The sequence below is a fragment of the Rhineura floridana genome, chromosome 1, assembly GCF_030035675.1.
Source record: "Rhineura floridana isolate rRhiFlo1 chromosome 1, rRhiFlo1.hap2, whole genome shotgun sequence".
In the NCBI taxonomy this organism is placed as follows: Eukaryota; Metazoa; Chordata; class Lepidosauria; order Squamata; family Rhineuridae; genus Rhineura; species Rhineura floridana.
The window spans coordinates 123,921,422-123,993,510 of NC_084480.1; positions in this window are offsets into that span (position 1 = coordinate 123,921,422).

Genomic DNA, 72,089 nt, shown 5'->3' on the forward strand with positions numbered 1-72,089 from the left:
CTCTCTCTCTCTCTCTCTCTCTCTCCCTTTAACTGCCTAAATGTATGTGGTTGTAATCCTTGTTTAACATCCACTCCTTCTTCCCTGTATAGGGGGGAGGATGTTTGTGTAATCTTGCTTAACTTGGCCAGGCCTCACCACCAGGCCACCTGCAGCCACACAGAAGCATTAACAGTCGTTGCCCTCATGGCTGCAACCTTAAATGGGCTGATCAGGCCCAAGCATCGACCATGCGGCCAGAAAATGGCTGCCGCTCTCTGTCCCTCGCTGTTCAGTAGCTCCGTCTGTCCCACGCCGTCATTCTTCCTCTCTTCACACTGCAGCAGAGGGAGGGTAGGGCGGGTGCCACAATTATGAAGAGGGAGAGGGGGTGGATAGCGCGAGCTTAAATAAGCTCGTATGCCCCGCCCCCTCTAGAAGCACGCCGTGACTGCGTCACCCCAGTCCGGCGCGCTTGCCCTCTCCAGACATGGAGGCTCAGGATTCACCCGGGCCGCAAACACGCCCCGCAACCCGGTAAGTCCCAGGTGCAAAGCGGGGTTCTGACAGAAAGTGCCCTTGTGGTAAAGGTGTGATAGAGACGTTAGCACATGTTTTACTCCATTGTGAATATTATAAGGAATCTAGAAGCCAACTAATTAAACCTTTAATTACCCACTTACTTGGAAGAAGTGAAGCTGTCTATGTTGAGTACCTTCTTGCGGACCATTCACCTCACATAACTGAATTTGTAGCTAAGTTTTGTGCTGCAGCTATTAACATCAGGAAACTATTAACTTCAGAAAACTAATATATTAGCACCCACGTACTGTGTTTTATAATTTTATTTTGTATATTGGTATATTTTTGTATACTTCTATTCTTGGTCATCGACCGTAATAAAAATTGACTGACTGACTGACTGACTGATCTGTGGCCTTCCAGATTTTATATTACAACTCCCTCCGTTCTGAGTGAGGCTGATGGAAGGTGGAGTCCAACAACATCTTGAGGTCCACAGGTTCCCCACCCCTGATTCAAATAAAACAGGAGAACGTAGCCTGCAAAAGCTTGCTGGAATAAAAATGTCTTCACCAGCCAGTGAATGGCAAACAGGGTGAGAGCCACCTGAGCATTATGGGACAAGGGGTTCCACAATATTGGTCCAGCCACTGAGAAGGCCTTATCTTTTATCGTTTTCAATTGTGCCTCCACCCTAAGTGGAACACAGTGATGGGCCATTCATTCTTATCCTAGGGACAGGACAGGTTGGCAAGAGAAGAGGCAATTATTGAGTATTTTAGCTGCTTCACATCAAACCAGCTCTATTCTCTTGATATTGATATTTTAATTTTTCTCCATTCCAAACTATCTCATCATCAAAAAGAATCACGGTCTAAGCTGTGTCCTGGAGAAGTATATCCTTTTATGAGAATAGCTATGGGGATGTCCCTATACCACCTGTAGATGCAGTTTTCACATATAGCCCCCCTATTTCTTCCTCTCCCCACAGTTATGCACATAGGAAACACAATAGGTCATTATGGGGAATGGCTACTCTATCTCTAACCAGCCCTCTCACTCTGCACAGTGCACGTGTCTTGTTATCAAGAACATGAATAACCTGCACACAAACAAGAGAGGATGATGGGTGGGGATACAGGAGACCCACATAGAAAAGCTGCATAACAGCTATCTTAATAGTGCAGGCTGTCATTATGGCACATAGTAAGGGAGGAAAGCAAAAAGCTTCCACTCAAGGGAGCTGCACCTGGAGTAAAAATAGTTTCTCCCTAAAGCATTAACCCTGAAGTGTACAAAACCTACAACAGAGTGTAGCCTAGAGCAAAAACACAGACTAAATGTTTATGCAGCCACTAGACCATACATCATACATTGTGCCTGTGAGCAGAAAATGCATGAGTGAAAGCACTGGGGTGCTTTCAATGGACAACACGGAAGAAATGGCAGCAGACTTTTTCAAAGAACCTCTGAAAATGCAAGGGAGGCAGACACATATTCTACAAAAATCCAAGCTTTGGATTGGAAGCAATAAAGAATTATTCTGGTGAGTGTTAATGGTTTGGTCTTGCATTCTGTGCAAGTCTTTTTTTTTCAAGCAAAGCCAGCACCCAGCATAGTATATGCAAGTACACTACAATGCAAGTAATCAGTGTGCGCGGATGATCACTGGATACAGTTCTCACAGCCCCTTCCCATTTTAGTGTCATTTTTCATAGAGTCATGTGATCAAAAGGAAATACGTTTTTGCATGTATGCTGTATTGTATTCCAAACTTCAAAGGACTCCCAGCAACAGGCATCACATTGCTATTGAGGATGGCTGGGCAAACTGATTATTTAATTAGTCCTTGGTTGTCCCTAACCAAAACTTTCTTGGACAGGTTCATTTACAATGCTCAAACAGAATGACCTTCCGATCTCGCTTAATGGCCCCTGAATTGTGGCAAATGTGACCTGACATTTCCTTATGGGTGAGTTATTGAATTATACCCAGGAATACAATAACATAATTTTGTTTCAGAGTCTAAGTGAAAGTGATAGTCCAGCAGATTAAGATATAAAATTCCTGTGGAAAATTAAGTTATTTATAATCTGATGCATATATCCTTGTTTTATCTGCCATATAACACAATTATTTTATACGGTACAGTAGCTGTGTTCACCGAGGATGCTGACATGACAAGAACTTCAGAGGGCAGTTGGCATAACTTCTAAAGTTACATTTACAAAGGGGGGGGAATCCCTACAACCTCTATTTCTTGCGGCTGATAAAAATGTGATTTTTTTAAAAAAAAACAACACTTATTTATTTATGTATTTTTATTTTACTTATGTATTTATAATTCTCACTTTCATAAGAATATATCAAGGTGGAACACAATACACAAAAATAAAATTGGCAAAAAAAAACCATAAACATTTTAAAGCATCAAACATCAATAAATACAGATTGGTTAAAAAGAGAAAATTCAAATAGCAAAGGCCTGTCTAAACAATATTGTTATTATTTATTTATTTATTAGATTTATATCCTGCTCTTCTTCCCAGTAGGAGCCCAGGGTGACAAACAAAAGTGCTAAAAACAATCTAAAACATCATAAAAGTAGACTTTAAAATATATTACAAAAAAAATCCTTAAAAACATATTAAAACAAAACATCTTTAAAACATCTTTTTTTAAAAAAATAATCAAATATATCTTTTTTTAAAAAAATGCTTTAAAAACATTAAAACACCTTATGGGACTGAGGGTTGAGATATTCCCCTCAAGCCTGTGATCTTGCATCTGAAGGTGGGATATGCAAGCAAGAAACCTGCTCTACTGGTCAGACTAGTTTCCTTTGTTGATCTAATAGAGTGGCCAAGTGAGCTAATGGGTCTGACAAGGTGAATAGATTTTGGGCCAGAGAGATCCTGTTATTATTAGAACTATTTTCAGGAGAGAGGGCCTTCCTCCCCCCCCCATCCTGGAACCAAGGAGAAGCTTGTGTTTTTAGTCTAGTCTGGAGAAACTGGAAACTAGGGAGACACACAGAGAGGCCTGCTCTCTGCTCCATGGCTTTGGGGTACCTCCCTACAAGCCTATCTTGGACTGTTAATGCTTTGAACCCCTCCATCTTATGCTCAGGCTGTGAATATGTGCAAATAAACCAACTCTCAGAAATACACCAGAAGACATCAGAGAGGTCTCCGCTGACCTTTCCAAGGGAACCAGGGCGGGTTCTAAGGGCGGCCAGGTGGGGCACTGGCCCGAGCGCCCCTGGAGCTACAGGGGCCCCTGATGGGCCCCTCCGCTCCCCTTCCACAATCCGCAGCAACAGCCGCATTTTGCAGGGCAGGAGTTTCTGCCTGCCCACCATTCCCTCACCCCACCTACCTGTCTCCTGCCTTTTAGCATTGCCCTTAATGAAGATGGCAACTGAGGTTTCCCTAAGGTGCTGAGGCCCCTGCTGCCATCTTGGTTGATGGCAGAGATGCGCGCACGTAGCACGCAAGCATGCCATCAACCAAGATGGTGGCAGAGGTTTCATCCCCTTAGGGAAATTGTGTCCGCCATCTTGGTTAATGGCAATGCTAAAAGACAGGAGACAGATAGATGGGGTGAGGGAATGGTGGGCAGGCGGAAGCTCCTGTCCTGCAATCCGCAGCTGTTGCAGCAGATCACAGAAGGGGGGTGCAGGGGCCCCTTGGGGCCCCTGTAGCTCCAGGGTAAGGAGAAAGGGAGACAGGTAGGTGGGGGGCATTGGGGGAAGTGAAGTGGAGACAGGTAGATGTGGGCATGGGGCCCCTCACACACATGCACACACATGTGCACATGCTGGGGCCCAGGGTAAGCTCATGCCCAAGGGCCCCAGCATGCCTGGGGCCGGCCCTGAAGGTAAGTGCAGGCACCCCTAGAAGTCTCACACCGTTCAGAGGTTAGGGTGGTGCGCAACAAAATGGTTTTCAAAATACAACTGAAAGAAGACAGAGATGGTTCCTGCCAAACCTCTACCAGGTACAGAGTTCCACAAGGCAAAGTCTACCACACTAACGGCTCAGTCCCTGGTGAAGGCAAACCAAATCTATCATTAAAAGAGCAACAACATAACAATATTTAAACAAATGATATTTATTTCACAATGACGAGAATTCAAAAGTTTTAACAAAGTGTGGAACAGCTGAACACTTTCCAGTAAATATACTTATTTTACAGACAGCTATGAAAGATGTGTGCACACTCCTTTAAATCCATATTTCTGTTTGTGTTAATGTTCTCAGGACAGAACAAGGCACTACAATCCCACAAGGTGCTCAGCCAGCTCTGGAGGAGGTTCACCTGTGGCTCAAGCCCAGAAGAAGAAGGCTGATACTAGGAATGGGGTAAATATTTAATTCCATTCACATTTAAAGGCAAACTTACCAAACTTGCACTTTCCAAAACAATGTCTGAATTGAAACAGTCATCCTTTGAAATTTACACTTCTCTGCAGTTTTCGAGCCAAGTGACATGTACAGAAATGTATATACCAGGTTAATATATGTGTAAATTTGCATTACTAGATGTAGGAATTCTTTTTGTAATACTCATGTGAATTTTTAGATATATATTATAATTATGTCATATTATATTGCTGTATTTTGTTGTTTTTTTGTTTTGTACATGATTACTTTTTTATTTTACTTATGCACATTGTTTAGAGATTTATTGTTAAATTATGGTATTTAAAATGTGGATTATTATTATCAGAGTAGTAGCTGTAGTGAAAGTGGAATTTATATTAATTTTTGTTGAAATGTAAACTTCATTGAGATTTCTTGCAATTTAAAGCAGTCTACAAGTTAAATTTTAAAAAATGCATTTATTAGGAAAGTAACATTTAAAAATGCATTATGTTAGGGAAGATTCCTTTGCAACAATATACATATTAGGCAAAATTGCATACAACTATTTGTATATTAGAAATAATTTGATCTAACATGCACATGAATTTTCATAAGGGTTCTTAAATAGGGCTGTGCACAGCACCATTTGCAGAGCATCATCTGCACTATGCAGAATCCACCTCTCTGCTGAACCAGCTGATCAGTGTGCGTGTGGGGGAAATTCTGCTCCGGTGATACTGAACAAGTGACTTTCCTTTAGGAAAGCGACTTGCACAGCATCCCCCTTACATGCAGAATCACCGAGGATTTGATCCTGCTGGGGGTGGGGAGGTGGCAGGCAGACTAGCCATGTTGGCTGTGCTCTGCCACCCTAGTCAGAGGCAGCATGTTTCTGAAAACCAGTTGCCGGAAGCCTCAGGAGGGGACGGTGTTCTTGCACTCAGGTCCTGCTTGCGGGCTTCCCCCAGGCACCTGGTTGGCCACTGTGAGAACAGGATGCTGGACTACATGGGCCACTGGCCTGATCTAGCAGGCTCTTCTTGTGTTCTTATGTTCTCCTGGAAGACACAGCTGGTGATCCGAGGTAGGTATTGGCCTTTTTCCCCCTCTCTGCCTGCCTGTTCTTCCTGTCTTATGCCCCACTCCCTGACAACCACGGATTGATCTCCAGAGAGGCCCAATTCAGCTTGGGCCTTGGGTGAACACAGAGCACAGTCCTACTTTTCAATAAACATTCACAAACTGATATAGAAATGTAGAAAATTGAATTTAAGACTTGAAAAATCAGAAAGTGAGAGAAACAGAAATGGACATAGTTGCTGATCCCTAACATGGACCAAGATTACAGGTAGCTGAGCCTGGGTCAGGTAGGCTGGTGTAACATTTTTTGCTGTAAACTTTGAAATGAATGGGGTGGAATAATGGAATGATAACATAAGTTACATGATTTTGCCACAGAGTCAAATAACAGTTTTTGGTGGAAGTGGAATGGAAAAAGCACTGCACATGACAAATATAGGGTGGAGCCCAGTTTGCACCTTGGTACACCAGTGAGCAAAGGGCAATGAAACAGGCTGGACAATGGCTAGAGCACAAGTGGTGAAATGCATGCTGTGATGCTGATCAGACACGAGTAAATATCATAACTGTGCCTACTGTGCAGCGGTGAAGAAGGCCCACTTCTCTGCCCCCATCACATTCTCAAGTAGCCGTCCAGTGGAGCTTTTCCATATTGTCAGGGGTCTGTTGACATCAACTCCAGGAAATGGAGTTTTAGACCCTTCGGAGGCCCACTGTGAATTGTTTGCAAACAACTTTGAGGGTAATATTGCTCGCCTCCATAGCGATCTTGATGCCTCATCCACATCTACTGTAGTCCCTAGTGAGGTGTCTAGTGCAACGTCTGCTGCAAAATCTTGGAAATGGTTACGGTTCATGCAGCCTGATGACGTGAATGAGGTGCTTGCAACAATTCGGCCATCAACGTGTCCTCTTGTCCCTTGCCCTTCTTGCATCATTAAAGCTTGCTGAGGGGGTTTGACTGAGTGGATCCAGGATGTGGTCAATGCATCATTGTGGGAAAGAGTAGTTCTAGCCACCCTGAAAGAGGTGGTGATCTAACAGCTCCTGAAAAAGCCCACCCTGGACCTATTGGTTTGCGACAACTATCCCTGAGACGGTTGTGGCACAGCAATTGCAAGTACTCTTGGATGAAACAGATTATCTTAACCCATTCCAGTCTGGGTTCAGGCCTAGTTACGGGACTGAATTGGCCTTGGTCACCCTGATGGATGACCTTTATTGGAAGAAAGACAGGGGGAGTGTGACCCTGTTATTCTTACTTGATCTCTTGGTGGCTTTTGATACCATTGACCATGGTATCCTTCTGGGCTGACTTGGTGAGATGGGTATTGGAGGCACTGTTTTAGAATGGTTCTGATCCTATCTTCAGGGTCATTTTCAGAGAATGGCATTGTGTGATTGTCTTTCACCCCCTAGCAGTTGTGCTGTGGGGTGCCACAGGGTACTATCTGGTCCCCCATGTTGTTTAATATCTATATGAAGCCCTTGGGAACAGTCATCAGGAGATTTGGGGCAAGGTGTCACTAGTACGCTGATGATACCTAGCTCAATTTCTCTGTAACATCTGAATCAGGAGAGACAATGCAAGCTCTGGAGTGCTTCCTGGACTCGGTGGTGGGCTGGATGAGGGCCCACAAACTAACTCTGAATTCTAGCAAGACAGAGACACTGTGGGTTGATGGTTCCCAAGTTCAGATAATTGGTCAGTTGCCTGCTTTGGATGGGGTCATACTCCCTCTGAAAGAGCAGGTCCATAGTCTGGGAGTGTTCCTGGATCCATCTTCCTCGCTAGAGGCCCAGGTGACCTCTGTGGGTAGGGGTACCTTTTACCAGCTTCAGCTAGTAAGACAGCTGTGGCAGTTTCTGGACCAGGATAGATTGTCCACTGTTGTCCATGCACTGGTAACCACCAGTCTGGATTACTGTAATGTGCTCTGTGTGAGGCTACCCTTGAGGTTGGTCAAGAAGCTGCACCTGGCGCAAAGTGCCTCAGCGAGACTGCTCACTGGGGCAGGGTATCACCAGCATGTCACCCCACTGCTGAAAGAGTTGCACTGGCTACCTATCAGGTGCCAGGATACGTCCAAAGTTCTAGTTTTGGTGTACAAAGCCCTATACAGCTTGGGACCAGGGTACCTGAAAGACCATCTTATCCCTTATATACCCAGGTGATCACTGTGCTCTGCAGGTGAGGGCCTCCTGTAGATACCATCTTATCAGGAGGTCTGTTCTGCACAACATAGGAAACGGACCTTTAGTGTAGTGGCACCTACCCATTGGAATTCCCTCCCCTTAAATATTAGACAGGCGCCATCTCTGTTATCTTTTCAGTGCCTACTGAAGACTTTCTTCTCTCAACAAGCCTTTTAAGCAGAGACCTTATTCCACTCTGCGTCTGAGTTTGAACTGCTTTCTAATATGTTTTAAACCTTTTTTAAAAAAAATATGTTTTGAAAGCTTTTTAAAAATGCTTTTAAAGATGTTTTGTTTTAATATGTTTTTAATGGTTGTTTTGTTTTAGTATGTTTTAAAGTCTGTTTTCATGATGCTTTAAAGTGTTTTTAGTGCTTTTGTTTGCCGCCCTGTGCTCCTACTGGGAGAAACGGCAGGATATAAATCTAGTAAATAAATAAACTGAAAATTATGCCTTCTTAGATCCCCTCTCATGGAACAGGTAAGGGACTTTGATGCTTCCTAGAACACACACCTGAAGCTGTGCAGCCTGGAAGTGTAATAACTCTAGTGGCTCCCTCAGCACTTGGGGATGGGTTCAGCTGTGATGGATGCAGGTAAAATGCCACCTCTTGTTCAAGGCATTACCTGCCTTTCTTTGTAAAACAAAAAATCCAACTAAAGTAATTAGAAACTTATATAATCATATGTCATTTACCTCTCACAGGCCCCTCTCCCATTCTTCACTGGACTGCTCTGTAGATCAGCTTTCAGACAGAGAAGAGCATCTTTACTCCACTTTTGCATTTTGCAGGGGAAAAGGGGTGCCTCAGTCACGTGAAAAACATCTTAATTGCTTCATTATATTTTTATAGAGCACCTGAATTAGTTGGAAGCAGCTTAATTAAAACAGTGCATGTTTTATAGTTAACGGAAGTGCAAAAGAAATGAGAGAGAGAGAGAGCAGATTCTTTGCCACATCTATCACACATCTTCTTTTCCCCGGTGTGCATTTAAAGCCAGCATAACACCAGCAGATTAATAATGCACTAAAATGTTTGAGCAATGCTGTTAGAATTTAGAATGACTGTGGATTAGAACCCCATTTTTCCCTCTGTCTTTTTCTTCTTCCCACAATGAACTTCTAAAACATTCTCTTGCTGTGGCCATCACCCTTTTAATGAAGACCTGTGCTCAATTTCATCTGTGCACTGGGTGGCCTGCTTAGGTAATAAAGTTGTGTGCATAAATTAGAACACTAAAAACAAGTACCGGCTCTCCTCTGCTTTAAAAGAAAATTGATTCTAACCTCATCTTGCTTCTCCTGCTTTCAATGCAGACTTCAGAGCAAATCAGACTATCTTATCATTTTACTCCTTCTCTATTTCTTAATTCCTTTTATGGCTCAAAGTTCACACATATAAAGTTATTGTATCAGAAAAATAATAGCTCCTCTCCCTTTTTCTTTTTTAAGGACAGAGCAGTGTTCACAATGCAGGATATGAGCTTTTCTAACAATGTCTTTTGCAAGTCTGTTTGCCTATCTGCTTCCACCATCTCTTTTCCATGAACAGGAAAAGTGCCCCTTCACAGCTGAGAGGAAGGGGATTGGAGAACCTGCAATCTTTCAGATGAGAGAAGAGACCTAGTCCACCCAACCACTCTCAAAATATCCCTGCTGTGCAGTAAGTGCAAAGGGGAATAGCACTATTCTTCCTTTCTTTAAGGAGTTATCATTGTATTGGAGACATCATAGCCAATGTTCCAATCTCCACATTCACTCCAGACCTATCTGCATGCCTAGCAATCAAACATCTCATATTAAGGAAAGGCATGACATCATCAGTCAATGTGCCAATCCCAAAATTCATTCAAAACATATTTGCATGTCTAGCAATCATCTCAAATTATAGAAATGTGCAATGTGGCATGCTTAACCAGCTTAAAGGTCAAGAAGTAATGTAGGCACAGGTCAATGAGCCTTTATCTGGATACAGAACTGAATGATCATGCTGGGACAGATGTGAGGGTTCCAAGGAATGGAGACAGGGGAGAAGGAGGAGCAAGAAGAAGAAAAGTAGGGGGGGGAGAAAACAAAGTTGGAGCTAGCACTTACCAAATCACCAAACTACATTTTCCAAACATATTCCCATATAGAAGGGATCTCAATTGCATTGTTAAGATAGTCTAATGTGGCCTCCCAATTGATCTATTCATTTCAAGCCAGCCTTTTGCTAACTGAGGAGGAGTTCCACCAACCGATCTATATAACTAGAGGGTCAGAGGATCATCACACTGGTTTTTTTCTTGTGCATAACATCCTTAAACAGTGTAATCCACATAATTCAAATTCACCATGCCACAAATAAGAGGAGAGCTCAAGGTACAATGGCCTAAAAGAACAGTTTTAGCCAGTGACTCAAGCTACAGTGGCTTGTGTTAGCAAATTGTCCCTTGTTAATTACGTCAACTTCGGTTGGAAGAAAAGACAGTCCTGATGCAAGGAGCAAGGATCCAGGGCCCTGCAGATGCTGTTGGACTCCAGTTCCCATCATCCCTGACCATTCCCCACATGTTACCTGGGGTTGATGGGAACTGGAGTCCAACAACATCCAAAGGGTTCCCCATCCCTGAGTCATAAGCATGTGTTATGAATACAGGAAAAACTTATCACCCAGTGGCCAGGATTCACAGTGAGCAGGAAGGGTTTGCTCAGTGAAGTTAAGCTGCAGCAATAACCTACCAACAGCAGAATCACTATTGCTTACCTAGGAGGAAGAGGGGGAGGGGTGAGATGCCAGCAAGGATGGAACTGCACAGACACACTGGTGGAGCCAATCCAGCACTCCTGTCTGTTCACCCCTGACCTCGCTGCTGACTTGCCCCTCTCCCTTCTGCTAAGCAGCAGCATCTCTGCTACTGGGAGGATATAGCTGTGGCTGTGCCCATTGGGTGAGCCGCTGCTGACAGTGAGTGGTAGAAAACACCCTGGAGTGTCCAAAAGCCCTGTATAGCCCCGGCTCTGCCTGCAATTATATGAATTGGGTGTGGGACTCTAAAGGTACATACAGGGAAAGTGACTGGTGAAAAGTGTGTGTGTGAGAGAGAGAGAGGGAGAGGGGGAGGGAGAGAGATGTCCTCAGCAGGGATACCTCTCACTACGTGCATATGCTTATATGGTCACCACTGCTCATTCACTTCTCTCCTGGGTGCCATCTGCTCAGGAGAATGGGCATGGCAAGCAGGGGCTGTTCCTTCTCCTTGCCCTCATCACGGCAGGCATCCATGGTGAGTGCAGATGAACAAGCTAGGGATGGACAAATCTGCCCATTTTGATTTCTCTTGGCTTCCCATTTTTTCCATTCTTAAGCTCAATTCACCACATTTCTGCATCAGTCTGATTTTTCTTTTTTTAAAAAAAAATGTGCTCATCAGCATTTTACAGCGCATTTCTCTGAATTTACACATTTTTGTAGGCAATGTTGCCTAATGTACCCATTTTTGTAGGCAATTTCCCCTAATTTTTGTATGTGATTGGCACCAACATATGCATTTTTATGTACCCTTTCCCCTGCTATATGCGTGTTTGTGCACATTTTGTTGTTGTTGAGAAAGAACTGTATCCACATAATTTGGAAATTTGAAAGGACACCTGTGATTTGCTTCATATTGCTTTAGGAATTGTGAATTCAATTGCAAACCAAACCAAACCAAACCACAGAACCAATAAGGAGGAGGATGACAAGCAGGGGGCTCTGGGGTTCTGGAGTGAGTATCCACTGGTTGCCAACAAAGCTGACCTTGATACTGGCCCTATTCCTCTAATTTGAATCCCCTCAGTGTCAATAACGATCCTCTGGGAGCAATCAGTCTCCTTCCACCTTATCTCAATGACTAGGGCTATGTACACACCATACATTTAAAACATATCCCCCCCAAGAATCCTGGAAAATGTAGTTTGCCTCTCTCTCTCTCTCTCTCTCTCTCCTTTTCCCACCACCCTTAACAAACTACAGCTCTTAGAGCTCTTTAGGAGGGAATATGCTTTAAATTTATGTTGTGTATGCAGCCTGAGTGACCACACTTTGGTTTTGACATCTGGAGGAGTTTCAGGTAAGCTCTTGACTCTTCACAGCCACATATCTTAAACATGCACTTTGTGGATCCTTCAGAACCTTTTGTCATCTCTACATAGCTCAGGACTTGGACAAAATGGAACAACTGCAGTGCTTTCATAGTGTACATCAGCCTTTCCCAATCTTTGGGTCCCCAGATGTTGTTGGGCTACAACTCCCTTCAGCCCCAGCCAGCATAGCCAATGGTCAGGAATGATGGAAATTGTAGTCCAGCAACATCTGGGGACCAAAAGGTTGGGAAAGGCTGGTGTATAACAAAATTGTCCTATGTAAAACATGCAGACTGAAACTCAAAACTTTACAAAAATGTGTCTTACTTCTGTCTCACATGTACATTTGAATTTGGTTCCTGTGATCTTCTTTTGAAAGCAAGTGATGGGTGGAGTAGTCAAGTCCACAAACCCTCCCTTGAGAAACATCTTATTTCAGAAATTGAATGCCTAAAGCTCAAAAGATCCTTCTTTGCGAGTGTCATCAATCTAAGTAATAACATGGAGAATATATTTTTTTCTTGTGCCTGAAATTAGCAAAGAAGAGGTAAGAGGGGGTTGGGGTATTAAAACACCACATTGGAACAAAATTCCTGATATATATGGGCTAAAAGGTCATTAGCAGTGACAATGAAATTAAATCAGCATTTGACTGTATTTTTTTAAAGGAGTGTGTATTGCTGAGTGCCTCTCTTCCATGCATTAACAACACCTATTTTAAATTCTTTTTCCATTGAGACTAGGTCATCAGACACACAGTTATAAAATAATGGCATGACAGTAAATTAATTAAACGTTGCTGATGACCTCAGAGAGAGAGAGAGAGAGAGAGAGAGAGAGAGAGAGGAACCCTCGGCAGAATAAGGAAACACACTGAGCAGCCAGCAGAATTCGAAATGGTTCAGGCCTCTTTGGGGGATGAGGCTGACAGTTAGCAAATGAGAAGCCCTGTTGACAAATGTAAAGCATTACCCATCGGTCTCAATAGCCAGACAAGTGTAATGGTAAGCACAACACATTTAAAATAAAAATGAATAGGATTGCAGCATGCAAAAACTTTGCAACAACAAAAAAGAGGGGGAAGTCAGACCCAGAGATGCTCTTAAAATTCTGCTTCAGCATTGAAAGGAAAGTGGATCTGCTAGAAAATAAATAAATAAATAACATGTGACTTGAAACCAACAGAACAATATAGACAAGAGAGGGAATGTGAGTAAGTGACGGAGAGGACAGGAAGCCTCCCAGTGGGATTCATTGAGGATGAAATCCTATATACACTTACCTGGGAGTAGGGATGGAAGCATCTGTATATTTAGGTTCTCACTTCCTCATTTTTTTCAATTTGAAATTCAGTTCTCCGCATTTCTGGAGCAATTTGCATTTTTTTAAAAAATCCTCATGAAAACTCTTCAGCATTTGGGGGTGAATTTCTCCTAATAAACTAATTTTGTCTGCCATTTTGACTAATGTACACATTTTTGCAAGCAATTTCTCATAATATAATGTACTTCTATATGTTATTTTCAATAACATATTCATTTTATGCACATTTTCATTTTTGTAAGCATTCTTTGGTTGGAGAACTGCATCGCAAAATTCGGGTAAGTGTGAATGTTGAAGAATGGCTGTGCTTTGATTTGATAGGTTTGGCTTTGAATATGAATTACCCCACCATCCCTACCTGGGAATAAGCTAATTGGACTTACTTCTGAGGGGACATGCATAGGATTGCACTGTTAGCAGAAGTGGTTCGCTGGATGGGGTAGAGCCACTATGCTAGCTTCCTGGCAGGAGGGAGAAAGGGAGGGGTGAGGCAGCAGGGAGGTTGGCACCATGCAAACATACCAGTGGAGCCATGCCAACTTTGCCATCATCTTTCTCCTCCCCTTCCCAATAAGCAACAGTGACCCACCTTCCAGGAAGCTAGTGTTGCAGTTCTACCCCACCTGGCAAGCCACCTTTGACTGTCTCTTCCCTGTCCACAAGAATACATTGGCGGGGATGGAGAACCTGTTGCCCTCCTGTTGTGGGACTACAACTTTCATCCTCACTGGATGTTGGCAATGCTGGCAGATGGGATCCAATGACATCTGGAGAGTCACAGGTTCCCTGTCACTGCCTTTGGGGCCTGCCAGCCTCTCCTGTCCTGGGGTTAATTGCTTGGCAAGGCCTCCATCAGCACATGCCTGGGATATGTGGGCTGGGAAGAGCCAAGAGCTTTCTTGGAACTGCTCCTGAGGTCCAAACCAAAGTGTGCTTACTCAGTAATTGGGATAAGGCAGAGAGAGACTGATGGTTTCAAGAGCATCACTGCTGACATTGAGTGGATTGGAATTTGTTATGCCTCAAGCATTTAGCCATTCTGTTGCAGATCATATATATTTATGAAGGTTCAGGCTTCTTTTATAATCCAGAACCTTTATCTTGCCACTTCATTCCAGTGTTTGCTTGCAATCTCCCACCTCACTCTTAGTCAGCAATAGGAACATTGTGAGCCTGATTTCGACTGAGTATCAGGAAAAGCTTCCTAATTGTTAAAGCAGTACAACAGTGGAACCAGTTACCTAGGGAGGTGGTGGGCTCTCCAATATTAGGGGAATTCAAGAGGCAGCTGGACAGCCATTTGTCGGATATTCTTTAAGTTGGATTCCTCCATTGAGCAGGGGGTTGGATACGAGGCCTTATAGGCTCCTTCCATCTCTACTATTCTATGATTCTATGTGCCTAACCATTATGCCTTCTAGCTCTGTTAATCTCTACTGCCTTTTAAAGCCTGTGATCAGGACCAGGACCTACCCTACAGGACCAGCCCTACCATTAGGCAAAATGAAGCATCTGCCTCAGGCAGCAGATGCTGGGGGACAGGGAGTGGTGGGAAAGTCTGGAGGACAGAGCTGTGTGTGCCACATGTCATTCCCTGCTCCCCCTTAGCTTGCCTGCTGCCCTCATGTGCAGCGGGGGATGCTGTCCTTTCACCAGGGTTGTAGTAAGATTCAGCTGCCAGTCTGGTCAGCTTCTATACATGGCATTTAAGGGGAGGGGTGAGAACCATCTTGAGTGTCTGTTGTTTCGGCCTCAAGCAACAGAATCAGCATATCCCTGCTCATTGTGGCCCCTTCCCACTACTTAGGCTCATTCATTTCTTACTGGCAACTTCCCCTGGCTATAAAGCAAGCTAAACAATAATGGAAGCATGTTAGTCATTTTTCAAACTGCCTCAGTAACACAGATCATTAATAAAAGTCTCTCAGTGGACACACGATTTACAAGTGCTTCAAGAACAGACTTACAAAATGTTTTCATTTCATTCAACATTTCACCGATAATGCAAAAGATTTTCCCCTCATGGGGAACCCTTTTTTCTTTCTCCCACACACAAGGCATTAAAAGACATGTTACAATCGGGATGTATTTCAGTTACGTTAGCTGGAGTTTTTTTTGCAGAAGTGTTCTCAATAACGGTTACTGAAGGTGAGTTTTTCCACCCGCCCCAGTCCACTATCCACTGTTGAGTTTTACACAAGCCCCATTGCAATGAAAGGCAGTTGCAAAAGATCACTGTTTGCTCAATGGGACACATACATGAGAACTTAACAGTTCTGTTTTCTGCTTTGTTGTTAAAATGCGTAAAATAGGGCTGAGCACTGGCTATGTCCAAATCCCAGATCCTGAACTGATTTGAACTGATTTGGGTTAATCCTGGGATTTAGCGGGAGTGGGTTGAGGGAGCCCGGGGGTGTCAAAAGAGGGGGAAGTCAGGCAGTTGAGGAGAGGTGGGAGAAGGAGATGTACACAGGCATCCTGCATGCATTTCTTTTCCCCACCTTTTTCACTGTCCAATCACACACACCCCTTTTGACAGCTCCCAATTGCTGACTGCATGTGTCTCTTTCTCTCTCCTGCTCCAACAGCTTTTCATGTAGAAATTTAAATCCTAATCACACTCTGTGCAAGGCCCCCAATTTGGTTTGGCCAGTGGAGACTGGTGGCTCTGATGTCAGTGGTGCGATGAATCTGTTCTGAACTTTCAGTGAGCTGTCCAAGGTGCTGAAACCTATTCCCAAACTAGGCTCAGCTCCTTGGATAGCTCCTTGAAAGTTTGGACTAAAACACTGCCCCACTGACATTGGAGTCACCAGACTCCACTGGGTTTGGGACCCAGATCCGGGTTGGCCCTAGAAAGCTCTGAAGTGCTGGATCAGGCCCCGAATGAGATAGGGAAGGGGGTATGCACAGCCCTAGTTTAAAATACAAACCCAGGTTTGTGAACTGGAGATATGATCCATCTATTTAACTACCATGAATCTGAATGTATATTAGACTTCAAAGCAGATTGTGGTGGTCTATATTTTCCCATCTAACAAAATATTGTTGAATTACAATTGTCAGTGCAAGCAGGAACTGGCACTTCCAGACTACAGTTTTATAGTAAAATGCTACCAACAGTTTACATCTTTCTTTTTTTCTGGCACAGCAAAAATCAAGTGGCACTAAAATCTGACAGGACATTTTCCTTCATGCAGTTTCTGAGCTAAAGAGTTCCAGGGGAGAAGTGGGTCAGTGAGAGGCCAACAATTTCCCAAATGTCTTTCTGAAATAGCCCTTGTACAAATAATCGTAGCCCAGAACCAAACTAGTCATGATGCAAGAAAACTGTCAGTTGTATAGATGTCAGCAAACTTTTCCCTAGACGGTTTCATCAAGCCTGCCTCCAAAGGAGAGGTGAGCTTTACAAACCCTGAAGTTCTCCTGACTTTCCCCTATGCATCTTTGCCCAAGCCCATTCCTCAAAGCTATCCCTCACCATCCCCATCCCTCTCCATCCCCACCTCTCTCTGCTTCCCTTCCTTTACTTTAGGTCAGTGGCAGAAGCAGCAAAGGCACACAGGTAAGAGAGAGGGCAGAAGTTTTTGCTTTGTCACTCTGTCACACTGGCTTGCAATGTGCTGGTTTCAGGGAATTATGGAATATATAGTTCTCCCCCCTAAAAGCAACGCAAAATATCCCATCACCATTTTAGTCTTCATGCACACCTACTTGGAATAATTCTCACTGTACACAGTGGGGCTTGCTTCTGAGTGAGCATGCATAGGATTGGACTATAAATGACAGAGAGGGAGATGTGGGTACGCTGAGCCCAATATCTCCACAAACCCAAAGGATCCCTAAAAAAGCTGTGAGGGAGACTAAAGTAGTGGCAATTAGTCTCAGAAGGCACAAACACCAAAGACAGACAGATAGAAAGATTTTTTTTAAAAAAAATCACAGGTTCTACTCTTCTACCATTTAGTAATGTTCATTAGCATTTCCATCTGGATAATTTTGTCTTCTTTTTTAACATAAAAATTCAATCACCTTTTTATCTGTAGCAATTTTTCTGCTAAAATGGACCACCTAGGATTAGTCATGGCAAATTAATTAGGATGCATTTGTGCATCTGTGTGTTTTGCATCCCCCGCAAATGACTTTGTTGGTGATGTATTCAGGCCTCTTCTGCAATGAATTTCACCATATATCCTCTTCCTGCAGTATCTGCAAATGCAGGCACTGTAGCAGGGGATTTTTAAAAGGTCTTTGCTATACTCTGCACTTATCCAGGTACAGCCTTGTAAACGATCTTAATTTATGAATTAAGGCCTACTTATTCTAAAGCGCTAACTAAGGGGACTCTCTCATCAATTGGGGAAGGATTCAATTTTGAGTTGTCCCCATGGGAAGCTTGCAGAAAATGATTTCCCTGCATTCTCATGTACAAACATTCATAGACCATTATGTCTAGCTGGAACAGCAGGTTAATCTGGTTAGGTATTAATATGTACTTTTGAATCAGCACCCCCCCCCCGGCACACACGTCAGCAAAGACAGTGCATAATGTAACCCTGTGTGAGAGATTGTTGATCTAGAAGCATAATAGCAAAGTGAGTACCTTGGAATGTCTGTGCTCAAGTACAGAAAGAAGTGGGAAGAGCATCAGCCCCTACAATTGCCAAGTAGGATGACACCTCTCCTCTTGCTGTGTGTCAAGTTATTTCAGAGAAGAAGCCAGAGAAGAATGGATAATGAGCAAAAAAGTACCTTTATTGCCATTAACAATCAAGAACTGCAGCATCTAGACAGATGACTGCTTTAGTTCAGTACCACCTATGGTTGGAATAGCAACATCATAATTAAACCAGATGTTGCTGGACTCCAATTCCCATCGGTCCCAGCCAGCATGGCCAATAGTTGGGTTTGCAGGGGTTGTAGTCCTACAACTTCTGAAGGGCACAAGTCCTGAAAGGCCACCCATGCACTTGGTCAACACTACTTTCAGCACTTCAGGTTTCAGCTTTGCCAACCTCTCTCCTCAACCCTCCAGCTCCAGCAATCAATCTCAGGGACCCACCCTTCCTGCCTAGATTGAGGTACAGACACTCATAGCTCCTACCTGGCCCTGACACTCTAGCATCTCTTCTCAGTTCTCAGACTCAGGACTAGAACATGAGGGAAAATATTAATGAAGGCGATGATGATGCCTTTGATCATATGCAAAGTGGGACATGGCTATCTCTGACCCATGGTTATGAGTATGACATGGTTGTCTGTGGATACAAACTCTATAGGAAGGGTAGGGAGGGCATCCTGGATTTGGTATCACTGTGTACATCAAAGGATATAGAATCCAACAATCTAGAAATCTCAAAAGGGGAAGATTCCTTCACAGAACCATTGCGGGCGGCAATACTGGGCCTTGAGAGTTATGTAGTACTGGGAATGTACTATCATATACTATCCACCTCCCCCCATCTGATCAAAATGCCCAGGCTAATCTTGAGGGGCAGAATAAAACCGAGGAGGTATACAAAGGAAGAAATGTGTAGGAATGGGTGACATCAATTATCCTCACAGACCTCAGTACTTTTGCTGGGTACATGAGAAAAATCAACTCATTTGAAATGTGGTGTTGGAGGAGAGCTTTGTGTATACCATGGACCACGAAAAAGACAAATAATTGGGTGTCAGAACAAATTAAACCAGAACTGTTACTAGAAGTTTAAATGATGAAACTGAGGTTATCATAATTTGGACACATAATGAGAAGACATGAGTCACTAGAAAAGACAACAATGCTGGGAAAAACAGAAGGGAGTAGAAAAAGAGGAAGGCCAAACAAGAGATGGATTATTCCATAAATGAAGCCACAGACCTGAACTTACAAGATCTGAACAGGGTGGTTCATGACAGATGCTATTGGAGGTCGCTGATTCATAGGGTCACCATAAGTTGTAATCGACCTGAAGGCACATAACAACAACAACAACAACATGTGTGTTCCAGTCATGACAAAGAGGTAAAAGCTAAAAACCTAAGATACCCTAAATGACAGTGCCCTGAAACAGTTGGTAATGGAAGTGAGCATTGGGGATGTGACCCTGGTCTTAATCGGAAGTAATGCCAGGACCTGGTGTGAGAAGTAAGTGCTGTGGAACCAATTGGAAACACTGATCATAGTGCTACTAAATTAAATATGCATGTGAATGGGCAATTGCCAACACAATCACATTTGATTTCAGAAGAGGAAGCATTTTACATGAGGGGGCTGGTAAAAAGAAAATTGAAAGGGAAAGTCAAGAGAGTCATCTCCCTCCAGAATACTGGGGGTTATTAAAAACCACAGTAATTGAAGCTCAACTAGAATGTATGCCATAGATCAGGAAAGGTACCAACAGGGCCAAGAGGCTGCCAGCACAGTTATCAAGCAGAGTCAAGGAAGCTATTAGAGGCAACAAGTCTTCAGGAAATGGAAATCTTGTTCAAATAAAAAGAAAAAGGAACACAGACTGAAAAAAGAAATGCCAAACACAAAAAACCCGAAAAACTAAAAACATTGTTTAACATTACTAAAACAAAAAACAAAATATTTAAATATATGAGAAGCAGCAAAACTGGCTAGAGAAGTGGTTGGATCTTTGAACCAAAAGGGAGTCAAAGGTACAGTAAAGGAGGAAAAGGAAAGTGCAGAGAAGCTGACTGTTCTTTCCATCTGTGTTAACAATAGAAGATGTAGGGCAGACCCCTGTGCCTGAACTAACGTTCTCAGGGTGGGAGTCTGAGGAACTGAGGCAAACAGCAGTGTCATGAAATGAAGTTCTAGACTTTTTTGTTAAATTGAAAATGAACAAACTATTGGGGCCAGAAGGCATCCCCCTGAGAGTTCTTAAAAACTCAAATGTGAAATTGTTGGTCCTTTAACAACAACAACAACAACTTGCTAGCATATCTGAGGACTGTAAAGTGGCAAAAGAACACCAATGTTTAAAAGGGGATCCAGAGAGGACCTGGGAAATTGAAGGCCAAGTAACTTAATGTCTGGTGGAAAGCATTATTAAAGACAGACTTACCAAAACTACAGAAGAAAAAGTCTTGTTGAAGAACCAGCATAGCTTTTGTGAGGGTAGCCTTTTGCAGTTCTTTAGGAGTGTCAATAAGTAGATGGACAGGCGTGATCTAGTAGACAGCGTACACTTACAATTTCAAAACCCTTTCAATAAACTCTCTCACCAAAGAATCCAGTGTAAGCTTAGCAGTCATGGGCTAAGAGGTCACATTATCTTCTAAATCAGTAAATGGTTAAAGAACAAGAAACAGAGTAGGAATAAATAGACAGTTCTCACAATGGAGGGATTTAAAAGTGGTGCCCCCTAATGATCAGTACTGGGACCTGTGCTTTTTAACTTGTTCATAAATAAATGGGGTAGCCAAGTTTACTGGTGACGCCATTTTTTTCTGTGTAGCAAAACCAATAAGGGATTGCGAGGAGCTGCAAAAAGCCCTCTCTAAACTAGGTGAATGGGCATTAAAGAAGCAGATGTGACTCAATGTATGCAAGTGTAAAGTGATGTACATTTGGTAAAAAAAAATCCTAACTTTACACATATACTTATGAGGTCTGAATTAGTAGTGACTGACCAGGAAAGAGATCTTGGAATCAATGAAAATGTTGATCCAGTGTGCAGCAGCTGCAAAAAAAAAAAAAAGCAGTTTCCATATTAAAGATCATTGGAAAGGGACTGAAAATGAGTTCTGTGCCAAAAATATCTCCTGCATTTTTTCCAACCATTTCCCATCAATTAATGAAAAGAAATGGAATTAGAGAATTATCAAAGAGGAGAGAAAATTTCTGTGAAATTCTCATTGGTGTGGTGCACTTACTTACTTCTGAGGTGGCTAAGGGGTGTTTATACATCTCCTTTTACTCCAGAAGCCATTTCTCCAGTGGTCTGCATGCTGCAGTCTTCCTGGGTGCCTGTGCTTCAGTTGAAACCCAGGGGAAGATATGATGAGGTAGCTCTTCCCATGGGCCTTTTTCGAATCAAGATGACTGGGCAGCCAGGAAGGCAGCAGGATGCAGACAAAATGATTACTGGAAAGAAAAACATTTAACATCCTTGGTCACCTTACAACAGTCAGGTAAGCTCAAAATCCCATGCTGATGAAAATTCTAAAGAAATTCTCAAATGACCTGAGAATGGAGAAGAAACATTAAAGCCTTTTACAGAGGAAAAAAACTTCCAGAAGCTTTTTTTTTTCTTTCCAGAAGAAAATCTGGGGGACAGATTTCAGCACAGGACTATTAGAACTAAAACTACCAATATGATAATGCTGTTTTACAAATCCGTTGTGAGGTTGTACTGGAAATACTGTTGCCAGTTCTGGTCTCCACAACTCAAAAAGGATATTTTCCTCAGAAAAGGGGAACCAACATTATGGGGCTGGAACAACTCCCCTATGAGAATGTTAAAACAGCTGTGTGTTTATTTTATTTTATTTAAAAAGAGAAGTAAGGGGAGACATGATAGAGATGTACCAAATTATGCATCACATGGAGAAAGTGGACTGAGGGAATTTTTTTCTCCCTTTTCCATGAAACTAGAACTTGGGGTCATTGAAGCTGAATGTTATAAAATTCAGAACAGACCAAAGGACATGCATCAACTATGGAATGTTGGCCACCAACTTGAGTAGCTTTGAAGGGGATTTAGACATATTCATGAAAGAGAAAGCTACCTCCAGTACTAGCTGCTGGGAGCAGAAGTGGTGAGAGTGCTATTGCTCTTGTGTCCTGCTTGCAGGCTTCTCATAGGCATCTGACTGGTCCCTGCGAGGATAGGATGCAGGACTAAATATGCCTTTGGTCTGATCCAGCATGGTTCTTCTTACATTCCTATACTGAGATGCTGAAAATGCAGTTCCTTCTTCACTGAGAAGCAGTGCTCAAATTCTGAGAGAAAACCGTGGAGGGCTCTTAATGAAATCCATAAGCCCCATCCCGACTACATTGCAGTTCTAGCCACTTTGTTACACCAAAAAGGCTCTTTTACATCTGGAGGAAGCTCCACAAATACACACCAGATGGGAAACCAAAGAATAAGTCAACACCTTTATTGATTACCAATATCTTTTGCAAAAGAGAGACCAGGTATTCGGCTCGTGCCTGAAAACCAGTCTAAAGCAGGATTACAGATACAAGTGATATATGCTTTCAAGCCTCCTCACACAGCCCCTTCTGTCTTGTATGTAACTTTCCCAGACTTTCTCCTTTGCCTTGCATTGAGAGCCAGCTCTCTGGCCTTGATCATTCATCCGTGCTGTTTCTACCTCCCCCTCTTCCTAACAAGACACATTCCTAGCCACTATCTACTTGAAGGGTATCTTGTTACATGAGATGAACAAGCTAGCAGAACATTCGGCCTTCACAGGCACCTTAGGAATTTTATTTTTCTAGTTCTATTCTATGTTATATCAGGTTAACACATGCTATGCTGTGTCAAATTAACACCACATGCACTAGAATTCCCAAACTAGGCCTAATTTCATTACAACTTCATGCTTCCCCCCTTCTCTTGTATTCTTCCAAACACAATGCCGAAGAAGGTGTCGGAATTTCTCTATTGAGATGCGTAGCAGAGTTGCGTAAGCGCTGCAGAACGGAGAGTATTGAGCGAGCTTAGTGTGTGTGTGTGTGTGAATCTTTGCTAAGATTCTACCTTCCCTGCAAATTAGTCAGACAGAGACTTTAAGCTTTAAAATAAGAAACAACTACTTTATTCTGGAAGTACATGCTTGATAGGAAAGAGTTCTATATCTAGCTAAATGGCTATGCTGGAGCAGCCGGAATTGGTCCTAGTGCTGGCCCTCATCCTGGTTGAGAGGAGAGACAAAGAGAAGATGTCTGCTCCCCTCTCGAGAGAAAAAGAACACTGAGAAAGGCGGGAAGGATCTGGGATCAACATTCCTTTGCTTATCAGCCTAGCAGGAAGGGCAGAGACGGCAGGATCAAAGGGATAGGCATAGCCTCAACCAGCAAGAGGTCTAGATCTCGAGCTACCCTTATTAACCCCATGCAGCCTCAACCCACCAAGTTGGAGTTGAACCTCATGCATTCCAACAGAAGGATGCCACAAATGGTAAACAGCTGGAGACACTCTGCTCCCTCTGTAATTTGAAGTCTGACAAAGAACTAGAATACACAGACATACATCACTTTCCCAAACCAGACGCCCTCTCATCATCCCTGCCATAGGTTATCCTGGCCGAGGCTGGTGGAAGTTGTAGTCCAGAGCATCTGGTGGACAACAGGATGGCAAAGGCTGGCCTACACAGCTGGGATTAGAGAACAAGACTTGTAGATTGGAGAACTTTGCTTCTTATTCATAACAGTTTAACAAGCCTTAATTCAATTTGCCTTTGTTTGGCCTGAGTATGTGTAAATCATCTTAATTAATTTATGGAATGTGTTTAATGCATCCACCAGTTCATTTAATTCCTCATTTTGAAGATGAAAGGAAAACAGAAACAAACCAAATTGGCAGCTCTCAGGACTTTTAAATGCATCACTGATCCAATCAAGTAACGTGCCCTGAGGCACGTTAGACATCATCAAGCAATCAAAAGTTCTGTGAGTTGCACCTAATAAACACACACAAATTTATGGTGACATCTCTGTTTGTGACATCTTGATTAGATTCTTAAAATAATAGAAATTAATTTGCTATGCCTATTCCCTCCTCCACAAATTTCAGAAATTTCTGTGTGGGTGCAACAGGCTTTGACACCCATTTCTCTGTCCAACTTCTCTTGCAGAAAATGCAAAAATAATTTTATCAGATGTTTATGCATTTGGAAGATAGAAAGGGCTACTTCAGAAGCAGCAATTTCTGCACATAACAATCGCAAAGTTCCAGATAGGAAAATACAGTCTGCATGAAAATGGTGTTTATTACCTGAACAGTCTTCTTTAAGAATAATCAGGTGGGCTACACACAAGAGCTCCCTCCACATCTTTGGCCAACACATCAAGGGGACAGTGGACCATGCTGGCCAGATCTGCTCCTGACATGAACACAATGTGTGCTACATTGGCAACAGGATCTGTGCATGCACAGATACTGCCCCCTTGCTGCAGTGCCACTCAGTGCAGGGAGATGAGGTCCTAGTACCCCCCTATGCATGGCCCATATGCATGGAAGGACCTTTTTGTGTGCAAACCTAAGATAACAACAACAAAAATCAGGATCAAAATTTGTTTCACATGCTGAAAGAGGGTTTGGATGCATCTTTCTCAATCAGCAGCCTCTAATGCTTCAGGACAAACTGCTATCGAAACAGAAGGGATTTTCAAAAGCAGATTGTAACACAGCATAGTGACTTGCAGTTCAAAGGGGGTAAACAGTTCAACATTCCATTGGCCCTTGAGTTCACTTAAAGTGCTTTTCAGATCTGCTCATGAGGTTTTCCCTGTTTGAGCTTCACAACAACCATGTGAGAAAGGTGAGGATGGTTTTATTTTTAATTTTTTAAATAGAATTGATTCAGAAATGTGTGTCCTACTTCTATGCCTGCATTTCCCCCTTTTTTGTATTAATTTGAGGGTTTTTTTAATTTAAAAACTCTGCATTTGCAAATGTGCAATGTCAGTGACCCTGAAGAGCCAGTGGATCCTGATGTACCTGCCCCAGGACTAGAGGTGGCTACACCAAGTGGCAGAGTCTTTGGCCAGCTCTCAGATATCCCCCAATCTCCCCCACAGGCACAGGAGCAAAGAAGATAGCAAGCTAGGCAGACGGGTAAAATATTCTATCAAAGTGCCCAACTAGCTGTTTGTGAAGCTACTCAGGAGAAGCAGGAAGTGCATGGAAGCACCTGCCCAGATCAGGTCCTGGAAGAAAGTCAGAGAGTGATGAAGCCTCTAGCTCCTATATAAGCTGCCATTTTCAGCTACTGCATTGGTGAATCTGCAGCTCTCTTCCAAGATCCAGCTTTTGTATCCTGGGGAAAGAAAGAATGTCCTTCTTCACATCCTTCTTCCACTCTGTACCCATTCATAGGTAGTGATGTGCGAGTCTGACAGTTTTGGTGTCTTCCCTTTTTTCCCAATCTTAAATTCAGTTCTCCACATTTCCACATCAGTTTGATTTTTTTTTTAAAAAAAATGGTCCACATAAAAATTCATCAGCATTTTAGTATGAATTTATCCTAATATACACATTTTTGTATGCAATTTTACCGAGTAGACACATTTTCTCAAAGCATTTTCTCCTAATACAATACATTTGGGTATGTTATTTTCATTAACATATGCATTTTTAACACACACTTTACCCTAACATACGTAATTATGTACACAAGGATATCAGCATTTTGGTCTGAACTTCTCCTAATATACACAATACACATAAATATACAATATCCTAATATACACAGTTTTGCAAAACAATTTCCCCCAATATAATAAGGCATTTTTGTGTGTTGTTTTCACTCATTTATGCACATTCTACCCTAGTATATACATGTTTGTACCCATTACTTGGCTGGAGAATTGTACTGCAAAATTGGGAAAAGTGTGAATTTTGAAATATTTTATTTATTTCTTTATTTATTATTTGATTTATATCCCGCCCTTCCTCCCAGCAGGAACCCAACACAGGTGGCTGTATTTCACTTGATATATTATTTCAGGAAGTGTGAATTAGGTATATTCAGATTTAAATGCAAACTAAATGGAATTTCTCCCCCATCCCTATAAACTTGGGTGGCTTTCATGTCCACCTAAACCCTGAGCATAATCAAATGGACAAGAGGACAGGGGTACCAGAAAAGACTGAAGTGTCAGCATCCAGTATCCCTATCAGAAAGTAGAGCCCTGGAGTAATGTCCCATCTGGTCAGCGAATGACTGCGAAGGTTTCTCCCTCTCACTTTTGGCTTCTTTGTTTTAAATTTTTTCAACACAAAAAATCCTATCTGAGAAAATGTGTTACCAAAGGAAGGGAATTGAGGCAGAAGAAGGAGATCCTGCTGGTAGATTATGCAAAATGCAAGAGAATTAGATTCGGTTTCTTTCTGGTTTAATTTCATTTATCCCCTTAGGAAAGATCCAGTCATCATATTAATGTAGCTATAATGCAGTGCAGTAAATATTTTCCAAAAGGGGAAAAGCTCAACAACATGAGGACATACAATCAGAAATCTCTTCTTTTCCCAACTACCTCCTTACAAACAACTTTGTTTCAGATACATTAAAACTATTTAAGGGGAAAATTAGAGTTTTGACAATAAACTGGATTGTATTTCTTTACTTCAGTGAACTGGTATCTCTGGCCACTAGGAGCTCAATATTATATAGTCATAAGAACTGAAATTGCAAAGCACTTGCACATGTGCATGTCCTTCAGCATTTGAACAGGTGTTGCAATAAGAACCATAAGAACACATTACACACAAATTGCATTGCTCTCTGATAATCATCGTTTTGCCTGAAAAACCGCTCTGGAATGGCCAGTTAGGAGCAGAAAAGTGGCAGAGGACTGTGGTGCTTAACCCTTTTACAGTCCTCAGAATATAGCATTGGGCTTGATCCAGTCCCACCATGTAGCAACTGCCTGCAGAAGGATCTCGAAGGGTATAATAAAACCTTGTTTATCACTTTCTCCCGTGGAGCATGGAACAGAAGAACACAAGAAGAAGTTAACTGAGCCAATGCTCTTTTAATACAAAATTAGGGCCCAAAAGCTGTGAGGCTTTTGTAAATTAGTGAACTTCAAAACATCTGTGTTATGTATTCTTAAAGGCATATAACACTGAGTGATACTACAAACTAAACTAATTGAAAAGAACCAAGAAAAGTGCTGGATATGTTGCACTCAACAAATATATTGCTACTTAGCAACTAAGTCAGAGGAATATATTGCTTTTTAACATAAAAAATATATATAAAATTTTTATAAAATGGGTAGCCAACTAATTTCTTCATTAAGACCATGGGGACTTAAGGTTTTTAAGGTGTGGATCCAAAATAACTCCCTCTTTAACAAAAAATTATTCAGAATTTTGCTTCTTCCTTTACCTTTTTCTATTATCCAAAATTTTAATTCTGATTCAGTATGGCCCTAGTCAATGAAATGATTGACTAAAGGGGCACTGCGTCTCATATTTCTGATACAGCTTTTATGTTCACATATCCTAATCCTGATTTTCCTAGTGGTCATACCAACACAGAAAAGGTTACATGGACATGTGATACCATAAATGACTCCTTGAGTATTGCAGTTAAAGAATTCTTTAACATAGAATGTTCTATTTTTAAGCATATTAGAAAAATGTGTATTCTTGTTGTTATTATTACATACACTACAGTGGCCACAAGGAAAATTGCCTACTGGTGGATTGGATACACTGTATATCAAAGATGGAGAATGTGAACTGCAAAGAAATGAATTAAACTATTTGCTAGAGAGTATATTGGTCCTTGGAAGAAAGCCTATGAGTAAAAGAGGTCTGCATTTAAACTTAAATTCCGACCTGAATTCTTTAAATTTCCAGCTACTATTTCCCAACTTTTTAAAATTTCTCTCAACTATTTTTAGCAAATTTCTTGCTCAGACAGTCAAGGAATTATGTCACAGCAGTGCTGCCAGCAGAGATGATGGATAGATTTTATTCATTTTGCATTTAAAGAAGAACCTACCTAAGGGCGCAATCCAACTGCTGTTTATGCTAGGCTGAGTGGAGTTGGATATGGTGGACCCCAAGCTGAGCTGGCTGGGTCCTGGCTCAGCCAGGCTCAGCCAATATAAGTCCCTCATCCAGGCTCAGGGTGAACTTGGACCTAGCCACCTCAGCCAGAGATCCTCTGGAGGAGCCCAGCCCAACAAAAGGGGAGATGGCAGAAAGTCTAAAAAAGAGACATTCTGGGGGTATGTCAGGGAGGAGCTCAGGGGGTGACATATCCAAATCCCATTCGGCTTCCTCCAGTGGCCCTCAATCTGGGCAGCCAGTATGCCAAGAAAAGGGGTGGTCCTTTCACCATTGCCTGCCAGTGCAACCACTGTCCTCCCCTCCAAGATGCATTCGAGCGGCAGCAGGATGCGGTGACCACTTCTGTCAAATCCACCTACACTGGCTTCACTCCTGCCAGCCTCCAGCAAGATGGAATGCTCTGCCCGTCACACTTTCTGAAACAATACATGGACCAAACAGACAGCCATCCTTCTTAATTCACACTTCTCCAGATTTTGTAATACAGTTCTTCAGCCAAGTAATATGCATTATATTAGAGAAAATTGCTTTGCAAACATGCATATATTAAGCAAAATTGCATGCAAATTTTGCATGTGTATATTAGGATAAATTTGCACTAAAATGCTGATGAATTTTTATGAGGCCTTTTATAAAAAAAATGCAAACATATGGAACTGTGGAGAACTGAACTTAAAAGTGGAAAAAAAGAGAAACAGAGAAAATGAAATTGAGAGATTCACCTATCCCTAGCTGCTACCATTTCGATAAATCCAACATCCAAACAGTGCTGGTAGAATTCCCATAGTCACGGGTACTGAGCACTTGCCGCATTCTTCATCCTAGGGATGGAGAGAAATTTGGTTTGGTTTTAATTTGCACTTCCTGAAACAATATGCAAACCAAATGGCAGCTATCTTATAAAATTCATACTTCTCTGAATTTTGTGAGGCAGTCCTCCAATTAAAAAATGTGTACAATAATAATAATAATAATTTATCTAAAAACAAGACTTTAAAGTATATTAAAAACATCCTAAAAACATTAAAACAAAACAAAAATGTGTATCTTAAGGGAAAGTGAATAAAAATGTATCTATTACTGAAAATAGCCAATTGAATTATGTAATGGGAAATTGCTTGTAAAAATGTAATTAGGCAAAATGGCATACAAAAAATCTGTATATTAGGAGAAATGCACACTAATATGCTAATGAATTTTCTGGAGTTTCATTTTTTAAAATCCAAACTGATTCATCCCTATCTAGCAACCTTCTAGTCTTGCTGAGCAATTTACTAAGGAAGACAGAGATAGAGAGGAAATTGGTATGGGAAATTTTGTGAATGACTCAAAATGAGTCGCAAATCTTACTGTGCCAATTTGCCCACAAATAGCATTATTCTGAACTGAAGAGTGGCTGTATACTATAGTCAGCAAGGATTTTTTGAATTCTGCAATCTTAAAATGAAAAAAACGCCATGCCATTCTGATGCTTCCCATCAGCTCATTTCAGAACAAAACCTTACAAAACTTAAAGTCCCGAACTCAGAAATACTTGTTTAACAACCTTCTAACTTTTCATGGTGAAACACAGAACAGTGAGAGAGAATCAGGAGTTCAAAGTTTAAAAAGAGAGGGGGGAAAGTTCCCTGTTGGACTTTTTTCTGTCAGTGTTCTCATAATCTGTTGAAATTAATTAAAAATCAGTCATGTTCACAGAGTAATTGTAATCCTATTACTGACCTTGTCCCATACTCTGACCTTCATCTTCTGCAGTTTAAAAGTTAAAAAAAATGCTTGGCTGATTTTTAATTAATTTAAGAAATTTAACGAACTCAATGATAAGGCCGGGCATGCTCAGTAAGAAACAACTGTCAGTGTTCTAAAAGCCAGACTCGCAGCTTCTGGGCTTGCCTAATCAGGGGGCCACACCCACATCAGACCTTTATTTCACGTGATACAGTCATGGTTTCCCTCAAAGAATCGTGGGAAGTGTAGTTTGTGCTGAGAGGAGACTTCTATTCCCCTGACAGAGCTCCAGTGGCCAGAGCGGATTAATAATCAGCTGCTCTGATTGAAGTTCTGTGAGGGGAACAGGGTGTCTCTTAGCAACTCTCAGCACCTTTCACTAACTACACTTCCCACGATTCTTTGGGGGGCATAGCTAATACCGTGGAAGACAGAAACAAAATTCAAAGGGACCTTGATAGGCTGGAGCATTGGGCTGAAAACAACAGAATGAAATTCAACAGGGATAAATGCAAAGTTCTACACTTAGGAAAAAGAAACCAAATGCACAGTTATAAGATGGGGTATACTTGGCTCAGCAGTATGACATGCAAGAAGGATCTTGGCATTGTTGTTGATCACAAGCTGAATATGAGCCAACAGTGTGATGTGACTGCAAAAAAGGCAAATGCTATATTAGGCTGCATTAACAGAAGTATAGTTTCCAAATCGTGTGAAGTACTAGTTCCCCTCTATTCAGCACTGGTTAGGCCTCATCTTGAATTACTGAGTCCAGTTCTGGTCTCCGCACTTCAAGAAGGATGCAGACAAACTGGAATGGGTTCAGAGGAGGGCAACAAAGATTTTTATTTATTTATTTATTAGATTTATTAGTCGCCCATCTGGCTGGTTGTCCAGCCACTCTGGGCAACATACAGAATAAAAACATACAAATACATTAAAACATTAAAATCTCAAACAGTAGTAATGAAACATAACCCACCCCAAAAGCCTGTCTGAAGAGCCCGGTCTTCAGGGGGACTGGAAACAAAGCCCTATGAGGAGAGACTGAAAGAACTGGGCATGTTTAGCCTGGAGAAGAGAAGACTGAGGGGAGATATGATAGCACTCTTCAAGCACATGAAAGGTTGTCATATAGAGGAGGGCCGGGATCTCTTCTCGATCATCACAGGAATAATGGGCTCAAGTTGCAGGAAGCCAGATTTCGACTGGACATCAGGAAAAACTTCCTAACTGTTAGAGCCATACGACAATGGAACCAATTACCTAGAAAGGTAGTGGGCTCACCGACACATGATTGCAGGGGAGTAAATCCCACTGAATGCAATAAGCATGCAAATGATCAATCCATTCTCAGCAAACTTGCACATGATCCCATTTCTTACCTCCCAGATTAAAAAGCAGAGAAATTCTCTGAGGCAAAAAAAACCCCTTGCAGTTTAAGAATGTACCTACAGCCAACAGATATTTCTATCAAACTTTTAAAAGCAAGGAAATTGGGTAGCTATAGTGAATGCACCAGGGGAGCAGGAGACCTGACCTCCTCTCTGAGATATTGTACTGCCCTACAAATTTGTCAAAATGCAAACACAATTTGGGTTGGTCTTTTACAGTCCAATCCAGTTTCTGTGTAGCTTGGAAGAATTTGGTAACATGTGCCTCTTAGCATATGGTGAGGGGTGGCAATCAGTCCAAATAACAAACAAGACATGTGCTGTTCTGATCTTGTTTTAGCAGGGAGGAAGCAACAACATTAAAACTAGAGTTTGGAAAAGTTACTTTTTAAACTATAATTCCCATCAACCCCAGCCAGCATGGCCACTGGATTGGGCTGATGGGAGTTGTAGTTCAAAAAAGTAACTTTTCCAAGCTCTGATTAAAACAGGTGATATAGTTCAGATAGTCACTTTAAATATGTTTGATTTACTGTGCAATTTTAGTGAAGTTTCCTGGAGTAACTAATTTTCTTTTGCTTCTGTTTCTGTGAATATGTGAAGTACAGCAACATTTTGCAACACTAAAAAAAAAAAGCTCCAAAAACAATTGAGGAATAATGGCACTGACTGTTCTGCAGGATACTTTCCAATGGACATGAGGAGTGCCTCAGTTTGCACGAGATAAATCAGTTGGAGGTGAAATATATTCCAGCAAAATTCTAGGTGTGTTCTATGTTTTTAATTGACTATGACCAGTTGAAGACATGCATCTTGGGCAGTTTGTTTTTCCCAACAGCTATAGTCATTGCTTAACTAGCAACATATTATAATCAGTCTCACAATGAAACCAATTACCTAGAGAGGTAGTGGGCTCTTCGACACTGGAAGCATTCAAGAGGCAGCTGAACAGCCATCTGTCGGGAATGCTTTGATTTGGATTCCTGCATTGAGCAGGGAGTTGGACTTGATGGTCTTATAGGCCCCTTACAACTCTACTGTTCTATGATTCTATGATTTTACATCAAACTGCAGTTTCAGATTCAACTGTTAAGACACCCAAAATAGAAATAGAACATAACCTCCAATTTGAAACACAAAAGGCTGTCTTCACCATCATATGACACTGACCAATAACAAGGCTCTGAAATTAAGAAAAATAAATTTGACATAGATTTCTAGGATGAATAATGAGAGAAATATAATTTTCTACGTTAGATTCTCTGTAGAAACAGTAGTAACACAGAAAAGAAGCAAAGTAAGAATAACACCAGCAAACATACAAAAATGTAATTACCCATCTTTGGGGATGGCAGGTTTTGCCACCACTCACCATATGCTCAGAGGCACATGTTACCAAATTCTTCCTAGCTACACAGGAAGAGGATTGGATTGTGAAAGACCAACCCAAATTGTGTTTGCATTTTGACAAATTTGTAGGGCAGTACATAAGAACATAAGAACACAAGAAGAGCCTGCTGGATCAGGCCAGTGGACCATCTAGTCGAGCATCCTGTTCTCACAGTGGCCAACCAGGTGCCTGGGGAAGCCCGCAAGCAGGACCCGAGTGCAAGAACACTCTCCCCTCCTGAGGCTTCAGGCAACTGGTTTTCAGAAGCATGCTGCCTCTGACTAGGGTGGCAGAGCACAGCCATCATGGCTAGTAGCCATTGATAGCCCTGTCCTCCATGAATTTGTCTAATCTTCTTTTAAAGCCATCCAAGCTGGTGGCCATTACTGCATCTTGTGGGAGCAAATTCCATAGTTTAACTATGCGCTGAGTAAAGAAGTACTTCCTTTTGTCTGTCCTGAATCTTCCAACATTCAGCTTCTTTGAATGTCCACGAGTTCTAGTATTATGAGAGCGAGAGAAATTCTTCCAAGCTACACAGGAGGTGGATTGGACTGTGAAAAACCAGCCCAAATGGTGTTTGCATTTTGACCAATTTGTAGGGCAGTACAATATCTCAGAGAGGAAGTCAGGTCTCCTGCTCCCCTGGTGCATTCACTATAGCTGCCCAGTTTCCCTGCTTTTTAAAGTTTGATAGAAATATCTGTTGGCTATAGACACGTTCTTAAACCACAAGGTTTTTTTTACCTATTAGTGAATATATCTGAGGTTGATGTTTGTGTGTTTCAAGTGGGGAAGAGAGATGACACCTTTTTTGCTCGGCATTATAAAATCCATCCCTAGAGTTATGCTGAATTTCACCTGAAAAGCCATCACAATTATAATTTTGTATGTTGATATGTTTTGTATTTTGCATGTTTGAAATGTCTTCTATTGAAATTTAAGGAAATACACAAAATCCCTGGGAGGGACACACACTTGAGGAGGAAAACAAAACAAAACAGTATATCGGGGGGGGGGGAAGCTTGAATAATGGGATGGATTCCATTCTGATTTACATCCTAGGCAGGAAGGCATTCTCCGAATAACTCCTTAGTCAGGAGGAGAACATAAACATTGAAAATATCATTTCCATATAGAGATACTAAACATTTCATTGGAATTATCTCTGTTGTTTTCTTTAAACACAGACTGTACTATTTTGGTAAATGATAGGAACAGCTGTTTCCATCCGACTAAGTTATTGCATTTGAAATAATCCTCAGCAAATTGCCTAAAGTGGGTTTGAAATTTCCAGCTGAAAGTGCACCCATCATTAATTCATACAGTATTGCTCTACTGTTTGAAGATAATGGGCTGCTCTGTGTGTAGGGGGAAATGCCCCTTGTAAAAATAGCTCTGTGCCTTGGCACAGAAATATCGTTTTCCTCTTTCTGATTTTCCCCATGTTCCCCATACAACACAAAAGCTCTGCATCCTGCCTTTTAAACATTTGTTGGTCCAAATAAGTTGTTTTCCCAGCTGTTCTGTGACTGTAAGAGGAAAACCTTGAGTGGCAAAATACACTGGAGTACTGTGAGATGATCAAAGATAGCCCTCAATACTTCAGATGCTGGTCATCCTCTTTATTCCACAAGACTGCTTCCAGACACACTCTTTAATATTGCAAATACATTGTTCAGATTTTGCAAATGAGGCATCATCCTATTATTATTATTATTATTATCATCATCATCATCATCATTACTCACCCTTCACCCAGAGGTCCCAAGGCAGGTTAGCAACTGGTGTTTTTTTCTTATGAGATTTTCCACAGAAAGGGTAAACCCAGATTACATGAGGGACAAATACTGCCTGATATCTGATGCCAATGATGGTGTGGAAACAGTGCAAAAAAAAATTGCACTGATCCTACAATAAGCACTCATCTTGAAGCACCCCTTGTTTAGGAGGGTAGTTGAAAGCAATCTGTTCAGGAAAAAAGGGGAGGGAGAAGGGAATTGTACTTTTCCTGCCCCTGCGGCTATGTCCTCCCCTTACTAGTGTGGATGGTACATATCAGAATGTACACACAGAAAGAGTTCACGGTTTTAGCACAAGAGCAATGACTGGGTATGATTATGATTTAATTTTCTACCCCACCTTCCAAAGAAGACCAGGCTGGCAAGTGGTAAAACAATAAAATTACAAATATACCTAAAACGTTTAGAAATGCATAAGAACATCAAAAAACATGAAGAACCCTTGGAAACATTTAAAAACAGTCACTTACCCTGACAGCTGATATTTCAAGAAATGGAATTTTTTAGCCATCAAATGTCTGGGTGAACAGGGATGTTTTTACATTCCTCCTGAATGTTAATGAAGAGGGAGACAGACAGACATCACCAGAGTGGGCATTCCACAAATGGTGAACTGCTACCAAAAAGGCCCTGTCAGGGGCCAGCACCAACCAGGCAGCAGACAGCAGTGGGACCACCTGCAGGGGCCTGCCTGGCACCACTAGGAGCCCTCTGCCTGGAAGTACCCATTGAATCCAGCATTTGTAGCCAAATACTTTGTAGCCAAATACATGCCTATGTAGCCAAAACCTCATTACCCACACACATGAGAGAGGCATTCTGCAGACCTTAAGGTTTGCAGAAATTAGGAAAATAAATCCTAAGGGGAGGGGGACATTAAAACACCCTGATTGGTGGTGACTTAACTGAGTGTTGTGGGGATGGTGAAAACTGGTGAGAGGCAGAGTGCAAGGGAGTGGCTGGAACCTTGAATAGAAGCACTTCAGACTGCACTGTTTTGTTGCTGGGCCTCACTTGTGTTATTCTGCTGTTGTACTATCTGAAAACATAGTAGGGGTAAATATTTTACAGGTGGTTTCTCCTCCTCTTCCCCTTCACTGAAAGAATAGAATGAATTAGAAACATTAATAAAACTTAAAATAATTTAATTAGCCATTTGATCCATGGGGTTAAATTCATCTCTCCCTCCCCAAGCTAAGTAATTAGGTTTTGTTCAGAGAATGGGTGTATGCTGCAATTAACTAGAATTTGTGGAGTGTTGCATTTCAAGAGTGGGAATCTTTTTTTTTTTTTTTGAGAACTCTGCTGCATATGGTTGAGCTTTCTTACCTGTATTCTGATGGTAGCTATTCCTGGCCCATTTCTGTTCTAAATGTGTACTTAAACCCTCCTGATTCAAAGAAAACCTGGAAAGTGATGATGGCAGTTGCATGAAAGGCTGACACATGAGAAGGCAAGAAGAGTCTTACATCTCCTTTTACATCTAAGGAATGGTTTACACATGCATATTCTTGAATGTAAGATCTTTGATAATTTACAGTGCAATTATAACTATCTCTGCTTAGAAATAAGCCCCACCGAGTTCAATGGGGCTTACTCCCAGGTGTGTGGGGTTTGGATTGCATCCTTAGTGCTGAAGGTCTGAACTGATTCAGTTGGGACAGCATTGACTCTGAGTGGGGAGAGCACTGTTACACTGAGGTCCTGCTTGTAGGCTTCCCACAGACAGTCCTTTTTTATGATGGACCCCATTGACAGAGAGTACTGGTACCTCTTTTTCTGTTGCTCATGGTAACCATTTTTTGCTGGCACAGTACTTTTAATCAAGGTGTGAGTACCGGCACCTTACTTTTTTACCAAAAAAAAAAAAAAAAAACACCACTGCTCGCAGGTATCTCATGTTCACTCATAAGACCATTCTGTCATGTTTCTGCATTAATCTGCATTTTTTAAAAAAAACACGAACTGTCAAAACATTCAGGAGGCGTGAAAGTCAGAGAGATAAATAAGTTTTGATTAAGCACACTAGTATGAGAGGTACAGATCAGGTCAGTTTTCTAAATTTTATTTTTAATTGTCTTGTTTTGCTACTCTGCGGTCTTCTGGGAAGAAAGGTGGGAGAGAAATTTAACAAATGATAAATAAATACTGTAACCCACCCTGTGATTACTGGGTGCTAAAAATATTGTAAACAGTGGTGGCTGGGCCCCACTGGGATTAGTAGGGCAATAGGCAGGGAGACCAACAGTAGGTGGAGCCAGAGACAATGGCAGGCAGAGCCAACTAATTCTGATTTGGGCCCCATCCTCCTCCCTGCTGAGTTCTACAAGGGCAACACTGAGATGGAGGAGGAAGCTGATAGGCAGTGCCACTGCCTGGATTCGTTAGAAGCAAGAAGGCAGGTGGGTGGGGGCTGGCTGAGAACAGGCTGAAGTTGGTGGGGCAGTGCCCCATTTGCCCTAATAGATCAGCCTCCACTGATTGCAAATGAATAAATAAAATTCCTCAAGCATCCCAAGCCCAGCTTGATGCCTCATTTACATATGAAAATCACCGTAGCTACAGTTGTCAAGCAATAAACATGCACAGCTGAAGCAACTGGAATTGTTTCACATAATTCTGCAAAGGTGATGGTTTTCAACATTTGTTGGGAGCAGTACAAATGTGAATGAATGTGTTGAATGTGAATGGGATAATGGAGGGCAACTGATATACAGTTCCCCTCCCCAAACCTTTGACCTGTTATACCAGAAATGTTGGCCTCAGTGGTGATTGTTGATGAATTGATATATATGAGAAATCTGTTCCTGGCTATTTCTGTACATTTTCAGTACAGTTCTATCACTTGACTGAGGGCGGGACCATACCTCAGTAGTAGAGCACACTAACTCAGTAGCAGAGCACATTCTTTGCATGCAAAAGGTTTCCAATGTCTCCAGCAACCCCCCCCCCCAGGGAGCTAGTATGTGTCTGAGAACTTGAGTAGCCGCTGTCAGCCAGAACAGGCAAAACTGAGCTAGATAGACAAATGTGCTGACCTAGTATAACAGGTGTGGGAAACCTTTGGCCCTCCAGACATTGCTGAACTACAACTCCCATCATCTCTGGCCAGTGACCATACTTGCTGGGGCTGAGGGGAGTTGTAGTTCAGGAACATCTGGAGGGCCAAAGGTTCCTCACTCCTGTAGTGTAAGGTAGCCTCTTATAAATCACTGTGGCTGGCATTTTATTTATGTGAAAGAAAAAGACATTGCATGTTCAAATATTAATTGTTGTATATTTTTCTGCTGCTTCAAGACATCTGCTGTATAATGTTATGTTATGTTATGCTTTATTTCTATGCCGCCTTTTGGCCAAAAAAGCCCCTCAAAGCAGCTCACAAAAGATATACACAAATACAGAATACACATCAGAAAAGAACACAGTCTACAAAACTTTAAATAACAAAATATTAACATTGTTTTTTTAAAAAAGTAACAGCAACATCTTTCAATAACAATACAATGACAATCAGTACTTTCCTAATGTTTTGACGACGTCTACTAGTTCTTACATCAATGTGTTGACATCCAAGCATGGTGCCGCTGCGGTGCCCTGCTGGTACTGTACCTGCCAGTCCTGGTGCAGGAAAGGGAACAGGAGAAACCCCAGCTTTTTTGCCAACATAGACAGTGTCCACGGCAAAATAGTACTTCAGCTTGGTCACGGGGATGAAGCGATCAATGTTCTGGCTCACAATCTCCTTGCCCTGGCTGGCCAGGCTGCTCCCATAGGCCACCACAAAGGTGGACATGACTGGCTTAGAGAGGAAGAAGGCAGAGACCCCTCGCAGTAGGCAGGTTTGCCTGTGGGGGAGGCCCTGATGCCAGAGCTTGTGTCATTGAAGATCTTGTGCAGGTCCACCATCATGGCCAGGCTAGATGATGAGAGGCCCAGCTGGGAGGGGGGTGATGAGAAATACATGGAAGATGCTGCGGCGGAGGCAGGCGGGTGGAGCCTGGTGGCTACAGGGCATTCGAAAGTAAGAGTGGTATAGCTGCCCCTCCACCAGTAGCTCTTCACCTGTGCTCTTCTCATCTCTAATGAAAGATGAGAGGTTATATACTATACTCCTTGGCTGGTATGTGTCACTGAACTTATGCTTCCCTGGATGGAGAATAGAGGATGAGAGGGATGCATAAGTATGTAGAAACTAGCCAACTGTACAAAAGGAAATAGTTACATGCATTACTCTGCTACTTTTGTCTCTGAGAATGCACACTTTTGCCTCTGGACCCTCCTCCTACTGCTGTGTGGACCCCAGAAGGTTGTCCAGAAGAGAATGCTGTCCTTGAAGTCTTTTTTTTTTAAACACTTTATTACTGCAATCCCTCTGTGAACTTAAATTCCTGCTCATGCTGGGAGCGAGGCCCAATAGGTTGATGTGAAATAAATGGAGGCTTCCTCCAGGGGGAAAAAAAACACCATATGGGATCCATCCTCTGCCAAACATGCAGGGGTTCTATGGTTGGTGAACAGAAGGAGGCAAGTGAATATGGAAGACGCTTCTTCAAGCCAGAAAGCTCTCAAGTTGGTCAAAACAGCAGAGGGTATTAGTCTGTTGAACTAAAGACTGCCATCCCCTAGAACAGCCTTCCCCATGGCTACGCTGGCTGTGGATGATGGGAGTGTTAGTCCAAAACCTTGGGAAGGGCACCATGTTGGGAAAGACTGCCTTAGAATGTAACCGAATGCTCTCCTCTGACTCGCTGTGCATTGCAGAAGATCACCAATAGTAGCGGCTGGCTTTCTTTTAAGGAATGCTGTCTGCCATTACAGATCTTCTCTCTGAAACCCCTGATAAGCCTCAAAGGAACCCCCTTGGAACACAGCTTGAGTGCAACGGCTCTGCTTCGTCAGCTGGGGAAGTGATAGCCCTTTTCCTCAGCATATGCAGAAAGATGAGTAACGATGACTGATTAAAAGGCCCTCTTTTCTCTTTCTCTCCTTTTCCTGGAAAGGGAGAAAAATCAGACGCAGTCAAAGCCCAGGCTGCGTGTTGTTGATATTTGTACCAGGAGGTTAATTAGCATTAGCAGAAGGATCAGCAGCACTGTACAGTTAGTCATATGGTAGTCTCTGCTCCCAGCAGCGTAGCAAAGAGGAAAACAAGTTAAAAATAGGGGTTCCCCCCCTCCTTCTCTCTTTTGCAGAGAAAAAAAACCATTTAACAAAACAAACATAAAGTAATTGGATTCCTTTTTTTGTTGTGTGCTTTCTATGCTGCCTCCTCTCCAGCTAAATGTTTGATTTAGTTGCTTGCTTTGCTCTCTCTAAGTTCCTGTATGGGCTGAGTAATAATAGAGGCAATTGTGAGATGTTTCCTTTTCCTCTCCAGCATCCCCAAAAGCAAATTGCCAGTCACTTCAGTGCAAATGAATATCTCCTGCGTTGCAGTGGGACTCTGGCGGAATTTGATAAAACTGATCAAGGGCCCAGATCAGTCAGTGGGGTTTCTCCGAGTCTTTGAGCATAAACCTTTCATATCACACACGCCTCTTTATCCCTTTCTACGTTGGCTCCAAGCTAGTATCCGCGGTGCTGAGTGCGACGTCTGCCGGCTAAGGCCTTTTCCACTTCTTTGAGAGAAGCAGTAGCCAGTACTGATGGTAGAATGAAGTTTGATGCATCCAAGATGTGTCCATTCTACTGCCCATTCACATGACAAACAAGGTGGCTTCTCCAGCACATCAGGGTTGGTAGTCAGGAGGCAAGAAGGGACATGGATCATCAGGCAGAGTTCATCCAGGAAATGGGTGACAGGAGATGGTCTTTCAGATATGTGAAGCCTAAGTCATATAATAACATTATGTGTAATAACATACATAGGATTCTGAATCACTCCCCTTTCTGATTTATTGGCTGAAGATCTACATGAGATCAGTGACAGCTTATGTGGAAACATGAAAATAGTAAGTCCCGTGTGCTCTCTTTCCATACCCCCAGACTAATGTACAAAGAGCAGAGTCCTTGTACTCCCATGTGGAGAAATACACAAGATGATTCACCCACACATCTCCCCACTTGTATATTGCCCTAGGAGTGTGTAAACCTTACACTGTAAAGACTCAGAATGTTTCTCGTTCACTTGTGCTTCCTATTTCAGTGCTTCCATTTAGTGTGCAAAGCTGCCCAAGGAAACATTAAAATCCTCATGTCACCCATAAACTATGTATATATGACATCTGAGATAGCATTAATTAACTGACAGTTCACAATTTGTAGCAATTCCCACCACCACCACAACTTTCTTGTCCCATCTACTATTATTTCAGAGAGGGATGCCAAATATTGCCCCATCTTCTTTTTATAAAACTGTTTCAGAGCATTTTACCACTGCGTTATGATGTCTTGTGTTATCATAAATAATGTAAACCAAATTATATTTGTCAACTGAATGAACAAAATTCATGTAGTGATAGATTACCCTTGATACTTTTTATTGTCTTTGTTTTATTGCCAGCTAATTGGTAAAAACTCAGTAATTCACAGTAGATTCTCTCCAATCATTAAAATGCATTACTGCGTCTCGAGTAGAAGCACCAAATTTTCTCTTCTGTTACCATGATTTACAACAGCCAGAATTTGTAATAGCATTGTCTAACTATGAATATGCAATTACTATGACTCCATTGTTTGCTGATTGAAATTTCCTCTCCCCCGCCTCTTTTCTCTGAAGCACCTTATGGCACTTACAAACTTTGCTCTTCATTAGTAGAAAGGAGACAAAAGTCCAACTTGTTGTCTAGAACACAATGACAGAGAAGGTACCAATGGTGGCAATAGTGGCAGAGACATTCTATGCTATTCAGCTGTTATATATTAATTTGGGTATATCTCTCTTGACCAAAGAATAAGCAATGCTTTCTCTACCCAAAGTGAGATTACCAAGAAAACCAGTAAGGCACTGTTCTTCAACCTTGGGCCCCCAGATGCTGTGAAACTACAACTCCCATCAACCCCAGCCAGTTTAGCCAATGGCCTAGAATGATGAGAGTTGTAGCCCAACAACATATGGGGATCCAAGGCTGAAGAACAGTGCAGTAAGGCCAATGCTTGGCACATAACCAAACTGGTCTATTTAGGCTGCAAACTTGGGGTGGGGAAACCGAAGGTGGGTCTTCTGCCTTACTGAATACCCTGACTTATTGAACACACCAGATCTCCATCTCTGAGATTAGAGCTCTCTCTGTGTGTGTGTGTCCTCAAAGAGGGAGATCTGATGCATACTCTGGCAGAATTGCGTGTTTTGTACAGAATCTGAGCAGAAGATGTTCCTGAGAGCATCCCAGTGATAAATCTGCCCCTTAGGAATATAGGAAACTGCCTCATACTGAGTTAAACCATTGTTCCATCTAGCTCAGAGTTATTTACACTCTCCGGTAGTGGCTCTCCAAGATTTCGGGGAGAGGACATTGCCAGCCCTATCTGGAGATGGTGGGAATTCAGCGTGATTGAACTGAGTTATGTCCCTTCCTGAAAGTTCACAAAGTTCAGAAACACTTGCTGTATGAGATGGTGTCATCACATTACAATGCTGCCCTCACTTTACTTTGCTCATGAAGGGCCACAACCCATGCTTTGCATGCAAAAGATCCCAGGTTTCATCCCTGGCATCTCCAGGCAGCTCTGGGAAAGACTCCTGGTTGAAACTGAAGAAAGCCACTGCTAGTGATATAAACAGTTTTGAGCTAGATGGAGCAATGGGCTGATTCAGTGTGAGGCAGGTTCCTAGAAATCACTGAGTGGCCAGAGGCAAGCCAATATTTCCAGCTTCTGTTCATTAACTGTAATATTACTATAATAATACTGGCCTATTTTACTGGCAGAGTTGACAGCATTGGCAATTTAAGATAATCTGAAAATTAATAATAACAACCATCCCGATATAAATGATGGTGGTGGAGGTGATGATTAATGTAGTAGATAATATAAAACGTTGCCCAAATTTCACTTGTTCTGTTCCACATGCAGAGCTCCTATGAACATATAGACCTCAATGCATGTGTGGACTAGTTCATTCTCAATGATGTCCATAAATCCTCTGAGTACACCCTAGGTGCAATTAGCTTTAGCAGAGAGTCACACAGAGGACACCATGGCAAGGGTTGGGCCATCTTCCTCCATTTATATATTCATTTACTTTAAATATTTTTATGCTGCCTTTCAAGACAGAGTTCTTTCAAGCTGCTTACCACAAATGTACACCCATACAATCTTGATATGATTAAATCCAGTTACATGGACTGCTAGCAGTTCTCATGACCACACCTACTGTTGCATCCCTAAACATCTCTTGTCACTGACTTGGCAAATGGAAGGTGAGGGATCGTGCTTGGCTAGGAACAGCCAGTCACTGATTCTTACCTTCCATTGAAGAGAACAGAGGAGCTTCTGATTCTGCTGGGCTTCCTTTACACCTAGCAAGGGGGGGGGAATGATTCAGTTTCCATTTAAAGGTGAAGCTACCTAATCCCCCAAACAATAGGTGAACCAAAATACAGCCAACCTTCAAAATTCATAGGTCTCCAAAATTTGCAATGCAATTCTCTTACCAAGTAATGTTATGCAAATGCATATACTTCTAGTAAAATGTGTAAACATTCATGAAAATAATATTAAAAACCCACATTATATTAGGGGCAAGTCTTTTGCAGGAATGTGTATATTATGCAAAATTGCACACAAAAATGTGCATATGAGAACACATTCACATTAAATGCTGATGGATTGTCATGGGGACTTTTTAATGCAAACTGATGTGGAGATGTGGAGAATTGAATTTAAGATTGGAAAAATTAGAAACTGAAATTTTCTGAAATTCTTATGTTGAAGTTCTCCAGATCTTTGGGTTGCGGACGGTAGGATGCCATTGCTTTTTCTTCACCAAAAACACCTTAAAATATATTTTCCATTATCTGTTATCCCCTGTCCTCCATTACAGCAAAGAAACAAAATCTGGTATACAATATAGAGCTAAGAGTTCAACCACTGTTTTAATTTTATCATATTCTGGTTTAATGTAAGGTGTTTTATGCTTCTTCCAGTAAAAAGTTCAAAAAAGCTAGGGAATGTGGTGCATCTAGGCTGTGAAGAATGGGTTACATTGTTTGTTTTAAGAATAATTCATAATTGGACACCATTATTGAATATCTTATATTTTCAAACTATTAGAGGAAATATAAGGAATCCATTGCCATTTGGGGAAGCAGACGGAGAGCTGGTTATCTGTTTTCATTTATTAACTAATGCACAGAGAAGATGCAAAAACAAGTTCTCTTCACTTCAAAGGATTTTCAAATGATCTAGCAAGCTGATATCATCCTAAATTGGCTTATACTGTGGGGATCAATTAAAATATAATCACTGATAAATTGCTGCAGGGAAATTGGAAGCCTGAGCATGTGTAGCCTCCATCCACCACATGTGCTTGCTTTTTCTTTTACCTCCTCTGGAACTTTACTCAGAGGAAACAGCAATTGTGTACATGTTGCATTTAGTCATTATTCTGAGCATATATTTTACCAGTGTTCCTGTTTGTTTGGGAGGAACATCAGCATTCACCTGACATTGTCAATATGCCACAGCACTTTGCTTCTGTCCAGTCATTTTGGATATGGGCTGTATCCAAGCAGCAAGAGTAGAAATTGTTGGGGCGTCCAAGCAGCAGTTTTGAAGAGGAACAGATGTATAGCCAGTGCAAGCCTCAATTCAGCTACAGTTAGCTATGACTAATTACCTTTGCAATGAAAGCACTGGGACTTAAGTGAGCCATAACTAACTCACTTCATTGCTTTACTCTTAACTAACTTTAGCTGGATCAGGGCCAGTGCATATCTGTCTCCTGAATGCTGCCCCCATCCACATAATTCCCATGTTTCTCTATCCATATTCTGAATTTCTATATCATGTCTATCTATTGAGAGAATGTTCATTGAGCCTATCAAAATTCTGTACGAAGGCAAGTTGAATTCTGTGACCCATATTATGCAAACAGAGAAAATGTGCCTAACTTTTCCTTTCCTTATTCTGCACTAATTTTGCAAAGGGGAGAAGAACTAATGTAGGGGATTCAAGCACTGCCTCTAACCACTGAAAGTTTGGGTTAGTCATTCCTCTGGCTTCTGAGATTTTGGCAAGCACTGACCACACATTTTCATTTAAGCAATGGAGACTGCTGCATCAGATGTCAGCGGGGCAGTGAATCCACTTTGGTCAGAATTTTCAAGGAGATGTCCAAGGTGTTGCAACCTATTCTAGGTTCAGAACTCTAGACAGCTCCCTGAAAGTTTGTATTAAAACCACTGCACTCAAGCTTTTTGCAATCATAATGGCAGTAGAGATGCTGTGCTTGCTTGCTTTTTGCTTGCCTGGGGAATTGCAGCACAACACAACATTGTCCCTAATAGAGGCCACAGTGAATGCATGTCTAGCATGAGCCACACAGTCCACATTACCATGCTACAATACCTCCATGTAGCCAGGTTCCTTCATATCAACTTTAGTAGAAAAACAATTGATAGTGACTGAAATTGCTATATGGATTCTGCTCTAGTGGCCTGTTGCTGAAGAATTCAGTTCCTGGTAGTTAGCCCATTAGAGAAATTCACTGCCTCATTTGTTGTGACATGATTTTAATGGCATTATATTTTCTGTACAATAATATATCATGTATGAGATCTTCCACCAAAGAGCAGAAGACCAGGAGAACTTCAGGAGTACTATTCTACAACCTATGTCATTAGACAAGTAACTACAGCTGAGATTCACTGACTTGAAAGCTCTGACAAAAGATGTTAAAAACCCAATGATCTGATTTAGAGAATCCTGAAAGTTACACCCTTATGGGTCTCTGTTACAGTTGATCAGGCTCCACGCATCATCCAAATGAAACAGCCAAAGAGATGGGTACAATTAGTGCATTTTCAAGCTGTGTGTACGTGTAACAAATGAAAAAAGCAAACATTGACTAGTCCCACTATTGTATGTCAGAGAATAAATGAAAGCAGTTGATATAAAATCAATTAAAACAAACCTCTACAAAAGGAAAGAAAAAGCATTTTAAAAAGCATTCTTGTTAATAGAAAAATCTAGAGTCATCCAACAAAATTGATAGGCAGCAGGTTTGAACCAGAATGAAATAATTTTTCACAATATATATTACATCCTTAGCACGTGGGGCTTCTTGCCATATTATCATGTCATTTCTGTTAGCACAGAAAATATATTTTTTTTAAAAAATGCCATGAGGATAGGTCTATCCCTGCCTACAAGCCACATTAGTCCAACATGCAAGCTCCATTTCTAGACACATTGGCTTGGATGCTACATTGCTTTTCCATTAATGCAAGTGGGCATTGCGCTGACTCTCCCTCCCTTTGCAGTACTGCACAACATATCCCACATTCATTCCCAAGGCTGTCCCAAACCTCGGGAGCATGTTTTCAAGGGATGCAGGAGACTGCAGGGAGAAGGGATGGGGAAGGAAAGTCCTACTCTGTGAATGGAACTCCCTTCTGTGAGCAGAAGGGAATTTAGGATCCAAGCTATTCTAGACAGAGTTAGGTGAAACATCCCAGTTACCCTCTAGAACAGCCTTTCCCAACCAGTGTGCCTCCAGATGTTGTTGCACCACAACTCCCATCAGCCTCAGCCAGCATTGCCAATGGTCAGGAAGATGGGAGTTGTGGTCCAACAACATCTGGAGGCACACTGGTTGGGAAAGGCTGATCTAGAAAGCTTTGATAGACCTTAGAATACATAGGTTCCAACCTGCCAAAGAGTCTTCACAGGATCCAGAGTAAAAAAGCTGATGCTAGGTCAATTTAAGAGTCCATAACTGCTTCTGTGTACACTTTGGTCCAAGGCAGTATGATGTTATGTAGGCATGTTGCAACATGGCCTGGGGATGTCTCCAGACTTTGCTGGGCCCCTCCCCTAGACTCTTGTGCTGTTTCCAGATGCAGAGTAGACCTAGAATCCTCCAAACAAAATAGGGGGAGGGGGGCAGACTGACTTTACCAGAACCTGGAAACTGAGCTCAAATTCTATGAAGACAGAATATGCCAGCATCTCTTTAAATGTCCCTGTGATGCATGGAAGCCACTTTTCAGTGCACAGATCCCACATAACTGTGGATGGCATAATCCACATGGCATAATCATATGGGTGGGGTCAATCACATAGAACTTTATCATTGTACTGACACCCTGGTCTATAGAAAATAACCAGATGGTTGGCTCATTCTCATATTCTTTCAGGTATGTGGAGTCTGCTCATGTTGTCCCATGTGACAGAACATTTAAAGGGCATTAAGGAGTTCTCTACAGAAGCTGTGCCAGCCTGGGAGAAGACCTGCCCTGCCCCTTTTACCCCAAAGTGACTTTGGAAGCCTGCACCTGTGTTGAAGGGGAGGGGTCCACACCTCTGCTTACAAAGAGACTGCTTCTGCTAAGGCTTTGCCTCAGCAGTCTCCTCTAAAACAAGTCTTTGCTCAGAATAATGTTTTGTAGGAGACATAGTAGATGGTTTTCCTTAGGAGCTTGGGGAGGAGGTTAATGGTTACTTCTTTGTTTGTTGTTTAAAGATTGCTTTATTATGTTCATAATATTTAAAAGCTGTTTTTGCTTGCTGTTATATTTGTTGTTATGTTACCATTTTATCATTTTTTGTTATTAGGAAGTTGTTTTTGCAATTGTTTTTGAGATGTATTTCTTGTTGTAAGCCGCCATATTTTTTGTGGAAAGGGGGCATACAAATACAATGATGAATGAATTAATTATAATTCTAACTACCATGGGCTGGGAGGACTTCTAACAGAGGATGGATATCACCATAAAGCACTCCTTTTTAATTTCCTTGAGTCATATAGATGGTAATTAATAGACTAGATACTGAGATAGGTGAATCATCAGCCTTGCCCTTGCTGGAGGAGAGAGCAGGATTACATCTATTGACCCCACCTCCAGCCTCCATACATTGATCCAGACTTCTGAACAGATGCTACACATGTAAAACATGGATGGAATCTATGTGCTTACAGTTTCTATGTGCATAAGCTCTGTTCAGAAGACTTGGTCAACGTAAGGAAGTCAGGGTGGCTGGAGTGGGCAGGGAGGAGGGAGGGAGGGGAGATAGGGTGGGGGAGAAGAGGAAGAATCATAGAATAGTAAAGTTGGATGAGGCCTATAAGTCCAACCCCCTGCTCAATGCAGGAATCCAACTTAAAGCATACCAGGCAGGTGGCTGTCCAGCTGCCTTTTGAGATCCAGCTTTATAAAAAACTATTCTCTCTCAATTAAGGGAGAGGGATATGATTCTTTATATATCATACTCCAATGCTTTGGACACCTCTCAAGATATTATAACCAAATTTTGCATCATGGTTCCTGAGATCAAGGAGCAGGTTTTTGTCTATATTTGGATACCACTGGATGCCATTTTGCACCAAGACGGTGGATTGAACCTTTCAAAACTGCACGGAGTTCAACCACTGATTTCAAAGATGCACTGATTTTTTGATTGCTTAGAATTCCGAGCTACGCCTAGTACAAGACTGCTAATATACCATAAAGCCACTTGCATAAGAACTTAACCTGTTGCTGTCCCAGCTTCAAAACTGAGGATAATATGCTATTTGGAACTTGTATCACTTTCTCAAATGTCAAGGCTAATTGCATGTCTCACTATTGCCTGGATGAAATGTCTGCATCATTAACACATGGGATTCTAAAGCAAAGATGCCAAAGCAAAACTACAGAATATTGCTAGACATCCTGTTTGGTAACACAGCTCTCTGCCACCATCACCACCACCTCTTTCCCCAAAGATCTGTTTTCATTTCAGGTCTCTTGATCACTGCTGCTTGATGAATCAGCATTCCTGTTAACAAGAGGAGCAGGGCTATCGTCTAATGAAAACACTCTGTATTTTATGGCTCCCTAGACTGTAGTTCTGCATATTAAAATAGAATTTCAATCTCAGTGTTAGAAATAAAATCAAACTTAGCATCTGTGGTTTGAACAAAACTGATAAAAATGCTGTTCATTTAATTTTAACTATTTCTTTTTGGTATGTTAGAAGGCATACAAAAAGGCATCCAGGATTTCATTTTTTAAATGTCAAGAAATTGGAAATAAATAGGTGGAAATCAACACAACAGTTCAACATACATTTATAAGTTGCATCTACAGGGTGAAAACCTTTGGATGTAATTGACCAAACTCCTTCAAAACCTATGATTCACAGGGCTGCTTCATGCCTTATGACTTTTATGTGAAGATATTTTTATTTAAAAATGTAATATGTGAATCTGACCAACATGTGTATCATGCAGGTATACGTACCTTAGAATTGGGATTGGCTGAGCCTGTTTGCCCCCACACCCGCCAAAGAAGACTCATGAGACGTGGCATTGGTTTAAATGTTATATTTATTAAATATAACATAATCTGAATCCAAATTCAAACATATCCAATCATAAATAATAACTGCTTACAACCCCCGGGCAGGTGAGGAATTACACTATCCTGGTGGGGATGGAATCCTCCCATCCTCCTGGGCATGTATCACAGCTGATAGCTGTGGGCACTGATGCAAGGATATGGACCAAGAATCTCTCCTTGCCCAGTGAACCTTGGGAGTGGCTTGCCATGTGCATCCTGGCCCCGCTGTACCTGCGTTCACCCCAATGTGCATGACAATCCACAGGGGCACCCACCAGTTATCTGCAGACTGAAGTCCTGCAAGATTCCTGAGGGGCATCCTTACCCAAAATTGCCTCAGAATACCTACCTCTCTCTCCATCAAATTCCTCACCTGCCCGAACTCAATGCCACAAGAGGTGTATAGTTCATGTTTATACACCTCACCCCACCAACCTCAACAACTCCTCCAACCCTTTGTGTAAGTCCTCGAGAAACATGTCACATCCAAGTTCAGAAAGGTGCACACCATCCCCCCTAAAGAGATTAGGATAATCCACACCAATCCTTGGATGCTGAATGTAGCCCCATCCATTCTTCAAAATAAACTTCTTAATTCTCCGGTTCACCCCACGCCTAGCTCTATCAATTTTATTGGGGTGAACCGCCCCTCTCCAAACACGCCGCTCCAATAGGGTGGACCAAACAACTAGGAGATGGGGAAAAGTACTTTTAACCTACTCTAAATCCCTCAGTACTCTATAAAATAGGTCCAAACCAGGGCGCTGGACAAGGTCATTCTCCCCCAAGAGAACTATTAGGATGTGGGCAGGAGGGCCAGCTGAAAATTCCCGGCATAGGGTAGGGAGAAGTTCACCCCATAGCATGCCCCTCTGAGCCCGCCAACGCAAAGTAGCCTTGGCAGAGAGACGGAGCTGTGTCCCCATGTCGGTGGAGGATGCTCTCCTCAGCGCCCAAAACAGGATGGAATACCCACACAGCAAGACGCTCACTGGTTCCTGCCACATTCTGATATCTAGGGAAGGGAAGAAGAAACAATTAATAGAGGACCAACTGGAACTAAAAATAAGCAACAGCTAAACCATGGAGATTGCTAACTGCTCCTGGGTGCCCTACCTGCACTCCAACCGCAAGTGTTCAACCTAGCAACAACTGCAGCTCGCCATCTGCCCTTGGGTGCTGTATATGCACTCCAACTATCAACCGTGCATACAATCGCAGCTCGCCATCTGCCCTTGGGTGCTGTATATGCACTCCAACTATCAACCGTACACACAATCGCAGATCGCCATCTGCCCTTGGGTGCTGTATATGCACTCCAACTATCAAACCGTGCACGCAATCGCAGATCACCATCTGCCCTTGGGTGCCGTATATGCACTCCAACATAGGTACAGCTCCATCAGTACCATATGTATGCTTTGAAAGCTGCAGATTGCCATCTGCCAATAACCTGTATATCAGATGACGAGAGGCCCATCCGTGCCGCCGCAGTAGCAGCCCCTATTCGGAAAGAATGAAGGCCGAAGACTGCTGGATCACGGCCCGATGACAACAAAGCCCTCTTGAGCACAGCCCAGAATTGAAACCAGGTAAGGGAGGACCCATCTTCATGAATATATTTTATATTTAATATATTTTATTAGCTTTTAATATGTACCAGATTGTTTAATTGTTTCATATGTTTGCCTTTTAGTGTTTTTTATGTGATTTTATTGTATTTTACTTACTGTTGTGCACCCCCAGAGAGCCTTCTGGCTGTGGGCGGTATAAAAATTGAATAAAATAAATAAATAAATAAATAAATAAATAAATAAAGAAGTAGCTAAACCCCTTTGGGCGGAATGCCAAATATGCCCTTAACGCAGCCACAGGGCATAAATGAGGAATAGGGCAATGGCCTAGGGTGACCTGTTTCCCTTTGGCCTTCTGATCTGTCTTGGAAATTCGAAGTGTGATACAGGCTGCTAAGTCTGAAAGAACACAGTCAGTGAACTGCAGGGCCCTGTTAGAACAGTCTCCCTTTGAGGCAGCCAACAGCTCACTAGGGCGAAATGCACCGTAAAAGGCGACAAGAACAACAGCATTGAATAGCACTACCTCAAATGAAGAGAAACAAAGGCCCCAAAATTGCAGGAGCAACTAGCCAATCAGAGCCGGGGTAAACAGCTGCCTCCTATCAGGTATTGCAGGGGAGATCCGGGCCCAACCCTCTAGCATCTTCCATATTCGGAAGTCCGTTGTGAACTCAGGAAGGCCCCTGGCTTTGGGCTGAAAGGGCAGAGCTGACAATTGGCCAGCAATAGTGCTGACTGCCTTACCTGTAGCCCACAAATCAACCAAATGTCGCATGAGATGGCTAACAGGTATGAGCCACAGGTGTTGCACGCTGGCTTGCGCTCAAAATTTCCAGAAGTCAGTACAAGCGCACTGGTATGCCTTTTGAGTGCTGGGTGCCAACGGCGAGGCCATAGCAATGCTTGCTTCTAACTGCCAAGGCTCGAAAGACTGGTGGGCATCAGAGTCAGCACAGGTGAAGCCCCGGGAACCAACCTCCAGAAACGCTCCATCTGGAAGCGAGAAAGAGCATCAACAATGCTATTCTGTAGGCCAGGAATATGCCTGGCTACGAAAAGAATGTTAAAGCATAAGCACTGCGAAGTAACCCCAGTTACATGCCAGTCCACAGGCCACCTCTCAGTGCACCATTCATTGTGAAATATAAGGCCAAATCCCGAGCTACCAGCTGCGTTGGAACAGACCTGGAGCTCAGCCTCCAATAGCATTTCATGTCGCCAAGATGATACCCCATTAAATCCATCCAGGAAAGACAGCCAGGTCTGGAGGTCTGCTCTCATGCCAGCAGACACCCTGATGAAATGGAAACTACGCTTAATGCCTTTCATGGCATTGCAAAGGCGTCGAAGGAATGCCCTGCCAGGCAAAATTACCTTCAAGGCAAAGACCAAATGGCCTACGATCTCCTGTAATTGGAGTAATGTGAGTTTCTTCAAACCTATAGCTGTTCTCAACCTGTCCCTTTTGCCTGGATTTTTAGGAGCGGGAGCCTGGAAGACTGAGTCACAGTGTCCAATTCAATACCCAAAAAGGTAAGGCAAGTAGAGTGGCCTTCTGACTTCTCGGGGGCCAGAGGGACACCCAAATAATTTGATAAATATGTGAAGGCTGACACTAAACGGGCGCAGTGCCCGGAATCTGAAGGACCAATGAACAGAAAATCGTCTAAGTAATGGGCCGTTAAAGAAGAACCAGCCCAGTCCCTCACGGCCCACTCCAAGAATGCACTGAATGCTTCAAAAGCGGAACACGATATGGAACTGAAATCCCAAAAGGTCAATGTCCTTGGGGTTAACAGCCAGGAGACAAAAGGCCGACTTGATGTCGTATTTTGCCATCAAGGCTCCCTTTCCGGCTCTCCTCACCACCCTGACAGCTTCATCAAAAGAAGTGTATCTAACCGAGGCAATGTCTGGGGGGATGCCATTTATTTATTTATTTATTTTATTCCATTTTTATACCGCCCAAAGCTAGAGGCTCTCTGGGCGGTGCACAACATAAAGTAAATACAATATAAAAAATACAATAAAATGACAATAAAAACATTAAAAACATACATTTTAAACATTTAACAGCCTGGTATAAATTCACAACAATAAAATATGTTAAAATGCCTGGGAAAATAAAAAGGTTTTAACCTGGCGCCGAAAAGATAGAAGGGTAGGCCCCAGGCGCACCTCATCGGGGAGACTATTCCATAGTTCGGGGGCCACCACTGAAAAGGCCCTAGATCTCGTTACGACCCTCCGAGCTTCTTTGTGAGTCGGAACTCGGAGGAGGGCCTTTGATGTTGAATGTAGTGAACAGGTAGGTTCATATCGGGAGAGGCATTCCATCAGGTATTGTGGTCCCGCACCATGTAAGGCTTTATAAGTCAAAACTAGCACTTTGAATTTGGCCCGGAAACAAATAGGTAGCCAGTGTAAACACGCCAGAACAGGTGTTATATGTGCAGACCGTCTGGTCCTCGTCAACAGTCTGGCTGCTGCGTTTTGCACTAGCTGTAGTTTCCGAACTGTTTTCAAAGGCAGCCCCACGTAGAGCGCATTGCAGTAATCCAATCTGGAGGTTACCAGAGCATGCACAACTGAGGCGAGGTCGTCGCTGTTCAGATAGGGACGTAGTTGGGCTACCAACCGAAGGTGGTAGAACGCATTCCGTGCCACCGAGGCTACCTGAGCCTCAAGAGACAGGAATGGATCGAAAAGAACCCCCAAGCTACGAACCTGTTCCTTCAAGGGGAGTGTAACCCCATCCAGAACAGGTTGAACATCCACCATCTGGGCCGAGAAGGTACCCACCAACAGCGTCTCAGTCTTGTCAGGATTGAGCCTCAGTTTATTAGCTCTCATCCAGTCCATTATCGCGGCCAGGCAACGGTTCAGCACATTAACAGCCTCACCTGAGGAGGATGAAAAGGAGAAATAGAGTTGCGTGTCATCAGCATACTGGTGACAACGCACTCCAAAACTCCTGATGACCGCACCCAGCGGCTTCATGTAGATGTTAAAAAGCATGGGGGACAGAACCGATCCCTGCGGGACTCCACAATGGAGAGTCCAGGGTATCAAGCAGTGCTCCCCAAGCCCTACCTTCTGGAGACGATCCACCAAGTAGGAGCGGAGCCACTGCCAAGCGGTACCTCCAACTTCCAACTCTGTGAGTCTCCCCAGAAGGATACCATGGTCGATGGTATCAAAAGCCGCTGAGAGATCAAGGAGAATCAACAGAGTTACACTCCCCCGTCCCTCTCCCGACATAGGTCATCGTACAGGGCGACCAAGGCTGTTTCAGTGCCGAAACCGGGTCTAAAACCGGATTTTAATGGATCAAGATAATCGGTTTCATCCAAGAGCACCTGGAGCTGGCTGGCAACCACCCGTTCCAAGACCTTGCCCAAGAATGGAATGTTCGCTACCGGTCTGTAGTTGTTCAAATTATCTGGGTCCAAGGAAGGTTTCTTCAGGAGTGGTCTCACTATCGCCTCTTTCAGACAACTAGGGACCACTCCCTCTCTCAAGGAGGCATTTATCACTTCCCTGGCCCAGCCGGCTATTTCAACCCTGGCAGCTTTCACTAGCCAAGAGGAGCAAAGATCTAGTACAGAAATGGTTGCCCGCACCAGTCCGAGTACCTTGTCAACTTCCTCAAGCTGTACCAACTGAAACTCATCCAATAAATGAGGACAAGACCATGCTCCGGATACCTCATTAGGTTCAACTGCCATAATATTGGAGTCTAAGTCCCGGCAGATGCATAAGATTTTATCTTGGAAGTGCCCAGCGAACTCATTACAGCGGGTTACCGATGGTTCTCTGTTATCATGAGGGCTAGAGTGTAAAAGCCCTCAGACAATTCTAAAGAGCTCCGCTGGACGGTTGAGAGATGATTTAATAGTGGCAGCGAAATATCGCTTTTTCGCTGTCCTCACCGCTTCTGTGTACAATTTCATAGAGGCACTTACCAAGGCATAATTGCATCCGTCAGGAGTACGCCTCCATCTGCACTCAAGCCTCCTCCTCTCTTGTTTCATCGCTCTCAGCTCCAAAGTATACCACGGAGCTGCATGAGCTCGACATGGGAGAGGGCGCGCAGGAGTGATCGTGTCGACGACCCGGGTCATTTCTGTGTTCCACAGTTCGACCAGGGCTTCGACAGGAGCGCCAGTCTTATCAGCTGGAAAATCCCACAGAGCCCTTTGAAAACCCTGAGGATCCATTAGTCTCCGAGGTTGGACCAACTTAATAGGTCCCCCACCCTTGCGGAGGGAAAGGGTTGCTGTAAGCCTAAACTTCAGCAAGCGGTGATCTGTCCATGACAATGGAGTCGATGAAAAACTCCCCACCTCCAGATCACCATCTCCATGTCCAGTGGCAAAGATCAAATCAAGAGTATGCCCTGACACATGCATTGGGCCAGTAGCAAATTGAGACAGCCCCATGGTTGCCATGGAGGCCATGCCGCCCCAGATAGAGCAGCCTCAGCATGGATGTTGAAGTCCCCCAGTACCAATAGTCTGGGGGACTTCAGCAATACCTCCGAGACTACCTCTGTCAGCTCAGTTAGGGAAACTGTTGGGCAGCAGGGTGGGCGGTACACCAACAAAATTCCCAGTCTGTCTCCTTGACCCAGCACAAGGTGGAGGCACTCCAAGCCAGTCGTCACCTGGACAGGGTGCTTGATGAGCGAGAGAGAGCTCCTATAGGCCACAGCTACCCCACCTCCCCGACCCTCGGATCTACCACAGTGTTGAACCATATACCCAGGTGGGCAGAGCTGGGAGAGAGTAACTCCTCCCTGATCGCCCACCCAGGTCTTGGTTACACATGCCAGGTCGGCGCCCTCATCAACAATTAAGTCGTGGACGAGGGAGATTTTATTATGTACCAACCTGGCGTTTAGAAGCAACACTTGGAGATCCGAGAGCTGGCTGATAGGACAACCAACAGTCCTGCGGGTGTGAGGAGGACCGGAACAAGGCACAGGCACAACTTGTCTGGGATGAGTTCCCCTTATCTGGCATGTTCTCCTCACAACACCATACCTCCCATTACCTGTCACTACATTAATTGGGGCCCCCAAAAGTCCCCCTGCTCGGCACAAGGTCCTCTCTCCCAGGCACATAATAAAATACACATAGATACACACTCACGTACTCGTATACTCATTCAAATTCATTCACACACAACACAATCCACTAATTAACTACACATGGATTCAAACTCGCACATGCAAATAGTTACTCAAACACATTCGCACTAATCACAACCCACAATTAAAACAATAGCAACAGGCGTTAAACACTCAACACTCAACAGGCAGGGACAGCAGCGGTCCGGCTTGGCCAAGATGGTAGTTGGCCAAAATGGTGGTGACAACCAGGAGCTGCAGCAATAGTAGCAATGGTATCAGCAACATCCGCATTCACGACATCGACAACAGCAGTCGCATACACACTCACAATCAATGACAGAGCAACCAAGAGCCAGTCCGCAGCTACAAAGTCCTCAGTGATGGAAAAGATGAATCCAGCAGCGTATTCTGTTCTTCCTTGGTGGTCTACCACTGTTCGTCCTTCGCGCTCTACCGCTGCAGCCAACAGAGGGCACACCACACTGCACCGCAACAACCACCGAAGAAGGCGCCGAAAACGAAACCAGCAGCGCGAACACATCCGATCCACGATCCGGTTCCACTGCACCACACCCACCGCCAGCCGCCCCCCGTCAAACCGGGGAGCCTCAAGGGCCAAAGGCAACCCAACATTCACAGAACTCCCCTTCAGAAATGAGAGATTATGAATGAGCCTGTACGCCCCTTGCTGCTTTTTGGGCACTATGCCAAGGCGCAAAATACGGAGGTCCGGCAAGGGGGGGAAAGAAAAGGTGCTGGAAATCCTGCCTGCTCAACACAACAGTTCAACATACATTTATAAGTTGCATCTACAGGATGAAAACCTTTGCCAGGAGGCATTGGTAGGCACACTGACACCTGCAGGCACCACATTAGTGGCTCCTGACGTGGAAGGCCAAATAGATGTTAAACTGTAGGGAAAGCTCACTTTGCCCTCTCCTCTCATACACACTCCTTTTCTGGTTGGCTTTGTTGTATGGCAGCAACAACTGTTCCTGCTTCCTTTCTGTGGCCACCTGCTTGCTTGCCCACCATGCAAGGATGAGCCCAGCATTACATTGTGAGAAGGCAGGAGCAGCCTGGCCAGCTGAACCAATAGATGGGAAGGACAGGGTGATGGAGCCTCAACTATACTGTTTAATGTGAGATATGCCCTGTTGCTCTGGCAACAGGGGTGTGGGCTTTGGCTGATGCCAAGGTAAGCCAGTGGCCCTCATGGTTGAGGGTGAATGAATCTTTATTTTTACCCCGCCCTTTTCCCAAAACTGGAACTCAGGGCGGCTTACAAATAAAAACTACACATAGGTAGGGTGATGGAAATATAATCTGCATGGTTTGGGGGGGGCAGGGGGCATGCCTGGCTTTAGGAGGGTAATGGAATTAAGGTAGCCATGAGGTGGAACAGCAGCCTCCACAAGGTTGGGCTGAAATGGAATAGGGAGAGTAAGAGTTGAGAGGGAGTAGGCAGGAAACTATCAACAGTTTTGAGGTGGGCGAGGAGGAGTATCATAAGGTACCATTACCCAAAGACCATTTTGGGGGCTTCCACATTTAGTGATAAAGATGTTTAATTTGAGTGTGGGGTTTGACAGTGATGATGACCCGGACACAAGGTCTGGTTGGTGATGCCCATATATAGAAATCCTGGAATGTCCTTCACCAGCCATTATGATGACTAAGAGACTTAGACTGCAGGCCTGGAAAGATAAATACCCACCATCTATTATGCAATGTTCCAAAGACCTTAACATCCCTGCTATATTTGAACATACTTTTTATAAACACCAACTTCACCTGGATACCTATTCAGACACTTGAATGGCATAGATTGATCTATACATGTAAACAAAGATGGATGTATTGATGCTGATTTTATTGCTAATGTGCTGATGGATTTTTTCTTGTTCTTTCTCCCTTTGTTTTTTTTTCTTAAATAAATTTGCATTTAAAAAAATCCTTGCTGAGGAAGATAATCAGTCCTGGTTCCTCTCTCCCCCATCCCCACCCACAAAGGCTGGTGATTCCCCCCCCCAAGGGTATATGCTCTCTTGGAATCCAAACTGATTGCATTTTACGTCTTGTCATTCGCTATTGTTTGATTAGATATGCAAGTGCACATTTTTAATGTTGTGGTTGTAGCGACTACATTTGATCTTTTACCATTTGAATATTTTTGGTATATAATCCTCATTGTTTGTCAATTTGTGAGTATGGCTAAAAATTAAAGTGATAAATATCTCATAAGTTGTGCCTAGACTGCATTATTTATTATTTATTAAATTTCAGTCCTACCCTTCCTCCCAAAGGAGCCCTGGGTGGCAAACACATCAGTACAATAAAAACATCTGAAAACAAACACCAATGAAAACAATTCCATATATAGCAATAATTTTTAAAAGATGGTCATTAGATGGAAAACATAACTGGATGAAGCCACAAGTTTGTAAGCAAGGCCTTGATTTTTCCCCATTCCCTCCACTGATAGATAGGAATGGAAGAATCCATCAATTTCAGTTCTCTCAGTTTCTAATTTTTCCAAAATTAAAAACAGTTCTCTACATTTCTGCAGCAATTTGTGAATGTTTTTTTTAAAAAATACTCATGAAAATTCTTCAACATTTTAATGCAAATTTCTCCTAATAAGTGCAGGTTTATATGCAGTTTCGACTAACATACCATTTTTGCAAACAGTTTCTCCTAATGCGCTATTTTTAATGCATACTTTCCCCTCATATAGTCATTTTTGTAAACATTGGTTGGTTGAAGAACTGCACCAAAAAATTGGCTAAGTGCACATTTTGAAGGATGGCTTTGTTTCAGTTCTCATATTGTTTCAGAAAGAGCAAATTTGATAGATTTGGCTTTAAATGTGAACTTAATCTATGTAATTTGGCTTTTATTGATTTTTTTAACCTACCACACCACCTAACATTAATCTCCAGATTTGCTAATATAAAAGTTGCCTGGTTTCTCTGCATACCTGTGTGTTTTGCCTAAAGATGGAAACAGATCTCAGTAACAGATGGATTTTTTAATTAAAAAACTGGAGATCGACTATTGTATGTTTCTCTTACTCCAGGAGTCTTGGGTGCAACCTAAAACCTGCAAAGCACCCAAGAGAGCCTCTTTTGAATGTCTGCTACCTCCTCTCATCCTCCATCTTGTGACTAAGATGTGACTAAAGGCAGGCTTCATCCATGGACGAAGAGTGCTGAAGAACTCAAAAGCTTGCATGCAATTTTGTAACATTTCTGTTGGCCTCATAACCATATTGACCAAGTGTGGATGTTGAAACGTTAACAAGTGTGCATGCAAACTGATGACAATATGTATCTGTGAACATCCCCTACTCCCTGCTGGAAAAAAAGTTACTGGTCTTATTGAAGTTCTTTTTTGGTTTGGCTCAAAATTGTTCAGATATTTTGCCAAAGTAAGTACCTCCAAACTGACCTCATATTCAGTCAATCAATATTCAGACCTCATACTTCAGGCAAAATACAGTGGCAACTCTAAATAAGGAACACCTGTGAGAACTCTCAGCTAGTTAAAGACTCCAGACTGTTTTGCATGTGTGCTAATCCTACCACCACCAATTTTCCACAATATTCAATTTTTTTTCAGAAGATGGGATTTTCTCTTTTTTCTTATTTCCTTGAGCCATAAACTTATATGAACAAATGCAGTGATACAGTCAATATGCCGAGTGTTAGTTTGGTAACCATTTCTATAGATGCTGTCTATCCCCACATAAGCCACTGGAGTGAATGACATTAATGTTCATAAAACAGATTTGCTGTGGACACAAACCCTCTTCATGTGTCACTTATGTGTTGAATGGAAGCTCTCTTCTTATATTCTTAGAGAGCAACCATGATGATCTGGGGTCATGCATTTACCCTCGCCTCTATAATGGGGAATTTTATGTATCCATATACCTATATATAAATTAGGAAATATATTTTAAGAACTAAAATCAGGAAAGAAAATTATAAAGAGCAACAGACTGCATATGAATAGCCACTATATTGTTTAAATGTAGAAGGTGTGTAGCAAATGTTTCTACAGCAACAGGTGTGCCGGGTATGCTTGGCAAACCAGGAACAATGGTACAATGGTATGCTTGGTAGCAAGTGGCCTCAAGAACATCAATCAAGAAGACAGCAGAACAATGGTGTAGGCCAATGCATACAGACAATGGAAATGTACCTGTACTCTTGTTTCTATGTTTCATGTTGCTATGGTTCTTGTTCCTATGGAGGTATTAGAATTCCCTAATGTTATCTGATTGGTTTAGAAATACTGCAAAAAGGCGTAACCTTTATGTAAAGCTTTAAGGAAAGTGTATAATTGGTGAAATAGGGTCACATGCTGTGCTTCGAAGTGTATAAAAGAACAATGCACAGTGCCACACTGCAGTCCTCGCCACGTGTCTGGAAAGGCTGTCTGTGCATACGCTCATATAGAATGAAGGCCTACTTTGCCTGAAGCCTATGTTCTCTAATTCCTTGAGGACCCCTGGTCTAAGAACCCAAAATTCCCTGTCATTTCTGGTGTAAGAAGTGGGATGTGGTCGGGACACCAGGTGAACACCAAGACTGGATCAGAGCAGGGGAGACTGGACAGCTGAGGTGCCTCACTACAGTTCAGTAAGAGATCTCTTTCCAAAATCTCACTCCCCGCTATCCGTTTCTCTCTGTTCCTCCGGGTTCCCATTTCACTGGCAGTAAAAGTCCATTCCTAAGTTATCTTAATACAGGCTTGTGGCAAACTGTTTATAGGGGTATTGTTGTACTTCTTTTATTGCTGGAGCTGTGGAACTATGCAGACCTGAGTGCCGTTGAGTGTGGTTGTGTGCTTGAAAGGGGGAAGACAACCCACCCCACTGGCTAGAGGAAACCTGTTGACCTGGTGAAGGTTAAGGCATGCCCTCCTTGAAAGAGGCCAATCCGGGAAGTAGTTCCCTAAGTGAACATACTCGTGAACTGGCAGAGTGATTCAACTTTGAATGAGGGTCCCACCCTATGTGTTGGAGATGCTAGGGACAGGTATTGGCAGCTGTTAAAAGCCACAGTTCAACATTGGATAGACTGAACCTGAACAGACAACACAGGGACACATGGGAAACAAGAGGTCTAAGGTGGACCCTTCACCTGGAACACTCCTGGACAAAATGATTAAAATTTATAGTCAACCTGGGAAAATGCCGGCTGGTTTAAAATTGAATAGGATGATTGCATTGGTGAGAGAGTGAAATAGATACACATATGAGGATAGTGCAATTCCCTGTAGAAGGTACCTTTGATTTGGGCAAATTAAAATATTTAAGAGGGTTTCTGGAAGATCCACAGCCTGCCCAGATGGATTATGTTTTTCTCTGGGATGATCTGGCCACTAAATTAAGAGATACGAGCATAATGGCTAGCCAAAAGGACTCCATTGAGAAGTTGCAGAGACAATTGACTAAAATGAAGACCCAACTGAAAAGCAATGAGATGAACAACACTTGTGGCTCTCCTTCTGCCCCTTCCCCAACCTCTTCCCCTCACTCCAATCGCTGTTCTCCCCCTAGTGTGCTCCAGGAGGGAAAAACTACCTTCCTCCAGTATCTTATTATGGGTGTTATGATGCCTATGGAAAGTTGGTTGGTTATAACAATAGTATTCACTGGACTCCTGCTGGGAGGAAGGGTGGGATACAAATTAAATAATAAATAAATAAATATTTCCACAAGGATAAACTAATATCAATACCTATTTGGCCGTCATAGACCAAATTAGGTTAGAGTGTGTTAGAAACAATGGTTCTTTAAGAGACCCACAACAGAAGCACTTGTGAAGCAGCAATTAAAGTTTATTACACGTTCTTGCAACAGCGGGTGTCCACAAGGTAGGCACACCCAAGTGACATTGGTACAGTTCTTTTATCCTATAGCCCGTCGCTTCGTTCCCTCCCCTGTTTCCTCATTGGTCGAGTACTTCAGGGTTTACAGCCTATCCGTGCCGCCTATTTATTTATTTTATTTATTTATTTTTATTTTATTCAGCTTATATCCCGCCCGACTAGCAAACAGCTCTCTGGGCGGCAAACATAGAAACATATACAATAATAAAATTACAAGATCAATATAACAAATATAAAAGTACATCATCTAAAATACCAATTACAACATTTACATAAATAACTTAGATTAAAATGCCTCAGAGAAGAGAAAGGTTTTAACCTGGCGCCGAAAAGATAATAGTGTCGGCGCCAGGCGTACCTCCTCGGGGAGACTATTCCACAATTCGGGGGCCACCACTGAGAAGGCCCTAGATCTTGTTACTACCCTCCGGGCCTCCCTATGGGTTGGGACCCGGAGGAGGGCCTTCATAGTAGACCGTAGTGTACGAGCCGGTTTATAACGGGAGAGGCGTTCCTGCAGGTATCGTGGTCCCGTGCCGTATAAGGCTTTATAGGTTAATACCAACACTTTGAATCTGGCCCGGTAGCATATTGGAAGCCAGTGCAGGCGAGCCAGAACAGGTGTTATATGCTCGGACCGCTTAGTTCTTGTTAGCAGTCTGGCCGCCGTATTTTGCACTAGCTGTAGCTTCCGAACCGTCTTCAGAGGTAGCCCTACGTAGAGCGCGTTGCAGTAGTCCAAACATGAGGTTACCAGAGCATGAACCACTGATGTAAGGTCCTCCTTACTCAGATAGGGATGTAGCTGGGCTACCAACCGAAGTTGGTAAAACGCATTCCGTGCCACCGAGGCTACATGGGCCTCGAGTGATAGGGAAGAGTCTAAAACGACTCCCAAACTACGAACCTGATCCTTTAGGTGGAGTGTAACCCCGTCCAGGACAGGGTATGTATCCACCATCTGACCAGAGAAACCATCCACCAGCAGCATCTCAGTCTTATCCGGATTGAGTCTCAGTTTGTTAGTTCTCATCCAGTCCATTGTCGCGTCCAGACAACGGTTCAGCACATCGACCGCCTCACCTGAAGAAGATGAAAAGGAGAAGTAGAGCTGCGTGTCATCAGCGTACTGATGACAACGCACTCCAAAACTCCGGATGACCGCACCCAACGGCTTCATATAGATATTAAAGAGCATGGGAGACAAGACCGAACCCTGCGGGACCCCATATTGGAGAACCCACGGGGTCGAGCAATGTTCCCCAAGTATTATCTTCTGGAGACGGCCCGCCAAGTAGGAGCGGAACCACTGCCAAGCAGTGCCTCCAACACCCAACTCCGCAAGTCTCTCCAGAAGGATACCATGGTCGATGGTATCAAATGCCGCTGAGAGATCAAGGAGAATCAACAGAGTTACACTCCCTCTGTCTCTCTCCCGATATAGGTCATCACACAGGGTGACCAAGGCCATCTCAGTGCCAAAACCAGGTCTGAAACCCGACTGAAATGGATCTAGATAATCGGTTTCATCCAATAGCGCCTATTCATGTCACAGGAAGTCCCACCTCTGTTTACATCTCCCACTACTCATATTTTAGCTCCCCCATACTCATATTTATTATTACCCATATTTGCTATATCTCCCTCCCCCTTGGTATATCTTCCTCCTCCCCTGTCAACAGATAGAGCAGAACCTAACCACAAACTGTCTTTGTCGCACCTGTTTCCTGGTATTTGTGTCTATTTTAGCTTGTTTTCCTTGCTTCACTAACTACATCTTTACCCCTCCCAAACAACAACCAGCATTTACACAAAGTCACACATCTACACAATTTGAGCACCCTGCAAAAGCAACACACTTTATACATATCACAATCCCTCCTCTTTTTATTTTATACTTTTCTGTTGCTTTTTCATGAAGTTCTCATATTTCTGTGTGATTCCTCTAGTCTGGATAACATGGTTTCACATTGTATTTCCTGGAAAGATAGATGGTCTTCTTCATGTTCTTCTAAGAGCAACATATTTTCATTATAAGGAGGTGGTTTTAAAGGCATTTGTTTGGATACAGCTGTTTCTATTAATCTTTGTGGTAAACCCTGTACACATGGTATGATACAACATCCTACTGTAGTTAATACTCCTGCTACTACTATTAGGGAAGTGAGTATTGATATTACCATCCCTTTCCATTTTCCAAACCAAGAATCCAACCACACGGTGAGTGAGTCATCTATTCCCGAGTTTTCGGCTAGTTCCTCTGCTAAAGCGGTAAGACCCTGTAATGCCTTGGTGATGGTTCCATCTGGGGCAGTGTTATTTGGGATAAATGTACAACAACTTCCCCCAAGCATTACACATATTCCTCCCTTTTCGGCTAAGATCATATCCAATATCATCCTGTTTTCCCAGGCCATTCTACTTGTTGCATCTAATTGTTCTTCAACTCCTTTTACAGCATCTCTAGTATAATTAATGAACCGCTGTTGGTTGCAATATATAATTAATCCAATCCACATTTTTATTTATTGTTGCCCACCAGAATAGAGTTGATTCAAAACCTGCTGCAATCTGATCCCTAGTTTTAAATTCGTTAGGTACTCCTCATGGAATTCCGATAGAATCTATATAAATTCTGTCATCAAATGAGGAGCTTATTATATCCTTTTTAGTTCTTTTTAGCCTGCTCCATGAGCTAGAGGGAGCCCCAGCTGACAAAGCGTCAAGGCGAGTTAAGCAGCAGAGCGAGTTTGGCAGCAGGGCGAGGAGGCCAGGGCCCCCCACTCTGCCCGTCTGTTCCCTGACCTCAACTAAACCGCAGTCTCCAACCCATTGACGTAATAAACCTTAAACAAAACTATGCAGGTAAGAAGCCAGCAGGGGTGTGGGGGCTTTCCAGTGTTTTGCACCGCCTGCAGCATGTACGACTATCTGCCTGTTGGACAGAAGTCGTGGGTGTGCTCTCGGTGCAATGAGCTCCTGGCTCTCCGGGAACGACTTCATTTCCTTGAGGCCAAGGTGGCAGACCTGGAAAAGCTGAGAGAGGCAGAGAGGTGTGTGGAGGAGGCCTTCAGGGACGTTATAGCTGTGTCCCACTCCAACGATGATAGCTCTCCTGCTATCATGGAGAACGATGGTCTCGGGGAAAGAGAGCATCCAGCTGAGGAAGAGGGAAACGATCCCTTAGAAGGGACCCATTCCTTGAGGAATGAGCAGCTATCCTCTCGTGCCGAGGATATATCTCCAGGGGGTGGAGGGATCCTTGTAGTGGGTGATTCGATCATTAGGAACATAGACAGTGGGGTGTGTGATGGGCGTGTAGACCGCAAGGTGTTTTGCCTGCCTGGTGCGAAGGTTGCGGATATCGCCCGTCGTTTAGATAGTTTGGTAGACAGTGCTGGGAAGGAGTCAGTGGTCGTGGTGCACGTTGGCACCAACGACATGGGGAAATGCAGCCGTGAGGTCCTGGAAGCAAAATTTAGGTTCCTAGGTAGGATGCTGAAAGCCAGGACCTCCAAGGTGGCTTTCTCTGAAATGCTACCAGTCCCACGCGCAGGACCAGCCAGACAGGCCCAGCTTCGCAGTCTCAATGCGTGGATGAGACGATGGTGTCGGGTGGAAGGGTTTAGAATTGTTAGGCACTGGGGAACATTTTGGGACAAGCCGGGCCTGTACAAAAGGGACGGGCTCCACTTGAACCAGAATGGAACCAGACTGCTGGCACTTAAAATTAAAAAGGTAGCAGAGCAGCTTTTAAACTGACTGAGGGGGGAAACCCGACAGGAGCTGAGAAAGGTCCGGTTCAGAATAAACCTCCCCCCTGGGATAAAAGCCAAAGAAATGATGAAATTTTAAAAGGGGTAGGCCTAGAAGTAGGCATTGTGAGAGCAGGGGCACAGGATATAAATTCAGAAGAGCAAAATTACCACAGGCCAAACCACAAGTGCCAAAGACACTTGAAGAGAGACACTGCTTACAAGTGCCTGTACGCTAATGCTAGGAGCCTGCGAACCAAGATAGGAGAACTGGAGTGCTTGGTTTTAGAGAAGAGCATTGATATAGTGAGCATAACCGAGACCTGGTGGAATGGAGAAAACCAGTGGGATACGGTTATCCCTGGATATAAACTGTATCGGAAGGACAGGGAAGGACGTATTGGTGGCGGAGTCGCTCTATACGTGAAAGAAGGCATTGAATCCAGCAAGCTCGAAACCCCAAAAGAGGCAGACTCCTCCACAGAATCGTTGTGGGTGGTGATACCGTGCCCCAGGAGGGACTTAATACTGGGAACGATCTATCGTCCCCCTGATCAAAATGCTCAGGGAGACCTTGAGATGAGATATGAAATTGAGGAAGCATCCAAACTAGGAAATGTGGTAGTAATGGGTGACTTCAACTACCCGGACATAGACTGGCTGCATATGTGTTCCAGTCATGACAAAGAAGCAAAGTTTCTAGATATTCTAAATGACTATTCCCTAGATCAGTTGGTCATGGAACCGACCAGAGGGACGGCAACCCTGGACTTAATCCTCAGTAGGGACCGGGACCTGGTGCGAGATGTAAGTGTTGTTGAACCGATTGGGAGCAGTGACCACAGTGCTATTAAATTAAACATACATGTAACTGGCCAATTGCCAAGAAAATCCAACACGGTCACATTTGACTTCAAAAGATGAAACTTCACAAAAATGAGGGAATTGGTAAAAAGAAAGCTGAAAAACAAAGTCCAGAGGGTCACATCACTCGAAAATGCTTGGAAGTTGTTTAAAAACACTATATTAGAAGTTCAACTGGAGTGCATACCGCAGATCAGAAAAGGTACCGCCAGGGCCAAGAAGATGCCAGCATGGTTAACGAGCAAAGTCAAGGAAGCTCTTACAGGCAAAAAGTCTTCCTTCAGAAAATGGAAGTCTTGTCCGAATGAAGAAAATAAAAAAGAACACAAACTCTGGCAAAAGAAATGCAAGAAGACAATAAGGGATACTAAAAAAGAATTTGAGGAGCACATTGCTAAGAACATAAAAACCAACAACAAAAAATTCTATAAATACATTCAAAGCAGGAGACCATCTAGGGAGACAATTGGACCCTTGGATGATAAGGGAGTCAAAGGTGTACTAAAGAACGATAAGGAGATTGCAGAGAAGCTAAATGAATTCTTTGCATCTGTCTTCACAGAGGAAGATATAGGGCAGATCCCTGAACCTGAACTAACATTTGCAGGAAGGGATTCTGAGGAACTAAGACAAATAGTGGTAACGAGAGAGGAAGTTCTAAGCTTAATGGACAATATAAAAACTGACAAATCACCGGGCCCGGATGGCATCCACCCGAGAGTTCTCAAAGAACTCAAAGGTGAAATTGCTGATCTGCTAACTAAAATATGTAACTTGTCCCTCCGGTCCTCCTCCGTGCCTGAGGACTGGAAAGTGGCAAATGTAACGCCAATCTTCAAAAAGGGATCCAGAGGGGATCCCAGAAATTACAGGCCAGTTAGCTTAACTTCTGTCCCTGGAAAACTGGTAGAAAGTATTATTAAAGCTAGATTAACTAAGCACATAGAAGAACAAGCCTTGCTGAAGCAGAGCCAGCATGGCTTCTGCAAGGGAAAGTCCTGTCTCAGTAACCTATTAGAATTCTTTGAGAGTGTCAACAAGCATATAGATAGAGGTGATCCAGTGGACATAGTGTACTTAGACTTTCAAAAAGCGTTTGACAAGGTACCTCACCAAAGGCTTCTGAGGAAGCTTAGCAGTCATGGAATAAGAGGAGAGGTCCTCTTGTGGATAAGGAATTGGTTAAGCAGAAAGCAGAGAGTAGGAATAAACGGACAGTTCTCCCAATGGAGGGCTGTAGAAAGTGGAGTCCCTCAAGGATCGGTATTGGGACCTGTACTTTTCAACTTGTTCATTAATGACCTAGAATTAGGAGTGAGCAGTGAAGTGGCCAAGTTTGCTGACAACACTAAATTGTTCAGGGTTGTTAAAACAAAAAGGGATTGCGAAGAGCTCCCAAAAGACCTCTCCAAACTGAGTGAATGGGCAGAAAAATGGCAAATGCAATTCAATATAAACAAGTGTAAAATTATGCATATTGGAGCAAAAAATCTTAATTTCACATATACGCTCATGGGGTCTGAACTGGCGGTGACCGACCAGGAGAGAGACCTCGGGGTTGTAGTGGACAGCACGATGAAAATGCTGACCCAGTGTGCGGCAGCTGTGAAAAAGGCAAATTCCATGCTAGCAATAATTAGGAAAGGTATTGAAAATAAAACAGCCGATATCATAATGCCGTTGTATAAATCTATGGTGCGGCCGCATTTGGAATACTGTGTACAGTTCTGGTCGCCTCATCTCAAAAAGGATATTATAGAGTTGGAAAAGGTTCAAAAGAGGGCAACCAGAATGATCAAGGGGATGGAGCGACTCCCTTACGAGGAAAGGTTGCAGCATTGGGGGCTTTTTAGTTTAGAGAAAAGGCGGGTCAGAGGAGACATGATAGAAGTGTATAAAATTATGCATGGCATTGAGAAAGTGGATAGAGAAAAGTTCTTCTCCCTCTCTCATAATACTAGAACTCGTGGACATTCAAAGAAGCTGAATGTTGGAAGATTCAGGACAGACAAAAGGAAGTACTTCTTTACTCAGCGCATAGTTAAACTATGGAATTTGCTCCCACAAGATGCAGTAATGGCCACCAGCTTGGATGGCTTTAAAAGAAGATTAGACAAATTCATGGAGGACAGGGCTATCAATGGCTACTAGCCATGATGGCTGTGCTCTGCCACCCTAGTCAGAGGCAGCATGCTTCTGAAAACCAGTTGCCGGAAGCCTCAGGAGGGGAGAGTGTTCCTGCACTCGGGTCCTGCTTGCGGGCTTCCCCCAGGCACCTGGTTGGCCACTGTGAGAACAGGATGCTGGACTAGATGGGCCACTGGCCTGATCCAGCAGGCTCTTCTTATGTTCTTATGTTCTTATGTTCTCCTATTTAGAGTCTTTTTCTGTTCGAATGCAAGGGTGAATGGTATGGCCAATTGTACAATAGCACATACTCCCCTCCAATTTCTCGGGAGGGTAGTTCTTCCTCCACAGTACCACCACAAGTCTGCTCGGGCTACGGTTAAGCGAGAATAATTGCCTGAGACGTCTCCTGTTACATCTGGACACAAGTACCGAGTATTCCCACTGGTCGAGTCAACCCATCATCCTGTCTTGAGGGACAAGAAGAGTGATTCCTACTGACCTGGGAAAACGTTGGTGGCGTTCTTATGTCCTTGGGTTTTAAGGCTGGAAAGGAGAGAGAGAATGTCCGGCATGTCTCATTCTTCCAAGCGTCCACGCTTTGGTATAGAGCCACTAAGCAACTCATTTCGGTGGGGTGAGTATCCCATCCCATGGGAAGGGAGGTTATCTGTGCTATTGGCCTTCTGGCCGCACAAGCATAACAATTGCTTTTGTTCAAGCTTTTCACTGTATATTTAATCCATTCTACCCAAGCATTTACTTCTCCATATCCTATTTCTACTTCAAATGTTAGTGTCAAATCCTGAACTTCTATGACTTTTACCCTATGAGGGTCAATCTGGGGTGGAATAAATTGTTTTACCTGGGGCATTTTTGAGTCTGTGTTTTCAGTTTTTGGGGTTGGTGATGGGAGCGTCACTATCCTGAAACAACACTCCACGCGATTTGTTCCAGATAATGAGATTCCCATCCCAAAAAGAATATTATTTATTATCAAATCTTTCCTTATCTGTCCAATTCTGGTCCTCTAATTCAAGTCTGTGGTTCTCTTCCGAAGAAGCAGCCATAGTGCTTGTCCAGGGAGTTCTTTCTGCACCGTGTTTGTCCACGTGTCGGGAGGGAATCCTTCCTTTATAATAACATGAGGTAGGACCGTCCCAGTCAGGCTGCAGCTTAGATTCCTTCCAGCTTTTTATGAACACCCAGTCTCCTGGCTTTGTCTTATGAACAGCAAACTCCAACGGCGGGGTTTGGGCTGGAGGCCCCTTTTCCCTTAGAGAGGATATAGAAGAAAATAGTGCCAGTATATAATTTTTCAGAAACTGATCCTTGGTCTCAAAGGTTAGTGCATTTCCCACACCCCCAAATATGGTAGTCCATAATTCCCAACCACTACATATATTGTAACAGTTACAAAATGTATAATATCCATAATATACGAACACGCAAAAAGAGGGTCAAACTGCAATGAGCCCTGAAACACTGGGCCATGAAGTGAATGTGCACCCTCTCGTTGTCATGACCCAAAACAAAACTGAAATGTTCTTTTGCCCAATACCTGTTGTTTATCATTATATATTGAGGCAATGAATGTGTGCTATTTTTAACATAAAAATACAAATAATTTTAATACAATGATTATTTCTGATATTATCCTAAAATACCCTTTAACTATAGGAGAGTAATTTCATCATGGTTTTTTTTCTTTTTTCTTTCTTTTTTTCTCAATATATCGATATTAGTTATACATATTCTTATTGCGCAGCCTATATGTGGACAGAAACCAATATCCAAGTACCCCATTTTACCTTATCCCTAAGCAAAGCAAAGCAGAGAATTCCCTTAGAGTGAAATTCTCACATAAATAACCAGACACTGTTTTGCCATGAAATTTATATATCCTCACATATACCCCCCTTTTCCTGGCAAAACAATATAAGCAAAAGAATCCATTGAATGGGTAACATCAGTCTAGGTCCATTGGTCACGGCAGTTGGCCACCTGCCACAACCATCGGGCCAGACACAATGACTTTCTCTCTACAGAAGACCCCAATACTCAACACTTATTATTATCAAACTTAAGACCCACACTGGTTTTATGATTATATTGCCCCTTATCTTATAGCGTTGTCACAAAGAAACAGGCACTAGAGAAAGCACTTCCTCCCGTTCCATAAATAGGAATTCATCTGTGTTAGCACAGAAACAGTTCCTTTGTGGGCAGTTTCTGGAGAAAAGTTACTCTTTTCAGCCTATGATGGAACAACTTATCAAACTACGAGTCTCCCCATATTAACTATAAAAAGCTGACGACAAAGTGAGATTCCCCCCATCTCAACGCCCTTCTGATTTTATAGTGTTGAAATAAGGTAAGTCTCCACCAAAGGAGTGGCAGCACCAATAATCCAAACCAACTAGTATAAAACAGAAGGAATACCTTTTAGCTTCTTAAATATCACTCCCTACTTATTATAAACTAATATTAATATGATCCTATCAAATGATTAAAGTATACGCATGCACCAATTCTGTATACAGAATTCCTCAATCAAGTGATTTTCAACTAACAATTTGCCTTAAAATCATGGTTGATTTAACAACACTCATGACACCACCCCCTAATTAAATCAGGCAAATTCATTTTATATTTACATATATATCTCATTTTCCTTCTTATATGTAACTACTATAGTCATGACTCCCCCTTTCTCCTTCCATGCCCTTGTTCACTTCTTTCCTGGGAGCAGCTACTTATGCAACCAAATACTGCCTATGCCAATTATTTTTAATCTTGGGTGAGCGTCCCCAAAGCCCAAAGGTGCTTATGAGACGGGGCCCAGGTCCCCTGTTAGAGGAAAAATCCTCCTTACTCATTAGACAACAAAGGAATATAGGGTAAACCCCCCCCAAAATTGATCCAATTGTTCTGCTATGATAGACAGGAGGGAGGCATTTTAAAGGATCCCAGGGTTGATTCTTCTCTTCATCTTCTGTTTCTTTTTACTTTCTATTAGTCTGTGGCATGACTTGACTCTTACTTCTTGTGATTCTTAAGGGGGATAAGTTCCCGCCAATTACTCCCTTCCAACATACTGCATAATCTGATTTTTCCTGTGAAAATGGCTCCTTGTCATTAACAAATAAATTTAACCGTTGACAAAGTCAAGCCTCAAAAGTCCCAAACTTTGGCCAGAATATGGCCAGGGATTGTAAGGGTTGACTTGGTCACACAAAACAACAATATTTAATCATCTTTTTCTTATTTTTGTTTCTTGTACAAGATAAATCTTTCCAATTTCTTACCATTATTCCCAAGGGACTTTCAGGAGGTATATTTATAATCTCCTTATCTTAAATACTATTCCTCTTAGTATTCTTATTTCCCATCCTGTCCTTTGGTCAGATCCTCCTTTCAATCCTTCTTTTCACTTTGTCCTTCTCCAGCCGTATTCCTCGCGGAATAAACAGAACCGTGAATCTGGACTCCACACTCACTTCGTGTTCAAAACACGTCTCAATCACTCTCATTCAGATCTGACACCCCCACAGGATTCCCGACCACCAAGATAATAGTCACACAAAGTTCCAGTGTTTTCTTAGGTAC